Here is a 72,089-nt window from a genome sequence, read left to right as displayed (position 1 = left end):
TGTGAAAATATCTAAATTCTTTTCGATCCTTCAATTGGTATCAAAGCGAGGTCACTCTTTACCGAACTAACCGCTGGAAGAAGCATGAGCCAGAGCCATAATCCAAGATCGAACAATATGGGTGAAACCTTAAATGAAGTAGGGGAGGCCTTGAGCAGGTCAAGAGTGACCCCAATGCTCGAGAGGAGGCCCTGAGTAGGTCAAGAGTGATCCGATACTCGAGGGAAGGCCTTGAGTAGGTCAAGAGTGACCTGATGCTGGAGAGAAATCCTGTGGTCTTTTGTTTGAGGGGAGTTTGTTGGGGTTACTATACAAGTATCAGTAGTACTACATCGACCGCTACGAGCATGTATAGTCGTAGAATCTCTTAATGAGCCCTTTTGATATTACATCAGCATCATGTCAAAACTAAAAAATTCTACATATTTTTCTACTATAAAAAAATCTCTTAACAACTCCTCTATGAGTTCGACTATAACAAAATCTCTCAATAACTCCTTTAAACAAAAATTAGAAAAGAATATTTTAATAATAAAAAAAATAAATAAGGAGTGGCTCCGTACTTACAGAGTCGTTCCTTAATTTGTTAAATTAAAAGAGCTCCCTCCCATTATGGAAGGGATCTCTCTCCCCTCCCACTATTGATGTCCTAAGACTCAATGAAAGATAACTCCCTATTACCTTGATTTTTTCAAAACTAGGTATTTTGAATACTTTCTCTTCCCGTGACCCTAGTATTTGCAATAAAAGCATGTCTCCTTGGACTATGTCCTCTCGGGACGGTTTAGTGGCTGACACATAAGGTGTTGTCACCATGAGGTCTAAGATTTGAACCTCGGCAAAGCCGAGGTAAATGTCTCCCTTATCTGCTAGTCACTATTTCAAAGGCTAGTAGCCGCCCATGATTTACCTCCTCCTTGTTGGCCCTGAGGTGGGTTGGCGGGAGCGCTAAGGGTAAGTGTATTCGTCTTTTGCCACCATATCCCATTGGGCTCGCCCTGTGTCTTGTCTTCCTTTGCCTTTGATGTGGCCCCTTCTCATTCGACTTCTTCCTCTTATTGCTTCCCGTATACCTTTCAACTTGGAAGAGGATGGGCCAATAAAAGTAACAACAAGTGCATCCCCACTCCTAGTCTTAAGAACATTCTCAGTATTTTGGAGCTTCTTTATGGTCAATTTACTTGGGAGAGCAGAAATCAAAACTAAGAAAAATTTTCCACAATAAAAAAATTTATGTCGTTTACTTCATTAAAATTTTTAGATAGAAAAGAAACGCAATCCATCAACGGATATTTTTGGAGCCAAAATCGATCATATTAAAATCGGACGAAAGCAGCGGATGAAAAAATATTACGCATGTACCTCTTTTCATTTACAAAATTACACCATATATAAAAAAAATGATCATGTACCCTTTTTAACTCACAAAATTACACCATATACCTAAAAAAATGACGCATGTACCCCTTTTTATTTATAAAATTATGTTGCATGTATTCATCTTCCTCTATCAAAATAAACAAGCATGTAAAAGAAGAAATTTCTTCACCCTTTCTATTCTCTTCCTCTGAGGATAATTTTCTACTATAAATTCCTCTCCCTTTCTCATCTATGTTTTAGAATAAACATAACATTAAATATCTACCGTTCAATTCCTAACTACAATGTATTTATAGAAATTTATCTCAAATGTACTCCAGCATATACATAAAAATGATTACTTAACCATTTTTTTAAAAATGGACTCTGTCATTGGCATCGGGGGACCATATAATCTGGTCCCGCGATGCCAAAACTATAACTATATATATAGTTTTCATGTAATAAGTAAATTATGTGTGTTATGCTTGAGTAGACCCAAAACTATAACATAGCTAAACCTAAAACTCTAAAATCATAAATATACTCCTATATAGGAGAAGTAAATGTGATTTTTTAATTCACCTCATGTCGAGCTTACATCGACTAATACTAGGGATGATAAGTCAGTTCCATAAAAATTTTCCACCGATCATCAGGATAAATCGAAAAACATTTATAGTGGGAGTCCCATCAGTCCAATATTTTTAAGTCAATCATCAATTAAGGGAAATTCATCCATTAATTCACCAAAATTAGGGCTTGATCCTTAGATGTATGAGAACTTGAGAAGACGTTCTATCGTTTCACCATTGCCCCCGAAAATAGTAAATGTGATTTATAGCTAGGGTTATAAACGAATCAAGCCGAGCTTTGGGGTGTTCAAGCTTGTTTGATAGGATAACCAAACCGAGCTGAGCCGAACCGAGTTTAAAATGAACCAAACTTTTGAAATGATTGTTTAAGTTTGACATGATTTATTTTTTATGAGCTCGAGTTTGTTTAAAGCTTGGCTTGAGCTTGGTTCGTAGTTGACTTGAGCTTGGTTCGTTTAGATGTTATCAATTTCTCAATTCGAACTTGGCTTGAGTTTAGTTCGAACTTGGTTCGTTTAGATGTTATCGAACTCTCAATTCAAACTTGTTTAATTATTTAAAATTTTTTATTTAGTTTGATTGGTTATTGAATTTGATAATTTAAACTTATTTGTTTATTTTATTTTGTTTGTTTAACATATTGATAAGAGTTTTATTAATGAACACGAATATTAACGAGCTGAACGTGCGTGTGTGTGTGTGTGTATATATATATATATATATATATATATATATATATATATAATATTGATATCCTACGCGACGCGCACAGTGCGCGACTGTGCGCGTCGCGCAGGATATCAGCACTTCTTTTTTCTTTTGTATTTTTGTTTAATTTTGAATTAAAAAAATAATTAAAATATTTTTTAAAAATTTTATTTCTAGGATTCATGCTTCCCAATTGAGTTATAATTTGTAAGCTATTTTTATTTTAAAGATTTTACCAATTTAAGTATTTATGGACTATTGTAATGTGTTTAGGGGATATATTCATGGATTAAAGATTTATATATAAGGAAATATTGATTTTTTTAAAATTCAAAATCGAAATAATCTATATGGTATGCTATTATTTATTATTATTATTTTTTTTAAATTTTGAATTAAAAAAATTAGTTAAAATATTTTTTAAGATTTTATTTTAGGGTTCATGCATCCCAATTGGGTTATAATTTTCAATTTATTTTTTTTTTAAGATTTTACCTCGGTTTAGGCATCCTAATTGGGTTATAATGTTTAGTAAAAAGAAAAATTAAAAATAAAATAAATTTAAATATTTATGAAATTTTATAATGTGTTTAGGGGATATATTTATATATTAAGAATTTATATATAGAAATCTTAATTTTTTAATTCAAATTATAAAAAAAATAATTAGAAAAGTGTGATATGCTACGCGCAGTTGCGCACTGTGCGCGCCCTATGCGTCGCGCACTATGTGTCGCGTAGCATATCACCACTATATATATATATATATATATATATATATATATATATATATATATATATATATATATCAGAGATGTTATGCTACATACCATTATTTACGGATTGCTACAGACTAAATGTCATGTCATTGTTTTATTATTTTTTTATAAAATTTTTTCTCTTTCTTCTTTCTTTTTTTTTCTTCTTCTTCGTTCGTTCTCGTTTCGCCGAGAAGCAGTTCACCGTGCCTCGTCGTGTGCCCGCCACCCGCCCTGCCGTCGGCCATCTTCCCACCGCCGGCGTGATCATGGCCGGAATCCGGATGCGACTACACCGGAATCCCGTCGCCTGCCCAACACTGCCGGAATCGCCTGGAACCAAGCTTGATCACCACTGGAATGGAGTTGTGGCCGGAATCGCTTGTCTGCGGCTACGAAAGCGCCGGAATTCGGTCGCCTTCCCAACATGGTCGCGACCGCATTGGATCGCGGCTGGAATTGAGGTCGGAATCCGGATGCGACTGCGCCGGAATCCGGTCGCCTGCCCAATACTATCGGAATCGCCTGGAATCAAGCTTGATCGCCACTGGAATGGAGTTGTGGCCGGAATCGCCTATCTTCGGCTACGAAAGCGCCAGAATTCAGTCGCCTTCCCAACATGGCCGCGACCGCATTGGATCGCGGCTGGAATCGAGATGTGACCGGAATCCATGCCGCAATCCCCGATGGGTTCACCTTTCCCCTGGGCTATAGTGTGGGTGGGTCCAGGTGGTCGGAGGCCTCCGGCGGTGAGCAGATGGCAGGCGGCAGGGCGGGTGGCGGGCATGGGACGAGGCACATTGAACTGCTTCTCGGCGAAACTAGAACGAACGAAATAGAAGAAAAAAAAAACAAAGAAGAAAGAGAAAAAAAATTTATAAAAAAATAATAAAACAATGACATGACATTTAGTCCGTAGCAGTCCGTAAATATTAGTCCGTAGAAAAGTGTGATATGCTACGCGCATGCACAGTCGCGCACTGTGCGACGCGCATAGTCACGCACTGTGTGTCGCGCAGCATATCGCCACTATATATATATATATATATATATATTTGTTTATTTAGTTTAATGAACTGTTCAAGGTTATTTATTTAATTGATCTTGTATATATTAAACAAATATAAATAATTTAAATAAATATAAATAATTTCTTATTAAACTGAATACCAAATTTCTTCATGAACATTTGGCAAATGTTATATAAGAAGTCCTCACAATCTCTTTAATTTAAATGCATCCCTTATATTGTTATATATATTTTAAACATATAATTAATTATGTTACCTAAGTAAACACAACTAATTAATACTTAAAATTTATCACCATTATGTGCCTATTCAAGTAATTGAAAATAGTGCAACCCTACTATGAGAAGACCAATTAAATTGGCATTAGAGATACATTTAGAGTATCTATATCAGATACCTTATTCAAAGATTTTACCTTAAATTTTGGATAGAGTAACTAAAAAATCTTTGCATCAGCTACCCTATTCATTCCCTAAATTATGCATTTATGAATAGTACTTCTCTAAATTTAGGGAATAATGGATTTCATTTTCTAAATATTATAGATGAGAGAGAAGAAATAGGAAAGCTGATATATAATGTTTTAAAAAGTGGATATCTAAATTTAATAAAATAATTTTTTTACCCTAAATTATACATTTTGGATAGGAAAACTGATGTGGATGCTCAACAAGCTAAACAGAAATTCGCAGAATCACTAAAATAATGCATCTTCTCTTACTTAATATTTTAATTAATTAATTGAGTTTTGAGTAATTTTTAAAATAATTTAATTGTTAACATAATATTTTATTTTTTTACCTAATTAAAATTAAGAAAGAAAATAATTATTAAAAATATGCATGGCACTATACATCATAAATTAATTAAAGTAACAAAAGATAATATTAAATAAGAATAAATTTATTATCCATATAAAATATAAAAGGATTTAATTGAGTTACAAGTTGGCATAATTCTTAAATCCTCATTTGTAACTGTCTAGGTTTTTAATTTTCTATTTTTTTTAGTGGGTCCGCTCTCTCCTCCACCCTTGTTGATCAAATGTGTAGGGAGACCTTTTGGACATCACTACTGGTCCACGACTGAGGTGAGGTAAAAAAAAAATTAAAATTCACAAGGAAAAATAATGGAGTCCTAGTCCATTCCCTTAATTACAAGCTTGAAGAACGAAAACATGATTATACGTAAAAATTCGAAGGCCATATATAAATCGCTCATTAAAATAATGGCAATTTATCAAGGGATGTTGTTTGGATATTGTATTTATTAAAATACGTATCGTGTAGGTTGGTATTTATCAAAGGATGTAGTTTAATAAATTCAATTCTCATATTACCCCTCTTATTACCTGGCAACTACGTTTTTCAATCATCATTTTCCAAGCATCCAAGGCACAAATAGAATTGAAAAATAATTTGTGGTTCGGATACACGTCATCTCACCGTCTCTCTCCCTCCATCCCTCTACGTGGTGTTATAAACACGAAAGAAATATGAACTCTGTGCTTGTCATTACTGCTCGTGCTGGTTGGCGGGATTGCAATAGACCAGTTAGGTTTTCGGGATATTGGCGTAAGAGTTTCAAGAAGAGACCAAAGGACAACTGCAGTTAAGAACGTCAGTCGAGAAGGACAAACTTCTTGTAAGAGAGAAATTAGTAGAAGAATACATTTAAAGATTTAGACATGTATGTATAAATTTATTACTGTAAATTAGAGTAGTGATGGTAAATAAAAATTACAGTATTGTAGCAAGGGGTGGTGGAAGAAATGGTTGTTATGGTTTATTTTGATTGTGTGGGGAATAAATATTCAACAACACCTGTAATATGATGTAATAGTTTTAAGTCTTGTTAGTTTCTGAGGTTGATAATTAAGTTTAGCTAACCATTTTTTATTTAGGGTTTAGGGTTTAGTCAGTGGTGGTCCTCCCACGTTAGGCCTGATATTATCGATATCAGGCCCAACATGGGCTTGATATCATCGATATCAGGCCCAACATGGGCCTAATATCATCGATATCAGACCCAACGTGATCTTTGGTTAAAAGTTGGATTTTACATCATATAGATCTTTTCCTCGCTCAACCCTTCCTAGTGGTTTCAATTGAACAAAATTACAAATTAACGACAACACTTGATTATGTAGTTACAAATTTACTAAATTAGTTTGGAATTTATTTATCAGAGGCGATCATATAACTAAAGAAATTCTCTCTGAGATATGGAATACACTTGATACAAATTCTAGCATTGAACATGGAGCTAATGTAGGAGAAGTATCCAGAACAAATATTCCATCATCTTCGCAGTATAGTTATGTGCCTAACACAAATAGAAATAGAAGCAGTAATTTAACATTTGATCTAAATGAAGAAGCTAATATTCAAGAAGATGAAGTTTTGAATCCTTGTATAACACTTGATGTTTACTTTGAGCCTACTTGGAGGGAGGAGGAAGGGGTATTGTAACCAAATTGGAGAGGAATTACAATGTAATACAGATGTACAAGAATTCTTAGCTGATGATATGCAGATTGAACAATATGAAATATCTCTAAAGCAGTACAGTGACTTAGAGGAGGAGTTCCCAATAGCTGATAATCCATATATTCTAAATTCTCGATTGCTCCAAAGGTCAGTTGAAGAGACAACAGATGAGCATGAATTTTTTGTTGGATAGATTTTTCCGTCTCGACAAGAGTTCAAGAATGCACTTGTGAAACATGGCATGGTTAAACATATGAGATATAACCCAGTCGACACTCGGAAAAATAAAGTAAAAATCGTGCTGGTTGGCGGGATTGCAATAGACCAGTTAGGTTTTCGGGATATTGGCGTAAGAGTTTCAAGAAGAGACCAAAGGACAACTGCAGTTAAGAACGTCAGTCGAGAAGGACAAACTTCTTGTAAGAGAGAAATTAGTAGAAGAATACATTTAAAGATTTAGACATGTATGTATAAATTTATTACTGTAAATTAGAGTAGTGATGGTAAATAAAAATTACAGTATTGTAGCAAGGGGTGGTGGAAGAAATGGTTGTTATGGTTTATTTTGATTGTGTGGGGAATAAATATTCAACAACACCTGTAATATGATGTAATAGTTTTAAGTCTTGTTAGTTTCTGAGGTTGATAATTAAGTTTAGCTAACCATTTTTTATTTAGGGTTTAGGGTTTAGTCAGTGGTGGTCCTCCCACGTTAGGCCTGATATTATCGATATCAGGCCCAACATGGGCTTGATATCATCGATATCAGGCCCAACATGGGCCTAATATCATCGATATCAGACCCAACGTGATCTTTGGTTAAAAGTTGGATTTTACATCATATAGATCTTTTCCTCGCTCAACCCTTCCTAGTGGTTTCAATTGAACAAAATTACAAATTAACGACAACACTTGATTATGTAGTTACAAATTTACTAAATTAGTTTGGAATTTATTTATCAGAGGCGATCATATAACTAAAGAAATTCTCTCTGAGATATGGAATACACTTGATACAAATTCTAGCATTGAACATGGAGCTAATGTAGGAGAAGTATCCAGAACAAATATTCCATCATCTTCGCAGTATAGTTATGTGCCTAACACAAATAGAAATAGAAGCAGTAATTTAACATTTGATCTAAATGAAGAAGCTAATATTCAAGAAGATGAAGTTTTGAATCCTTGTATAACACTTGATGTTTACTTTGAGCCTACTTGGAGGGAGGAGGAAGGGGTATTGTAACCAAATTGGAGAGGAATTACAATGTAATACAGATGTACAAGAATTCTTAGCTGATGATATGCAGATTGAACAATATGAAATATCTCTAAAGCAGTACAGTGACTTAGAGGAGGAGTTCCCAATAGCTGATAATCCATATATTCTAAATTCTCGATTGCTCCAAAGGTCAGTTGAAGAGACAACAGATGAGCATGAATTTTTTGTTGGATAGATTTTTCCGTCTCGACAAGAGTTCAAGAATGCACTTGTGAAACATGGCATGGTTAAACATATGAGATATAACCCAGTCGACACTCGGAAAAATAAAGTAAAAATCGTCTGCTTCAATCAACCGTGTAAATGGAGAGTAGTTGCACGGGGGATGTAGAGTTCATTGTTACGAAATATATAAAGGAACACCAATGTGGCACCATTAGGGAAAGTGCTGATCATCAAGCATGCTCTTCATCCTTTGTAGCTTCTTTTGTTGAAGAGCAATTTCTTGCTAATGAACAATACAAGCCAAGTATGATTATAGCAGATATAAAAGCTAGGTTTGGAGTGACAATATCATACAAAAAAGTATATATAGCTCGAGAGAAAGCGATGAAGAAAGTTGTTGGAGATTATGACCAAACATATAGAGATCTTCCACTATATCTGCGTGAGTTAAGAGTCAGGGATCCTGAAACCTATGTGGCACTACACATGAATGAGGATAATCAGTTCCAACGCTGTTTTTGGGGTTTTGGAGCTTGTAAAAGAGTATTCAGGTCTTATCTTCGCAAATTGATTGGAATTGATGCCACACACCTAAGAGGCAAATATCCAGGTGTGTTGTTGATAGCTACATCAATTGATGCTAATGACAATGTCCTCCCAGTAGCCTTTGGAATTGCTGAAGTTGAATGTGTGTCTACATGGGAGTGGTTTTTGGATCATACGAAGAGATTCTTTGATGTTGATCCAGAGTCAATGACTATAGTATCAGATAGACATCGCTGCATTATATCAACAGTTAGGAAAGTCTATCCTACCGCCCATCATGCTTTTTGTTGCCACCACATGTCTTGCAATATGGTAATAGATACTAGCAGTAGGTCAGGTTTAGGCTTGCTTTGGACAATAGCTCGAGCAAACATAACACTCCAATATGATCTCATAATGCAGTCCATGCTTGAAAAACATCTAGATGCTCATAAGTGGCTTCAGAACATTGCCCCTAAAAGATGGGCTAATGTACACTTTAGTGGCAGAAGGTACACAATGCTAACAACCAATTGTGTAGAGAGTTTAAATGCTTTGTTCAAGGAGACGCGTGAACTTCCCATAAACAGGTTAATTGATAATACCAGAAGAAAGGTTGCTCAATGTTCTTTAACCGTAGGGAGGAAGTGTCGAAATGGTATATTGCGTTGACACCTCATGCTACCAAAGAAATGGAATCAAGGAGGGAGAAAGCTAGACGATATAAAGTCTACCCCTACTCTCAATCTGAATGGAAGTAGAGACATCGGGTGCTTCATACATTGTTGATTTGGAGAGAAAATATTGTAACTGCGGGGAGTTTCAAATTTCAGGATTGCTTTGCTCACATGCAATTGTCATCATCATTCACCAGAACATGGATACACTCCCATATTGTGAACATTATTTTCATTCACAGAATTGGAATGCGACATATATGGATCGTATTTACCCCTGTCGAAGCAAGGAATTTTGGCCTAGGGGAGTAAACAATATTATAGTTCTATGTCCCCGTAGCCTTGTGCAGCTGGGTAGGCGAAAGAAGCCAAGGATCGAGTCGAAACATAATGGGAAGGTAAAAGTCAAATGCAGCAGGTGCAAACAACTGTGCCATAATCGGAGGACCTGTAGAATGCCGCCAGCCCCTGGTTCTTGAATTAATTGAAAATTGGAGGAGTTGATCCATATGTTTTGTATGCAGTACATACATAGGATTGTAAGAAAAATAGTTTTGGAAAGTGATGTTTTTGTTATATTGTTTTATGTAGTATTTATTTTATGATACAGTGGTATTGTAGGTATGAGAAGTGCCAACCATCACTTGCAAGGCATAATTAATACTCCACACCATATAGGTTTAGTATATCTCTACATTTCAATTCAACAGGAAGGAGTTTGAAATTTCAAAGTAATGTAAATATGTTTTGAAATATAAATGAGTTCAAACTCAGACAAAGAGATTGTAGTCATCATTGAAAAATAAGATTGGAGTCATTGAAAAAGAAAACAGGTCACTGTTCCGTGCCAACTGGCACGGAGTAATAACTTTTAATTCAGGGGGTATAAATAAGTTTTGACACCATTTATACCATCTCCCCACTCAGACCATCACAGAGAACGTGATTTCAGGTAAATCCAAGTAGGGGAGGGTCATAAGTGGATTTTAGTCAAAACTCACTGATAGACCTAAACACCACTGATTTGACCCATTTCAGTTCGAGTGGGATTATGGAATTGCAAGGACTCCAACGGTGCTAGCAAATCATGATTTAAAGCTATATATGTGTGGTAGCAGATGTTAAAAAAAATAGCCACCGTTGGGCCTGATATGAGCGCATATCAGGCCCACCGTGGGTCTGGTATGGTATCGTTTCTTAAAACCTGATTCTATCTCCCCCTTCTATAAACTCAAAACGTGCTACCATGTTCCTTACCAAAAAAATAAAATAAAATAAAATTAGAATGTGCTACCATAGGGTTTAAGTCTACAACATGGGGAGTGAGATACGACTAATAGTATCGTATCGTACCTTTTGTAAAATACCGAACCAGATAATAATTAAGTAATAAGATTAATGGACAAATAATCTTATTGGAATTTTTAGAATTTTTAGAAATTTTTTCGAGGATTTTTCGGAACTTGTATGACGTATGTTGAGGGGATAAAATGATAGACTTTGTAAAAGGTCTATTTGGAATACCCAAATATAGGAGTTGATTGAGAAATAAACTTAGGTCTTAAATTTTCTTAAAGCTAAGTTTCGGTTACAAACCTAACCTCCGCTCCTCTCCACCCCAATCACGCTGAATTCATCCCCTCCCCTCACGGTGCCGAACTCATCTTCTTCCCCTACCTTCCTCTCTTGCTCTCGACACCGACCTGCGGACCTCCTTCGTCCCTCGCCCTCACCGGCCTCTCTCTCTCTCAAGCCACAGTCATCGCCCTCCCCATCTGATCTCTCCCTCACGCGAGCACACGCCGGCGATCTCTCCCTCTTGCCACAGCCAGCTCTCCTCCTCACGCTAGCATCGGAGACGCACGCCACCACACATGATTGTCGCAGGTCCTCTAGCCGCCATCGCTGGGAAGCAGCCATTTGATCCCTCATCCCCAAACCACCGCCGGCCTCTTATCCTCTCTTGAGCCATCACCACCGGTGATCTTTCCCCTAGTAGGTATGGAAGTTTGTCTCCCTTGGTAGCTAAGCGTAGGGATTAGAGGATGGTCGGGATTAGAGGATGGTCCGGATTTTTGTGGCGTTGCTTGATTTACTACTTTAGATTTTTGAGATGTTGATTTGGTTTATGGTATTTGCATTTTCTCCTCGTAATGGATTTGATTCATCAAGATAGACTTGAGGGTTTGTAATTGAATTGGTTTTCTTTCACTGCCTTGGGAAGGATTTCTAATTACGGATCAGAATAAAAGGGTTTGGTTTAGGTTTATTGTTGCTCTGGTTTTTCCTCAAGTTATCTATTATTTAGGGGATAAAAGCAGTAGGTTGTAATCTGATTCAAGGTTGTTTTTGCTTCTTCATGATGGCCTCAGATTTCCGGACAGATTTCAGAAATTGAAGTTTGACTTTGATGATGCTTGCTCTTTCGTGTTGCTCTCGGATTTCTAGAACAGAATTGGTAGGTGGTAGTTGGATTACAATGTCACTCTTTTGTGTCTTCAAAATAGCCTTGGTTTCTAGAATGGTTCATCTATCTGGGTTTCTATTTTTTTGCCCAATACTGATTCCAGGTTTTTTTGGGACGGTTTTAGTTGTGAAGATTTGTGTGTGGGTGTCTCCATTATTGCTTCATTTTCCTTCCATGAAGGTTTCAGACTTCTGGTGTCGATTAGAAGATTGCCATGATTAAATTGGTTAACTCGTAAGATGTTGAGGTAAAAGAATCATGGATTGAGTTAAATCAAATTGGGTTAATGAATTAGGCTAATTATTTCGATTAGGATTTTTCCTAATTAGTTTAGGGGTTTTATTTAGCTATTTAATTTATATGAATTTAGCTAAATAAAATATGTATATATTATTGATTTATGCAGGACGCTGATTCGAGATGAGCGTATTGACGTATGACTTTTGATTCGATCTTCTTGTTGAGGCGGGTACTTCTTGCTTTGTTTTCTTTTAGTACTTTAACCTTAGTGCATGAATTATTTTGGATAAGGACTGTTTACCTTAACTCCACTCTTACTTTCATGCACTTGATACTTCCACGCAATCTTTGAGAAATTCGTTTCTATATCCATACAGTCTCTTCTTGTTGTCCATGATCCGTAGAAGATACTAAATATCATATTTGTATGCTTTAACTGTTGTTTGTTTATGTACAATATTGAGCATGCTGACTTCATGTAGCATACCTGTTTCTGCTCATATATATATGATGACTGTTGCATTGTTCGCATCATGTCATTGCATGCATGCTGCATCCTTGGCCACTCGAGAGAGTGGTAGCTGGAGTTGATGCCGCTTGTCCTGTCGTGCCGCACTCGGCCACTCGTGTGAGTGGTAGCTGAAGTACGAGCAGCAGGGACCCCGTCGCAGATGTAGCTAGTTAGCTACTATGCAACTGTCCCCTCGGCCACTCATGTGAGTGGTAGCTGGAGTGGTGTACAGTCTGTCACTGACCCGACCTCTCGACCATACAGGGGTCATGGTGCGGAGAGGTGGGCGGGAGTGACCATCCGTGCATATGCTGTTGTTATTATATTTGCTTTGGCTGCTGCTGTTTATATATGCTGATATGCTTACTTGTGTTGAGATATATTCTCATTGTAAATGTTTAGTCATTGGAAATTTGTATATATCTTGCTTATTACCTCTATAGTTATGAGCAGTACTGTAGCAGATTAGTACCAGTTCTGACCTACTATACCTAGCCTAGGATATGGTTTCAGGTATAAACATTTATTTTGGTTCTATTGTAGTATCTGCTCTTTCTCTTATGAGACCGTATACTGTTGACACTCTCTACTTATATGTTATGTTCATGCACTATCTCTTTTTTTACCCGCTGAGTTCCAATACTCACCACCCCACAAAATGGTTTTTCTTTCGCCAGGTAACAGATAGATGAGTCATAGATGCTTGGAGAGATGCCGGCTGCCAGTCCTGGGTCCTACGTCACACTCGAGGATAGTTTTCGTTTTGGTTTTGTTATCGTTTGGGGTGGTATATTGATTTTGTGTATTTTATTTTCAATAAGTCGATATGAATTTTGGGTCAAGTCTGTGATGGCAGGTATTTTTGTTAGTGTCGTTGTTGGTTTTACGTTCGTATCGTTTTATATCTTCCGCTGCTGTGTGTTTATTTTATTCCAGCCGAGTGGGCCCTTATTAATTGTGTGGTTGTGCTTATATCCAGCTGTGTGGGCTGTTGTATTATGTTATATGTTTTATTCATTTATGTCCAGCCGGGTAGGTTGCGTATATTAACTGTGTGGTTATGTTATTTTTATTTTGCATATATATTCCAGCCGAATGTGGCTGAGGTATATTTTATATGTAGTAATGCTTCAGATTGTCACTCGTACAGGGGAGATGCTGCCGAAATTTCTTCGGACAGAGACTCCTCTGGGGCGTGACACCTTTACTCTCTACCACATATTTGAATTAAAAATAAAATGGTGGTTGTTGGTTCTCCAAACTTAAAAGGCGTTGTTTTAAATTTATAGCTCCTCCCCTCTGAAACCTTCTAATTGAACGAGAATTTGAGGAAATCAAAAATCAGATAGAAATTACAATTTTTTAGTAACTAGAACACATTCAGATAATATAAGAGTATTAATATATATATATAGATATATATCATTGAAAAGAAAAGAGGTGCACTGTTCTGTGCCAACTGGCACGGAGCCATAACTTAGTTTCCAGGGTGTATAAATTCGTTTTGACACCGTATATACCATCTCCCCACCTAGACCTTCACAGGAAACTTTATTTCAGGTAAATCCAAGTAGGGGAGGGTCATCAGTGGGTTTTGGTCAAAACCCACTAATGGACCTAGACACCTCTGATTTGACACATTTCAGTTCGAGTGAGATTTTAGAATTGCAAGGACTCCAACGGTGCTAGCAAATCATGATTTAAAGCTATATGTGTGTGGTACCATGGTCCTTATGACTTTAAATCATGATTTGCTAGAACCGTTGGAGTCCTTGCAATTCCAGAATCCCACTCGAACTGAAATGGTTCAAATCAGAGGTGTCTAGGTCCATCAGTAGGTTTTGACCAAAATCCACTAATGATCCTCCCCTACTTGGATTTGCCTGAAATCAAGTTCCCTGTGAAGGTTTGGGTGGGGAGATGGTATATATGGTGTCAAAACAAATTTATACACCCTAGAAACTAAGTTATGACTCCGTGCCAGTTAGCACAGAATCCACTGATGTCCATGCTGTAGACTTAAACCCTATGGTAACACATTCAAATTTTATTTTATTTTATTTTATTTATAAGGACCATGGTAGCACGTGTTGAGTTTATAGAAGAGGGAGATAGAATCAAGTTTTAAGAAATGATTTAATATCAGACCCCACGTTAGGCTTGATATGCGCTCATATCAGGCCCATGTTGGGCCTGATATGAGAGCATATCAGGCCTAACGGTGGCTAATTTTTTCCCAACCCTTGCTACCACACATATATAACTTTAAATCATGATTTACTAACACCATTGGAGTCCTTACAATTCCAGAATCCCACTCGAACTGAAATGGATCAAATCAGAGGTGTCTAGATCCATCAGTGGGTTTTGACCAAAACCCAGAGATGACCCTCCCCTACTTGGATTTAGTTGAAATCAAATTCCCTATGAAGGTTTGAGTGGGGAGATGGTATATAAGGTGTTAAAACGTATTTATACACCTTGGAAACTAAGTTATTGCTCCGTGTCAGTTGGCACAGAACCCACTGATGCCCATGATGTAGACTTAAACCCTATGGTAGCACATTCAAATTTTATTTTATTATAAGGACTATGGTAGCATGTGTTGAGTTTATAGAAGGGGGAGATAGAATCAAGTTTTAAGAAATGATATCATACCAGACCCACATTGGGCCTGATATGCGCTCATATCAGGCCCACGTTGGGCCTGATATGCTCTCATATCAGGCCCAATGATGGCTGATTTTTTTTCAACACTTGCTACCACACATATATAGCTTTAAATCATGATTTGCTAGCACCGTTGGAGTCCTTGCAATTCCAGAATCTCACTCGAACTGAAATGAGTCAAATCATAGGTGTCTAGGTCCATCAGTGGGTTTTGATCAAAACCCACTGATGACCCTCCCCTACTTGGATTTACCTGAAATCAAGTTCCCTGTGAAGGTCTGGGTGGGGAGATGGTATATATGGTGTCAAAACGTATTTATACACTCTGGAAACTAAGTTATGGCTCCGTGCCAGTTGGCACAGAACCCACTGATGCCCATGCTGTAGACTTAAACCCTATGGTAGCACTTTCAAATTTTATTTTATTTTATTTTTTTATAAGGATCATGGTAGCACATGTTGAGTTTATAGAAGGGGGAGATAGAATCAAGTTTTAAGAAACGATTTATATCAGGCCCACGTTGGGCCTGATATGCTCTCATATCAGGCCCATGGTGGGCCTGATATACTCTCATATCAGGTCCAATGGTGGCTGATTTTTTTTTTCAACACTTACTACCACACATATATAGCTTTAAATCATGATTTGCTATCACCGTTGGAGTCCTTGCAATTCCAGAATCCCACTCGAACTGAAATTGGTCAAATCAGAGGTGTCTAGGTCCATTAGTGGATTTTGACCAAAATCCACTGATGACCCTCTCCTATTTGGATTTACCTGAAATCAAGTTCCCTGTGAAAGTCTGGGTGGGGAGATGGTATATATGGTGTTAAAATGAATTTATACACCCTGGAAACTAAGTTATGACTTCGTGCCAGTTGGCACATAACCCATTGATATCCATGTTGTAGACTTAAACCCTATGGTAGCATATTCAAATTTTATTTTTTTTTATTTTTTTTATAAGGACCATGGTAGCACGTGTTGAGTTTATAGAAGGGGGAGATAGAATCAAGTTTTAAGAAACGATTTAATATCAGACCCCATGTTGGACCTGATATACGCTCATATCAGGTCCAACGGTGGTTGATTTTTTTTTTCAACCCTTGCTACCACACATATATAGCTTTAAACCATGATTTGCTGGCACCGTTGGAGTCCTTACAATTCCAGAATCTCACTCGAACTGAAATGTGTCAAATCAGAGGTGTCTAGATCCATCAGTGGGTTTTGACCAAAACCAACTGATGACCCTCCCCTACTTGGATTTAGTTGAAATCAAGTTTCCTGTGAAGGTCTGAGTGGGGAGATAGTATATAAGGTGTCAAAACGTATTTATACACCCTGGAAACTAAGTTATTGTTCCGTGTCAGTTGGCACAGAACTCAATGATGGCTATGCTGTAGACTTAAACCCTATGGTAGCACATTCAAATTTTATTTTATTTTATTTTATTTTTTTTATAAGCCCATGGTAGCACATGTTGAGTTTATAGAAGGGGGAGATAGAATCAAGTTTTAAGAAACGATACCATACTAAACCCACGTTGGGCCTGATATGCGCTCATAGCATACTATCATTTTTTTTGGCAAGCATTACAACAAACAATCCTTTTGACTATGTTTTAGGTAATTTATAGTTTGAAAAAAATAGCAGACTTTGAAATCCACGACAAAAGAGAGATGTTCAATTGAAATACAAAGTTACACATGTTGGGCCTGATATGGTATCATATCAGGCCCAAAGGGAGGCTGGATTTTTTCTCCACGTGCTATCACCCATAGAGAGCTTTGTGTATTGGATAGCACCGTTGGAGTCCTTGTAATACCCTAATCACACGAGACTTGAAATGGGTCGAATCATAGGTGTCTAGGTCCATCAGTAGATTTTGACCAAAACTCACTGATAGGCCTACCCTACTTGGATTTACTTGATCTCACCCTCCCTATCAAGGTTTGAGAGGGGGGAAGGTATATATGGTCTCAAAATATAGTTATAAACCCTAGGTAAGAAATTCTTTGTCCGTGCCATTTGGAACACAACATGTGTTTCTTGTAGTTTCAGGAATAAGAACCAATTTTTTTTTTTAACTTAGTTACTTTGGTGTTCCATTATTACATGCCTAATTCAAATTTCAAAGCCTACCTTGTGCTCTTGAAACCAAGTGTTGGTCCGAGCCTATTTGATTTTCTAAACAATACCAACCGTTACCATTTTTTAGTTTTGAGAAGATAGAAATGGTGTGCAGTATAACTTATATACATTATCTCTATTTTCACTGATAAGCACCAACATTGCAATTTGGATATTGTGACTAATCACTATGCAATATTATTAATATTCCAGTGATAGTTTATACTCTTCTCATATAATACATACCACTGTATTAAACAACAAAGACTACATACAAAGATATAAAACTACCTACACTATGTAAGTTCATTTACATTCTTTACAAGTTTTTGCCTAGCAAGACTATGAATATTTAATCCAATATTTTAAAAAACTTATCCCTCAAAATTGATACCATTACATCAATTCTAATCTTTTTCATGTCTCCTTGTTTGAAGTCCATCTTCATATCGTATAGGAGACATTGAATGTATTGCATCACAAAGAAGCCACAGTCAACGTTGTAAATAACAACACCATTTTAATGGTCAATATTTTTTATCAATATGTTCTATTCACACTCTGTGCTCGACTTACCTGACTTGTTGTTGTGGACATTCTATTGTGCGAGAGACCCATTTATCGAACGGATAATGTCTTTCAAATTTTGGATCAATAGCAGCAACGTGCTCATGACTATAGAGTTTAAAATCTGATACCTGTAAGATTGAAGAGGAAATTTACATTTTCCATCAACTAGCATTTATATTAGAATACAAACATACACATGAATATTGGATGCTCACCGCTGCTTCAAATTCATATTTATATTTATTTCCACTTGTTAGAGAATTGTATTTATTAAACGTCATTGATTTGGTGTCCACCATCAGCAAGTGGAAGTGTGCATTATCACTGCACAAAGGTATAAAAATATACCTAACCTCTTCATCTCCTCTATCTGTCTTTATCAGGTGTTGGAAGACAAACTTACTTGACAATTTTATTAATGACTACAAATATGCAAAGTCATACATACATAACCAAATAATAAAATGAATTCTAATTTATACTATTCTCAAATAAATTCCTTACTGTGAATAATGTTGAGCAATATATAGACTTGTTGTATGTCCTTCCAGATGAGAATGCCCCTCTAAATAGAATTTTACAATACGTGTCGATTTCGTCTCCTCTTGTCAATATCTCTCCATTCACACCATATAACAGAGAATACACATCTAAACAAAAGGGTGGTTCCTCCCAAACAAAATCATTTGTAGACCTACCAAGTAAACAAATCAATGATTATTTTTACAAATTTAAATATGAGAACCATAGATCAACTATGTAATTAGAGAAGCATATAATTGTTTGGACTGAACAACTATGTATTTCACATACTTTAGTTTCTCCAACGCTTTTAACAAGTACGTCACCTCTTCGTCTTATTTTTTTTCTTGGAAGTCTTAAATTGCTTCTTCACATACTATGCGCATAAACATAAAAGACATTTAGATAATCTATTAAATCAAACAAATTACAATAAAATTTGCAGATATCGTCTTACAACAATAGCTTATTTCCTCATTTTGTCATATTTGCCAAACATATCTGCATCCTTTTCTGCCTCTTCATCAGATTTGTCTTCCATCAATTCTATAATATCTCTTTCTTCTTCCATTTCATCCGCAATAATTTTTCCTTTCCCCTTCCCCACAACATCAGGTTCTTTTATAATTTTTTTTCCATCGCCTGGACTTGAAACTTTCTCCGCAGGCTCACTTATATATATTTTTCTACGCTGTCTCTTAGGTAAAGTTTTGAGTCACAATGGACTATCAATTGGAGTATCCCTGTAATCATAGCGACTTCTGTCATGTTCTCTCCTACTTCTTGTTGTAACACCTACAGGTTCAAATTGAGGATTGTCTACAGGCTCGCTATATTGATATTCCATGCCTTTATTTTCAACTATTTTAATTAATTCTTTCACCCTCTCATTCAATTGCATGTTCCCCATTGTTGGCTCTTTAATTCTGTTTACTTGAATAATACAATTACAACACTCATTAATTTGGCTTCCTCCTTCAATGACTTCAATTTGTGATGTCTCCATTGCATGTGGACTGTCATCAAAGCCAACAAGGTTCTCAACCAATGAATTTTCATATTGGGTAGGGATTAGGTCAATCAAAACCTGTAAAAATATTAAAACACATGTTAAAACAAGAATTTTTAACCAAACTATAGTCAAAGTATTCAAAATTACCTCTTCAGAGGAGACTTGATCAAACAATTTCCTCACCTTACTAATATGTGAAGGAATATTCCTCCACTTATTTATTCTTGCTCCTTTTATTTTGTATGATTTTTGGATTGGAACATGCTCCAAAAACCATGCCTGATTCACCATCACAAGGGTTACCTATTCATAAATGTCCGCAAAATATTAATAAATTTCACATAAATTATAAACTTACTGCCAAAAGACCAGCAAATCCCTTTACGTAAGGGAGATTGGTGTTAGATTGTTTTATCCCAGTTGATGAAAATATGTCCCCAATCTTAGGTAATTGTGGAGTCATAAATTCATGGATGACTTCAACCCAGTTGAATCTAGCAAGATTCTCAAAATCATCTACTATATCTATAAGACATAAAGGGACCTTATATGTACTAGAAGAAAATAAGACACAAATAAATATATACAAAATATAGAATTTGAAAAATAATAAAACATCATCTTCTCCTTCAAAACGATTGCCATAAAATTTAAGCAACTCCTCAATTCTTGATCTAGTAACTTCTTTTTTTGTTTGAGAAGTATGTTAGAAAGAGGACACCGGATGCTTTAGTTGAATTCATCGGAATTGAAGTTCCTCGGTTTGCAATACCAAGCAACAATGAAACATCTCTTCTTGTGAAGCCAACCGAAACACCTGACCAAGTTAAATGATTATTAGACTTCTACCAACAAATACAAAAGTATCAGACCCAACGTAGGCCTGATACGTTGCCATATGAAGCAAACGTTAGACCTGCTATTGTATTATATCAGGCTCATGTTGGGCCTGATATGCATCGTATCAGGCCCACGTTGGGCCTGATATGACATCGTATCAGGCCCACTATGGCCCTAATGTGATATCATATCAGACCGACGTTTAGCCAAAGATTTAATTTTACCATACAACTACTTTATGATTAAAATACGAAATTATATATTATACCTGAGAATCTAAATGTTTGACTACTTGAATCCCAATTTTGAAGTATATTGACCAAAATCCCACGGATGTGCTGCATATCTTGTATGCCCAAAAAAATACTAAAGGGTGACTATTTGATCAGCGCTATGTGTCGGTCATGTAAAATAACAAACCCTTGATGCGTTCCTTTCTTCATGGATGCTTAAAAAAAAACTTTTAAAATGACCTAGGACACTGTTCCAATGTAGTTTCTATCCAACGTCAACTGAACCCTACACTTTATAAAAACTAAAACATTTTAATCATACTAGTTGAGCTTCTCAAAATCACAGAGTTTGTAAAATGATACCTTTACAGCTAATTGATGTTGAGAGGATGATGATACACTCGATCGACTTCTTTGGGCCATTATGAGACGAGATGATTGACGTAAACCCTAGAACCCTTCACTGGCGCCTCGCGATCAGTCCTGGTTTTTGGCACCGGAATGCTTGATGCAGCTTGAGAAACACTCGAGGTCACTATACTAGGATTTCATAAGAGGGAAGACTTCTTTGGGCATGTTACGAAGGAGGGAGGTAGACAAATGATCGAAGTTATTTTTTTAAAATCAAAGTTATTCAAAAAGTGGTTCGGATGCCTCAGAACTTGACTACTAAACAGAGGAGATTGGTGGGAGGGTTATATTGGGTATTACACATCACTTACTTGCGCCTTTTCGTATATACAAAACGGTGATGCGCCTTTTGGTAAATACATTATTCCACCTACGCCTTTTGGTAAATTGCCGTTAAAATAAATCATCTATCCACACAATCACATATTTCTAACTATATTGTTAACCAGGGTCAACCCTGAGGTATGTCACCAGGGACGATGACCAAGCATATTTCTAACTATATTGTTAACCAGGGTCAACCCTGAGGTATGTCACCAGGGACGATGACCAAGGGCCCCTGATTTTTAGGGGCTCCTAAATTTGACATGCATATATATTATATATTATATATACTTAGATTGTTTTAATAAAAACCTAAAAAATATATTTGATTGAATTATTTTAATAAAGGTCCAAAAATATATATATTGTTGAATTATTTTAATAAAGTCCAAAAATATATATTTTCTATTAAAATTTAAGAAAAAAAATCTAAAAATGAAAAGAAAGAAAAAAAGGAAGGTAAATAATTTTTTTTTCTTTCCAAGATTTTATTTCTTGTACATTTATAGAAGTTATAAGACTCTAAAGAGTAAAGTATAAATCTTGAACATTAATTTCCTCCTTTCTTCTCCTTTGAATATCTTCAAATTAAATTAGAAAAGTTTATTAATTTAATTTCATCAACATCATTCATCAATATACAAACTTACAACGTAAGTTACCTACTTATCTATATTTTTTCTTATTGTCAATATTCAATATTTATTTTTAATATTGTATTAGAGTCAATATTTTATAATTTTTCTTATAGATTTAAAAGAGTTTCAATAAATCATCCAAATTTTAATCATTATAGAATAAGTTATATCTATTGCTTTAAGCACAAAGTAGACTTTATTATTCTTTGACTATTATTTTCACTGCTTGTGTTTGTTTCATTATTAGCTTTGCTGTTGGTTTTGTGTGTTTTATTTTTACACTTAAAATTTGTAATACAAATCTGTTTCTAAAAAAAATATCAATATTGGAGTTAGAAAAGAAACAAAAGAAAAAGAGTGAAACATATTATTAAAACTCACAAAGGTGTTCTTCGTAAGTTTTTTAAAACTAGCTCTTCAATTGAAAATTCAGTTGATGAATTGCAAGAAGAAAGTCAAGAAGAACTAAATGATTATGTAACAAATGAACAACAATCGAGTAATCAAGAAGAATTAAATAATCACGCAATCAATGAGTGGGAATAATTGAGAGAAAATGATAATCATAATCATGCAACGAATGAGCAGGAAGAATTGAGAGAAAATGATAATGATTTGAATATAAATGACTGGACAATTTTATGTATCGAAAATGAGGTGTTAGAAAAACTTAATTTCGATGACCTTATTGATGATTTTGCTTATCAAAATGTTAGAGGATATATATTTTTTCAATAATTATTTCATACTTGTATTTTTTTTATTTGTAGGTATTACATTTTTTTGGAGAAACTTAGGAAACATATTTTGTATGATGTTGTATTTTTTGAAAAATAAATTTTATATGAAGTTTATCATATTTTAAATGAAATATATTGATTTTCAAATTTTTTTATTAAACTATATTCAAATTGTACGGTAGTAAATTTTTTTCTTAAGAGGTCATTTTTTTTCTTTTCGCCTAAGGGCTCCTAAAAGTCAAGGTTGACCCTATTGTTAATTAACACACACACAACTTAATTTAAAATACACAATTAATTTCAAAATCTATGCTTTGATATAAATTATTGGGGCAAAATGAAAAAAATGATTAAAATTAATTTTTAATCTGGAATGATATCAAAGATTAAAGTATTATCCTACCATCGAAAAATCCAATATCCTTAAACAAAAGCAAACAAATTATAAAGGGACAGCAATATTTTTCTCTTATAATTAATATTTTTTTAATTGATATTAAACATTTAATTTTTTAAATCGACTTGAAAGACATCTTAAATTCTTTCGTTATAAGTTCGAGGGCAATAAGGGTAATAATATTATTTAAGAAAAATAATATGTATAAGAAAAAATCTAAGAAATACTTAAGAAAAAGTGAAATGGTGTCCATTAATTAATTTATATGTCTATCTCTCTGAAAATTATTTTAAGATTTTTTTTTTGGAAAACCACGAGATGGTGTGATCTTTAATCCAACGGCACATAATACCCTGCGTATCTGGGAAGCCATGGCTTCTCCCGAGTGGCATTGTAGTGACGCCGATGATGGCGTCGTCTTCCTTCCTCGCTCCGCCGCTTCCTCTCTTATCCTCGCTTCGCCAACCTCAGATTCATCCCCGCTGCGCTTCTCTCTGTCCTTCTTCCCTCACCGCCGCTCTCCCCCCTCCCCCGGGTTCCCCCAGATGCAACAGTTGTTGCCGCTGCCGCTGCCGCTGCCGCAGCCGTCCCTCCCTTCCTATTTTCTGTTTCTCACTCAGTAGGCACAATATCATCGCCTCCGCATTCTCTCCGCTAATTGCTAAACTAATTTACTCCAAATATCTAACTGATGGAGCCTTCCGCTGGTGTGGTGTAGATTCCAGAGCGGCCTACGCGAGCGAGGAGGAGCGTAACAAGAAGTTACTCGAGAGCTATGGCCTCGACCCCTCAGACTTCTTATCTCGCTCCGTTAACGAGGTTCTGTTTTTCCCCCCTTCTACTTGCGTTGCTTTAGTGCCCGTCGTGCTTGACTGAGCCATGGGTGCATGCCGCAGCCCAGGAGGAGGAGGAGGAGGGATCAAGGAGAAGAGGTAGGAAAGGGTAAGCATGTGCCTCTATTTCAGGAGTCGAAGCCGCCTCTGCGTACTACACATAAACTGCTTCAGGTACTCAACAAAAGAAATACGTTTCTGTGATAAACTGTTCATTTTCAGAAATTTTGATCGGGCGTTAGGACATTACATAAATATCAGTTCCTATAGAGGAGATGGCTCTGCATAGCACACTTGCTATTAAGTGTCCGGAAAAGATAAAAACTAGTGCTTTTTGATGCCTTCGACTAACACACAGTTTAGGAATTCATTTTAGGATTTCATTCTTGTCTTCCATGGCCTGATTTTGAAGTGTTGGGATTGAAGGAATTCACATATTTCTACAATGGTATGATATTGTCCACTTTGGACATAGATTCTCATGGTTTTATTTTTGGTCTCTACCCAAAGGTCGCATACCAATGGAGATATTTTTATTTATTTTAAACCCATGATCTTTTTCATATTTTTCTAATATGGAACATTGATTATATTCCCAACAATTCTTCCCTCAAACGAAGGACCACCATTACTCGTATGGTTCGGGCCTCCTCGCAAGCATCCGGTCACTTTTGACCTGCTTTGGGCTTCCTGTAAATATCCGGTCACCCTAACCTGCTCCCCTCAAATGAAGGACCACCATTACTCTCATGATTCAGACCTCCCCACATGCATTTAGTCGCTCTTGACCTGCTCCAGCCTCCCCGTAAGCATCCAGTTACTCTTGACCTGCTTTGGGCCTCCCCGCAAGCATCCGGTCACTCTTGATTTGCTCCAGCCTCTCGCAAGCATCCGATCACCCTGACCTGCTCCGGGTCTCCCCGCAAGCATCCAGTCACTCTTGACCTGCTTTGAGCTTCCCCTCAACTTCGTTTAAGGTCACCCCACATGACATTTGATATCTAGCCTGGACCATAACTCTGATACTATTTGTTGGGATCGAAAGAATTCACATATATCCATAATGCTATGATATTGTCCACTTTGAGCTTAAGCCTTTGTGGTTTTATTTTTAGGCTCTACCCAAAAGACCTCATATACCAATGGAGATATCTTCATCCCTTTTAAACCTATAATCTTTTCCATACATTTCTAATGTGAGACTTTAATTGTATTTCTAACATGAAGGTACATGTTGCCACCCCTAGCCTTGAGCTACAATTCTTTTGCACACACCCTTTTCCTTTGGCGATTTCTTGTCCTTAGGTACTCAACAAGCTCGTCCATCCATTCAACATATTCCTCTACTTCACACTCAAGAAACTCTTGCTTCTCAAGCTGTCAATCTGTATATTTATTTCCTTCCCTAATTCCTTTGATAGTCTGGTGGCTAACTTAAATACTGCATCTTCATTTGAGTTATCATCGTGAGTGGTCGGTTTGGTAGTAAAGGAGTCAAATTATTCTATCAACTCTTTAGCCCTGATTAAGTAAACTACCAAGGAAGCTTCTTTGACCTTGGACCCTTCACTGACCTGTCTTGCAGTTAATTGGGTGTCACTAAACCCTTTGAGTTTCTCCATTAACGTCTAATGCTTCTAAGGACTAAGTTCCATCTTATGGTTGTTAAAATCAACTTATACTGATACCAACCACTTGAGTTAGATTGATATAGAACTTCCTGAGAAATGGATTCTCATGTAGATTGACTGAGAAGCACTGGATTCTCATGTAGATTGACTGAGAAGCACAAAAACTAGAAATTCATAGCTATTAGCCACAAATGTGTTTGATTCACTAGGAAATAGATTGAATCAAATGAGATTCATTTAAATCGATAGTGAAATGGGACAGGATTGATTGGAATTTTTTCATATTAAGTTGGTTTTGTTAAACATGACTGATCTAACTCTACTTTTAGCTGATCTCAGTTTGAATCCTAGTGAAAGCACACTGTTCCGAGGAGATAATCTTTGTAACTTGCTTGAATTTTAACTAAAATTACTAAACCTCATGAGATTCATATGAGCTTGAGCTTGATCATTCAATTTTGTCACTTTTAGTAGCCTTCCACTAGCTAGCCTATATTCCTCATAGATTTCTCACGACCATCATGGAGGCCTCGCGAGGGTCTCATGACCGCTGCAGAGGCATTGTGATGGCCTTGCGTTCGTTAACAGCGCGGAGCAGAGACAAAGGCGGAACAGGAACAATGCTTTTAATTAAAAAACTTACGTTAATAAGTTAAATAAACTCCTAATCATAGTTGGTATAATTTAAATAATCTTAATTAAACTCTAATAAAACTATCATATTAATTCAATATATATTTAAAAAATTTTATTTTTATTTTTTATTTTAGAATATTTTGATTAATTTTTTATTTTTAGTATATATATCGCAAGGGCCTCGCGGCCACTACGAAGGCCTCGCTCAAGTCTCATGGCCATTGCGAAGGCCTCTTGAGGGTTTCATGGCTGCTGTGGAGGCATCACGATGGCCTTGCGTTCACTAGCAGCACGGAATAGCGATGAAGGTGGAACATGAACAATTCTTTTAATTAAAAAAACTTACGTTAATAAGTTCAATCAACTCCTAGTTATAGTTCGTAGGGATGTAAACAAGCTGAGCCGAGCCGAGCCGAGCTTTGGGGTGTTCAAGTTTGTTTGATAAGGTAATTGAGCAAAGCCGAGCCGAGTTTAAAATGAACCATGCCTTTGAAATGATTGTTCAAGCTTAGCTTAATTTATTTTTTATGAGCTTGAGCTTGTTCGAAGTTTGGCTTGAGCTTGGTTCGTTTAGATGTTATCGGGCTCTCAATTTAAGCTTGGCTTGATCTTGGTTTGAGCTTGGTTCGTTTAGATGTTATCAAACTCTAAATTTAAGCTTGTTTGATTGTTTGAAACTTTTAGTTGTTTAATTGATTATTGAGCTTGATAATTCAAACATATTTATTTATTTTATTTTATTATATTATTTATTTAGCATATTGATAAGAGTTGATTCGTGAATATTGTTCACGAACGTTGTTCATGAACGTTAACGAGCTGAACACATGTGTTCAACCTTGTTTGTTTAGTTTATCGAACTATTTAGGCTTGTTTGTTTAATTGATCTTGTGTATATTGAACGAACATAAACAAGCTCTTACCAAGCCGAACACCAAGCTTCTTTACGAACGTTTGGTTCATTTACAGCTCAAATAGTTGGTATCATGTAAATAATCTTAATTAAACTCTAATAAAACTATCCTATTAATTCAATATATATTTTATATTTTTATTTTTTTAAATATTTAGATTAATTTTTTATTTTTAGTTTATATATTTTATATTTGAAGGGGAGCCTTGGCGCAACGGTAAAGTTGTTGCTTTGTGGCTAAAAGATCACGAGTTTAAATCCTGAAAACAGCCTCTTGCAAAAAGCAGGGTAAGTCTGCGTACAATGAATCCTTCCCTGGGACCCTGTATGGTGGGAGCTTCGTGCACCGGGCTGCCTTTTTTTATATATTTTATATTTAAAAAATAAAATATAAAATATCGAAACCATACACGATACGGTACCGAAACCATATCGTTCTGGTCTAGGACCGAAACGAGTTTTTAAACCTTGCTAATATATTATGATAACTTTATACCAATTGTGATTCATTATTGATTAATAATCTAATAGATATACATATGTTTTATTATTACTAACTAAATCTTTTTTGGACTTCTTCCTCGTTTAATGTACGTATTTATCATAGTTTCACATCATCTAATTTGAGTATTTATTGATCATCTAAGTATATATCCGTACCATCATAAAGGTGTCTTTTAGAGTTTGCCCTCGATAAGCGCAACTTCGACTTTCTCTCTAATGTTCTTATTTATTTTTTGTCTTTCATCGTATGTCAGCATATCCATCTTAATATCCTCATCTTTGTGACTTATTTTTTTGCTTGTGTGCTCGGGAATAAGTGTGGCGTAGCTAGGATTTTCACTTAGGAGGGGCAAAGAGATGGAGTCGGCGAACAAATGACGGTGATGCTGGCAGTAAACAACGGTGTCGGCTAAGCGAAAGAAATCAATTAAGAAAATTTCACCTCAATTAAAAGGTTTTTTTATGGAGCATCGACGAAATGACGTCGTTAGCCAAGTGAAGACGACGACCATGCAACAAATGACAGCGACGATGGTAGCAATCGATGTGCGGCGATAGCAACTTGGGCTATAACGACAGCGACATGTCGCGGAAGATTTTGTGGGTAAAATTAGAGTTAGGAAAAAGAATATGAAAGAAATTAGAGGAAGAAAAAAAAATGAAAAGAGGAAAATAAAAGTTCGGAATTAGAGAAGGAAGAAGAAAAACAGACAGAGAAAAAAAATTGACTTGGGAAAAGAGGAAAATGGGTTCGGCTGAAAGAGTTTTAATTGGAATTTTTTACTAAAAAGACGAGAAAGTTTCAAAATTTATGACTATACCTTTTTAAAATCTTTTTCCCACCGTGTTAATATTTTCCTTGAATTCCAGGGGTGCGACCGCACCCCTGAGCCTTATATAGTTACGCCTATGGGAATAACCCAACATTCAACTCTATATAGCATACCAGGTCTAATGGTTGTCTTGTAGAACTTTCCTCTAATAGATTTACATGTATAATAATGATCTAATATCAGTTAATAATTGGTTTTTTATCAAATGATAGCAATAATTTGATATAGCTAATCTAGCAATGATGATAATGCGATATTTTTATAAGATTAGTTACTAAAGCATCATACTTAGCTTTATTGCTAGTAAGTAAGAATTTAAACTTTAGTGCTCTCTATATTACCCTTTAAACTAACCAATACTAGTTTTGCTCCTCTACTAAAAAAACAGAGCAGCTTGGTGCACATAACTCTCACTAATATGGGCGTCTGGGGAAGGATTTATTGTACGCAACCTTATCTTATATTGCAAAAAGCTGTTTCTGCGACTCGAACTCGTGAGTTCCAATACTAGTTTTGCTCCTCTATTTTATTACAATATTACCCTACACGATATGTTTACTATCTTGGGAATGACTAAAGGGAAATTCCCCGTAGCTAATGCTTAGACCAACTTGCGGTGGATGAGCATGCATTTCATGACCCATTTTCTGATATCCCATTTGAGTCCACCTTAAGTTGGTCCAAGTATTAGCTATCAGAAAATTTCCTTCGTTCATTCCGTTGTTGGTAAAGGTGTTATCTACATTTCCTCATACCTAATATTGATTCAAGTATTAACTACTGAGAATTTCCTTTGGTCATGCCTGTCTGTCTTGGTGTGAATTTTCATACCAAGTATTTGCTTAACACTAAAAATGGCTGATTTTTTGCCTAACTAGGAGAGTAGAATCTGAGTGAATTAAGGAGGGCATACAAAATTTGAAAATGCACATACTTATTGGCGTAAAAGCTTAATGTTCATTTTCTGGTTTTGACAAAAGTAGGATCATATTATATTTTTTAATTAACTCTCACAAATAAAATGGAGTTTTTTAATACCATGTTGAGATGAAAATTATTCCATTTGAAATTAGTAAGCAACTCTCTCTACCTATATATGATATTAGTGGGCATATGAGAGTTTACATGCACACTCCTAGTCTTACATATTTACAAGTGATTCAATGACATGCTGTCTAGAATTCTAGATGAACTTGTTGGAGAGCTTGCTCACAAGTTTCTAGTATGTGGTCTACATTCCTTAAGCTAAATGATGTAATCATGTAATAACACACACCTCTAGTAATAAGAAGGTCAACATTTCATCATATGTCGTTATGTTGACACCATTTGGTCAATCTAAGATAAAGGATAATAGTCCTTTGGACATGCTTTGTTTGATTTAGTAAAGCTCCTCGTGCATTTCCACCTAATAATCTTTTCTATTATTACTACATTGGTCAATCAGGTTTGGGAATTCAATCTCCTTAATAAACTACTATTAGAAATCTTTGAACCTTTTTGTCTATAATGTGTACCTTTGTGCGTTGGCTAATTTATGGGATTTCTATTAAACTAGAGGGTGATTGGCCATGATGTGGTTGGTGATGCTTGAATATATTCTTGTTTATTCTCGACATGTCCTTGATTCACTAGGCAAAAACTTCTTCAAACTCCTTGAATACGTCTAGTATATGGACATTGTGCACCTTTTCCTACTTGTTGCCCAAATGTATTGTCTTATTCACTCAACTAGGGATCAACTCCCTTTCCCAAGATTATTCCATGGGTTCAAGTTGCATTGGAACTTTTGGTAATGCACAATTGGAGATCTTTGTTGTGCATTGTGCAAGCTTTTATTGTGTGTTTCATACAACAACAACTAAGCCTTATCCCACTAGGTGGGGTCGGCTATATGATTCTTTTTATACCATTGAACTTTATCCCCTATTATATCATTATCTATAATTAAATAAATTTTATCTTATTTTATTATTGCTAACCATTTTTTTTATCTTCCTCTTCCTCATTTGGTGTGTGTATGTGTTATAGTTTCACATCATCTAACTGGAGCAATATTTATTGGTCTTCTAAGTATGTACCATCTTAAACGTGTCTCTCGGAGTTTTTCCTCAATAGATGCTACTCAGACTTTCTCTTTAATGCCCTCATTTCTTATTCCATCCATAATCGTATGTCCACACATCCACTTTAACATCCTTATCTCTGCACTTTTTATCTTCTGCGCACGTGCTCGAGTCATAACCCAACATTTAGCGCCATATAATATAGCAGATCTAATCGTCGTTTTGTAGAACTTCCCTTTAAGTTTTAGAGGTACTTCACGATCATATAAAACACCCGACGTTCTACTCCATTTTAATCATCCTGCTTGTATTCTAAGTAAGACATCTCTTTCAATTCCTCAATCATTTTGCAAAATGATTCTAAATACTTATAGCTCTCAGTTTCAAACAACTCATCATCTTCTAACTTAACAATTGTCTCATTATGTCTTGCTAAACTTAAATTTCATATATTCTGTCTTTACTCTACTAAGCCTAAAATCTTTCACTTCTTGTGTTTTTCGCCAAGATTCTAGTTTAACATTTACTCTTTCACACGTCTCATCTACCAAAACAATATTATTTGCAAATAATTTACATTATGGTACTGTGTTTTGTGAGTTCATTCATAATTAGTGTAAAAAAATAGGAACTTAGAATTGATCCTTAATGTAATCCTATCTTTATTGGAAATGCTTCAGTTAATCTGCTTGAAGTCTTCACTCAAGTCGTTAGATCCTCATGCATATCCTTAATTAGTTTAATATATGTTATGCTAACACCTCTCTTTTCTAGAATTCTCCATATAATTTGAGGTCTTTATTATAAGCTTTTTCTAAGTTAATGAATACATATGTAGGTCTTGTTTTTGCTCTGATACTTTTCAATTAGTTGTCAAAGAAGATGTATACCTTTTATTGTCGATCTTCCAGACATTAATTCAAATTGATTTTCGGTCACCGTGGTCTCCTTAATCTTTTTTCTATTACTCTTTCCCAAAGTTGCCCGTATAGTTTGCACAATTTTGTACGTCTCCCTTATTCTTATTTAAGGGAACTAGAGTACTTATCCACCATTGATCATACATTTTTTTCATTTTTAATATCATGTTAAATAGTTTTGTAAACTATTTAATACTTTGTTTCTCTAGACACTTCCATACCTCTATCCGAATATCATCCGGTCCAACGACTTTTCCATTGTGCATCCCATTTAAAGCTTGTTAACTTCTGAACAAGGTTCAAAACTTCGTTCCGTGCCAGGCGGAATGGGCGAAACTTACTGTTTCGTCCGTGCACCAAAACCGGCACTAAACTAGCGACGATTTCGTCGCATGCGTCATGCGCTAGGAGGAATCACGTGTGCTAGAAGGAAGCGCGTTCGTCGTCTGCAGCGTCGCCAGATGCTTCCGGTGGGCGTCGCAGGGCATCCTGACGCGATGTTTCTGGCGACGCCGAAAGCGTCGAGGGACGCTTCCGGCGCCGTCAGAGGTGTTTGTGGGGCGTCAGTGACATCGCGGGTGCACGGACGTGCGGGTAGGCGGGTGAGGGCGGGCGTGACGCAACTGTGCAAAATTAATATTTTAAATAAATCAAACAATTCCTTCTTGTTTGTGATATTTTAAAAATGCTTTCATTAACCCTAATTAAATTATCTCAATAAAATATAAAAAAATATATTTAAAATTAAAAAAAAATTAATAAATTTTATTAAATAATATTCCGAATTGTTTTTACTGTTTTAAAAATTCTAAAAAAATTAAAATATAAAAATTCTAATAAATCAAATTTATATTCTTATATATATATAAATTATTTTATATATTTTTACTATTTTAATGTTTTATTGATATTCTAATTTTTTTACTATTTTAAATATATATTATTTAAATTATTAATTAAGTAAATAAATTTATATATATAATAGTATTTTGTATTAATTTATATAATTATGATTATTTAATTGGAATATTGGAGAACTATAAATGTTATCTAAGTAAAATATTACACTAACCATTGCTTCTATTTGATTCACGCTAACATACTATGATATTATGATTTATCAATTTTAATTCAAGTTATTTATAGATCAATTGTTTTTAAAAAAAAATTATATTTGATTATTTTTTATAACAATATTAAGTTATTTAATAATGAAAACTTATATAAAATTAATATATAACTTATTTTTAAATTATACATAATAAATATATTTATCTAATAATTACTATATATAAATAAAAAAATACCGAAACCGTGTCGACACGGCACGATACTGAAGCCGTATTGTTCCGGTCTGGGATTGAAACCTCAGCACGGTCGAAATTTTAAACCTTGCTTCTGAAGTTTGAATTCTATGATAAAATTTAAATTTCTATACTCATGTGACTTAATTTAAATTACCTAAGTTAAATGGCCACCTAAACTTTTATTAAAAAGTTGATGAAAATAATTTTTCCATTGTTCTTTTATTTCTTCATCATTTACTAGTACCCTATTGCATTCATCTTATTATAGCACATACGATGGATGTATGACATTTCTGGTGTAACAACTAGGCATTGAATCTCGTAGGAACTCATGACCTGGAATTCACCCCACCATGTGCCTCCCGCCAATGTACTTGAATTTACCTCTCTCTATACCTGTGGGGTTGGCTCTAAGGGGTCGCTAAGGTGGCAGATCCGTCTATTGCATTCATCTTTAATATATTTTATTTGGATAAGATCTCTTGTCTTCTTTTCTCTCACTTTAACTATTCTATAAATGTCCTTTTCCCTTGTTTTGTATCTAATTTTTCATATAATCGTTCAAAAATTTCAATTTTTGCTTTATTCATTACTTTCTTAGCTTTTTTTTTTGGCTATCGTATATTTTTTTAAAGTTTTTCTCATTCTTACAAATATATAATTCCTTATAAGCGGTTCGTTTTTCATTCACTTTATCTTGTACTTTCTCATGTCACCACCAAGATTCCTTACTTGATGGTGCATGTCCTTTTGACTTACTGAGTACACTCTTAGGTACTATTTTCAACTTTGATATCATCTTATCCCATGTATTAGAGTCATTGTATATTTCACCTAATGCTTGTACTTCTACCTTCTCCTTAAATATGTTTTGCTTTCCATTTTTGTTATTTCCACCACTTAATTCTAGGAGTTGTATATATTTTTATTTTATTAATACTATACTTGAGGTGTATATCTAACACTATTAACCTATATTGGATAGTTAAGCTTTCTTCAGGGATGACTTTACAATCTTTACAAATCTTTCTATCTCTCTTCTTAACCATAAGAAAGCCAATTTATGATTTATTATTTCCACTTTTGAACGTGACCAAGTGTTCTTCTCTTTTCTTAAAAAATGTATTAGATAATATAAGGTCATATACTATGGCAAAATCCAATATAATTTTTTCTTCCTCATTTTTCATTCCAAACCCATAACCTCATATGCCCTTTCATATTCTTTGTTTTTCACTCGAGATGCCCATTTAAATCGTCTCTTATTAAAATCATTTAATTTGGCGGAATGCTCTATAATACTTCATATAGATCGTCCTAAAACCTTGATTTGATAACTTCATCTAGCATATATGTTAATTACGTTCATAGTTTCTTTTGCTAGAATGGGAGCCTTGGCGCAACGGTAAAGTTGTTGTCATGTGACCAAGGTCACGGGTTGGAAACAACCTCTTGCAAAAAGCAGGGTAAGGCTGCGTACAATAGATCCTTCCCTGGGACCCCGCATGGCGGGAGCTTCGTGCACCGGACTGCCCTTTATAGTTTCTTTTGCTACTACTCTGAGCTATAATTCTATCTCCTTTTTAAACTACTCCTATAACTTCATCCTTTAACGAACTATCTACAACAATACCCACTCTATTTCTTGTTTAACTATACCATAACTTAAAACCCGAGTTTTCTATTATCTTTGCCTTCTTGCCTATCTATTTTGTTTCTTGTACACACAAAATATTAATTCTTCTCCTAATCATTGCATATACTACCTCCATTGATTTGCTAGTGAGAGTTCCTATGTTCCATATTCTAAATCTTAAACTATTAGTTTTCTTATAATATTTGTTCTTATTCAACATATGGTACGTTAAAGTCAAATCATGTAACGTGAACTCTTGCATATTTAGCACTACACTCGGGTTCTGGAGATGTAGCGGTCCTTGCCGAGATGTTATAGTCAGATCCTTGTAAGGCATTATTTCCGGGGAACAACTTAGCATTAACACAATAGTTTAATGAATTCATTCATTGAATATTTGCCTTAATTTTAACACTATTTGTCAACTTAATGCAACCCTCCTCTTTTATCCAGGCTTGGGACTAACCATGACTAATTTGTCATGGGCGGAGTTGATATAAAACTAGGAAGAAGATAAGTTGATATAAAGGTTTCTTTAGTTGTAGTTTCCTCTATTCCTTTACCTGGATAAGCTGAGGGAACGAAAAGACGGGAGAAATCTTTCCCAGCTTCCTTCTATATTACTTCTGTCCAATTTGGGAGAAAACTTATTTTGGTGTGGAATGAAATTCAAATTGAGCTTAAAAAATTTATTTATTTTTCAAATATATTTTGATATATGATTTTCTTTTTCTTATTTTTACAAATGAAGTTTAAATTTTTTTCCCCTCCTTTCCTCTCATCAAAGGATTTCAAATAAGAAGGCTTTGGCGGAAGATCATCTCCAATGTTTGCCAAACTGGTATCATGGCTGTTGGAAGCTAGAAAGAATGATAAGGAAAGGCAGCAGCAGGAGGGATGAAAGACATTCTCCCCTTCACTTGTTTGGTGAAATAGTCATAGGCTTATAAAGGCCATGGGGGAGTAGAGCTTCTCAATGACACTAGTTAGAAGAGGTGCATGCCCACATATCTATCGCTGGTTTATATTAGCATGATTAGTCTATTAGGCACCTAGTCCCACTTGTTGACCTTTGATTGGTTAATATGTTTCATATCTATTCCACCCTCTAGAGGGGAGCAATCTCCTATCCAAGTGTCACTTGGTGACATGCAGGTACAAGGGGCGTGTAGCTTATTCCTGGGCCAAGTGCTGACCTGTATTTTATGTTTAGCTAAAAACTCAATATAGTTCTTTACTAGTTAATGTTTGTTTGAGTTTGGTTTCTAAATTGTCTTATCTAAATCCAAATCCTGATTTTTTTGGGCAAATCTAATTGATTAGGGAGTTGAATTATATTGAATGCAAGATTGTGGCTAATCCCGATCCCAACCCCACATTCTATCTTCAAACTTTCACAAAACTAATGCCTAATAATGACAAGGGTGGTATTATTGTATCAGAACTAGTAAATTCGTTTTCCTTTCACTATGGAAAGAAAGACCCCCCTTAAAAGCATCCTTTGTAAACATGCTTCAGTTAAGTATACACCATAGAATTTAGAAAAAAGGTAAAGATTGCACATTCATCAGGGTAAATAACTAAATGATTATACATAATCAAATAATATTCTTGTAGGGCTAGTGATGTTATGGACATTTTGTGCTCCTGATTAGTCTATAGAGAGGATCAAGAAATGAGAGGAAGGCTGGCAGTCTTCCAGGGGTAATATTACTTTTGTAGAATCCTAACTCTAAAAAAGGTGCTGTGATTGATACCATGTACATTTGTTGGAAGGATATTTTTATTGTTTATATTATTGAGATAACAATTATATATGTATATATAGACTCATAGTAAACCTCTAAACCTAGAAGTATTACTATGGAACTAAACGTACTACACTAATAAGCTTATTAATTTAATTCCTTTAACCACTGCAACTTGTGAACAATACTGCTCGAATTTTAAATTTTGTCCTACTTTTGGGCGTCTCGACCGAATTCATCACCACAGACCACTCATAATCTGGTGGTCTCTGTGCTGATCAATGCTAGAACTGAAAAATATTCATGCTACCATTATGTTCCGAAATTTTAATGGATCTGGCACTTTACTTTCAAATTTGGCTTTGGATACTGAAAAATAATTTTTGGCCTAGGTGTTAGGAGGAAAAGCTTGTAGGAAGAAGTTGCTTTCACCAAAAGGCATGGATGTACGTCCAATGATGGAAGTTGTAAAGGGGGCAGCCTTTGGCATTTTACAGGTAATGAGATTGATGCACTTCGTTGATACTCTCTTTAGTATGCGGTTCTCCGTTGGTACTTTTTCATATAAGAGTTCCAGTGCAACACATATATACCTGTTAAAAGTGTAATGGTAGTTGTGAGATGTAGAAGCTTAAGCTTTTCAATCAAGTTGTTTTCTAAAGAAATGATTGGAATAGTTAGAACAGGTTACAAATTCTTGGTCTTCTATGTTATTTACATGTTTAAATGCTATGCATATGGGCTATTTTCATGACCATTCCATCATTGGCTTGCTATAATCTTCTCTTTTGTTCCGTCAGTCAATTTGAATTCAAATCCAAATTGCATATGTTGGGGGATGCCAAAATATAACATAATATTTGGATTGGTTCTATTAATTTAAGCTGTTACTCTAGTGGTTGCTCCCTCAAATTTGGCCTCTTCAACAATGAAATTGATTTCATAGTTTCTTTATGTTCTTAGGTGGCTGGTGGTTGCCCTGCATCACTAAGGCCAGGACGCTGGTTAGACTTATACAGTGGAACTGGAGCTGTTGGTATTGAAGCTATCAGTCGTGGATGTTCAGAGGTATACATTTAAATAAGCAATATACATCTCAATATTACCTGCTCAAAGGTCCTTTCTCACCAATTGGCTGTTCCTTTAAAGAATGAGCTTAGGGTAAGACTGAATTAAACAATCTCTTTCAAACTTCAATTCACTTTTAAGCAAAAAAATCAAAAAAGTTAAACGGATTACTTTTAATATACACTATTCATCAATAATACATATAAAGGTAGAAAGGGTTATCTAGATCTCTTAGAGGAGGAATCTAATTTGCCCTCTAACATGGTATTAATATCATCCTTTTCTACATCAATCACATCTCTCGGTCGTTGCATGGACACCTTTTCTGTGTGCATCAACCACTCTCGTTATGTACGCTCACCTCTCTTGCTACGCATGTCCATTGCTCTTGCTGTGTACATCCAGTTCTCTTGTGGTGCTCATCCATTACACTCGATGTGTGTCTATTGTGCTTGTCTGCATACACCATGCTCGCTGAGCATGTCCATCACGTTTGTCGCATGCATCCACATGCTTGCTGTGTGCTTCCATTGTGCTCGGTGAGTGCATCCTCTACCCAAGCATTATCTCCTCTATGTGCCCTTTAGCATGGGCACCCTCACTGCCTCCCTTATGTGATGACTGAGTCTTATGCCCTCCAAGTCACACGAGCATCCTCCTTTCCTTACGTGAGTCATTCCACAAATCTCAAATTGGCACTGAATCTCAAGCTGATGTTTCTTGACTCTTCGCATGTATTATTTTGTGGATCTCAAGCTGGATTCCTCCTTTCTTTGCTTGCATCACTTTGTTAAGATCTTAAGTTGCATCAGTCCAACTTTCTTCACATGCGTTATTTTACAAACATCTCAAGCTTTTTTGATCTTCTCTTTGTGAGTTATTTTTGCAGACATAAAAGTTGAATATATTTATAACAAAATTGTCTCTACACTACATTTGAATTAGTTTGAGGGTAAGTGTGATGAAATTTTGTGTAATTATGTAAATCTTAAGGGAGTATTTATAATATCCCCTATTCATCAATGTGTGTGTATATATATAAAAGGAAGAACTTAATTTTCCCTCAAAACAAACAATTTAGTTGGTTTTTAGTCAATAAATTGCTAAAATCAAAATAGGATATTTTATTGTAATATTTGGATATATAATGGATTGACAATTAAGGTGGAGTAATTCATTAAAATCATTCATTCAATCCAATCCATTTCATACTTTATGATGTGAAAGGTAAAAGATTCCTTTTACCACTATTAATATAATACTTATTATCAACACTTTATCATTTTAAAATTATAATTTAGATAAATAAAATGAGTGAATTGGTTAGATGGTGGGCTGGGCAATAGGTAGGTGGTTGGGGTGAGCTGGTCAAGTTAGGTGAGTCTAGTGAATTGAGTAAGCATGCTGCGTTGTTGATAAAATAGGCTAGATAGACTACATAGGTTGGGTAGGCCGAATTGATTTGGTGGGATGATTGATCTAATCAGGACATAGTTCAAAACCTTTATTTCTACTTCATGGCCTATGACTCGTAGTGAGTCACTCTCGAATACATTGCTAAATTTTCTTCTTCTCGAATTTCTTTCAAAGGTGGAGAAAAGCTCTTTGAAGAATTACAATTAAAGCTCAAATATTAAGGCTCAGATGATCACTAAAATATATCAGGAACGTTGGCCTTTAAATGCTTCCCTTTCATTATAGGTTTCATTCATCTTCACTCTCTCTTTGTCGTTCTACTATGCTAACACCAATTAGTTAATTTGAATCCACCATTAGTCAATTTATGTATAGTAGTTGTTAGGCCCCTAGGGCTATTGTGCGATGGTAAGAGGTGGGACTGACTCTCTTGGCAACAAGGGTTCAAATCTCACTCAAGACACATTACACTTTGAGAGTTTGAAAAACTTATGACGGTCGACCATCCGCTAGGACCCATCTGCGCTTCTCGATTTTCCATGGTGGCTGGTGGAAAACTTTCCATGGGGCGGGTCGGTCATCTCCAGGATTAGTAGGATCATAAGAGCTGGATACCTAGATTACCAAAAATAAAAAGAAAAAAAAGAATTGTAGTCGTTAGGCCATTAGATCATTGTTGCATAACTTTGTTAGTATAACGTCGCTCTCAAACTTTTTTACTATAGCATTAATTAATTGAAATTCTTCATCAGTCGACTAACACTATAGTCATTATATTATTCTATTTAGATACGTTGATAGGCCATGCTTGAGTCGAGCATGGCTTATGGCATGAGCTTGGTCAATCCACCTAGGTGTTATGTCAAGTTAAGTCATTCCTGGTCGATTGATTGGGCTTGAGTTCAAGCTTGTGGGCTAGAAAATATATATTTTTTAAACATAATGGATCCATTCATTGAACATTTGTCATAGTTTAACACTGTCTGGCAACCTAACGTAACTCTCCTCCTTTATCCGGGCTTGGGATAGGTCATGACTAGTTTCTCAGGACGGAGTATTTTTTTAAAATAATAAAATTCAAAATTAGAAAAAAAAAAAAAAATCAGAAAATATAAAACATTTAGAAATTGTAAAAAATTTCAAAAAAGGAAAAAGGAAAAATCATCAAAATAGAAAAAAAAATTAAAAATAGGGAAAAAAATAAAAAATAGAATAAAAATTATTAAATTTATTAATAATATGTTGGTCTACCAAATGTATAGTTGTACTAACTCATTTGGATTTCATTTGTCGCTTATGCAATGATAATGTTAAATAATTTGCACCTACACATTTGGCACACAACATGAATAACATAATATGAATTTAACTTTAAACCTTTACCAAACACATCAAAACCATATAGTTAGACTCGATCATTTGGGAAACTTATTAGTGGTATTATCCCATGCACCATAATTATTTGTATTAGTAAAATATAATCAATTAGCCAAGATGCAACTGGTTGCTCCAAAATTTAATCATTTACCTTCTAATTGTAATAGGATTATGTTTGGAGGCAAAGAAGCTAAGTAAAAATAACAATAACAACAACCAAGCCTTATCTCACTGGGTGGGGTCGGCTATATGGATCCTTTTACGCCATTGAGCTCTATCTCTTACTATATCATCATCTATGATTAAATAAATTTTATCTTATTTTATTGTTGCTAACCAAGTCTTTTTTAGTCTTCCTTTTCTTCGTTTGATATGTGTTTTTGTCATATTTTCACATCGCCTAACTGGAGTATTTATTGGTCGTCTAAGTACATGCCTGTACTATTTTAAATGTGTCTATTTTCCCTTAATAGATGTAACTCCGGCTTTCTCTCTAATGCTTTCATTTCTTATTTTGTCCATCCTCGTATGTCTACACATCCACCTTAATATTCTTATCTCTACAACTCGCATTTTCTGCTCATGTGTTCGAGTCATAGCCCAATATTCAACTCCATACAGCATAGCAGGTCTAACTGCGGTTTTGTAAAACTTTCATTTAAGTTTTAGATGTATTTTACGGTCTCATAAAACACCCGACGCTCTCATCCATTTCAACTTCCTACTTGTATTCTATGCAAGACATCTTTTTCAATCCCTCCATCGTTTTGCAAAAAAGATCCTAAATATTTAAACCTCCCAGTTCCGGGCAATTCGTCATCTCCTCCTATATTAACAATTGTTTTATTACGTCTAATATTAAACTTAAATTTCATAGATTATGTATTTATTCTACTAAGCTAAAACATTTCCCTTCTAGTTTTTTCCGCCAAGCTAAGTAAAAAGGTTTCATAAAATTAAAGTTTATTTAAGGTGTTCTCGACATGCCGTGTTGGCACAATACAATACAAGAATCATATCATTATTGTCATACAGTAAAACACTGGCACAAAATGATACTCTAAACCTTGATAATCAATGTGGTTCATGACAACTATTGCTTACTTGATATTTTACTTTGTGGAATCATGCTATAAGGGCGCTGAAGTATAATCTACATAACCTAAATGGTGTGTGATGCTAATTGACATGTATTTTACATACAGTGTTGTTTATTAACTTGTATTACTTATAGCAAATTCCTTCTTTTCCTATTCCTTTATATCAGGCACATTTTGTTGAGATGGATCCTTGGGTTGTCTCTAAAGTGCTACAGCCCAATTTAGAGTCGACCGGGTTTTCTGATGTTTCAGTTATACATACTGTTCGTGTAGAAAGATTCTTGGAACAAGCTGAACAATCTTTAGGTAGACATGCCTGTTTTTCTATACCACTAATTCACTGCAACCCTTGACAAACTTGATTGTGCACATTGGAATATTTAATATCTAGTTTGTCTTGATGGACTTCTTTTTGGGTGAAAAAGTTTCTTTTTTCCTTTTTGATTATCTAAATTATGAACTTGCTTTGGTTTGCTTCTCTTAACCATTACTTCTTGATAGTTGCCAATTAGTAATCAGAGACTAAGCTAAAAATGTATATGTGCATGCTTAATTGTTCGTGACACTGACTGGATTTTGAACATTTCCAAGTGCATAAAGTTATCTTCCACTGTATAAGCATAATTTTACTAATTCTGCAGGATACAGGCACTACATTAGTATTGTGCCATTCACAAGGATGTCTTAGTCTTGCACGTGTGCACTATGCACTTTACATTTCTTTGTAAAGTATGCAATTGGGATGACAATGTGTCATTTAGTTTTGACTCTGTGAGTGCATTAATAATGGTAATATTTCAAGGAAATACTTTTGTGTTGAAATTGGCTGTCAAGGGCAAAAAGTTTTTCCATGGTTTCCTTGTTTATGCTGATTAACTAGTAATTAGTAACTACAGTAGGAGTTCAATACTGTGCAACTTTGGATGCTTAAAAACAACTTTGACTTCTTGTTGACCTTACTGAAGTTTTGTTATTTGGAATATTTTTTGCAATAGAAAATGACTGCAAGGTAATTCTTACATGATGAATATTTTCATAAAATAATAAATATTTTCTGTAAAAACTATTTTAACTATATTTCAGTATTAAAATACACTAAGCTGGGATATTTTTGTGTTTGCTGGAATGGTAACCCTTCATTCTAACAGCTAGTTTCAATGGACAGCTTACAAAGTTGTACTTTGCAGATAATAACAGAACATTTGACTATGTAAGTGTTACACCACCCTACACGGAAGTTGATTATTCTGTACTAATGGATCAGCTAGCAAAATCACCTTTGGTTGGAGAAGATTGTTTCATTGTGAGTTATGCTTGGTTCTTTTCTTTTTTACATTGATCCTGATTAATCATTACTTGTCTTTGCTTTGTTAGCTGGTGGAATATCCCTTGAAGACTTCCATGGCTGATTCTTGTGGGCATCTCATTAAAGTACTCCAATCAACTTTGTTTCGTTTCTTTGTAATCAGTTCTTTAAATCAGATAAATTCATTTTTTCTATGGTTGCATTTCTCAAGTAATGAAGCTACATAAACGTTACATTGACAAGAACATACATGTTCTGAATCAGTTATTGTGTCAAATGTCAAAATTTAGGAGGTTCTTTTTCCTATCGTGCTGGTGACAGTAACTAAATCTTAATATACAATGCCTATCTTGTTTATTAGATCAGGAAATATTTCTAATTTGCGCTAGCTATGCTTTCTGCTGCAAGTCCAATATTTTGCACCACTTTCCCACCTTTTTCTAAGTAGCAAAGTTTCAAATGCCTTACTTATGTGGCCACCAAGTCATTTTGGGGGAAGCGATAGCATCACACATTCAATATTTAGTGTCTTTAGGCCTAATTTTTTGAATATGTGGGCTAGGCTGGTCATTTATATGGTGAAAAACCAGTGACTCGGTTCATTTGAAGTTTGGACCAATTTGCAAAGGAAAACCCTAACTTGAATCATTTTCACTTAAAAGATTGTTTGAAATCAACTTTTGTTTAAAAAAATAAATTTTCTACTTGTGGAGATGACTAATTTCTATAATGAATTTAATCCAAGTGTTGAGATTCAATCAAAGTCCTACATTGGAAAGATTTGGAAAGATCATGGGGTTAAAAGGATATAGGATATCTCCATTGTCATGAGGTCTTTTGGGTAGAGCCCAAAAGCAAAGCCATAAGAGCCTAGGCCCAAAGTGGACAATATCATGTCATTGTGGAGATATGTGGACATCCTTTGGGCACAACAAATGGTATCAGAGCTATGCTCCAAACCAGATGCATCGTGGAGAGGCCCGGAGCAGGTCAAGGTGACTGGATGCTTGTGTGGGGTCAGAGTGACCGAATACTTGCAGGGCCAGTAGGTCAGGGTGACTGGATGCTTACGAGGAGCTCCGAAGCAGGTCAGGATGACCGGATACTCATGGGGAGGCCTGGAGCAGGTCAGAGTGATCGGATACTTGCGGGGAGGCGAGTAGGTCAGGGTGACCAGATGCTCACATGGAGGCCCGGATTAGGTCAAGAGTGACTAGATGTGGATGCTCGCGGGGAGGCCGAAAGCAAGTCAGGGTGATTGGATGCTCGTGGGGAGGCTGAGAGTAATTGTGGTCCTTCGTTTAAGGGGAGGATTGTTGGGATTCAATCAAAGTCCCACATTGGAAATATTTGGGAAAGATCATAGGGTTAAAAGGATGTAGGATATCTCCATTAGCATGAGGCCTTTTGGGTAGAGCCCAAGAGCAAAGCCATGAGGGCCTAGGTAGGGGTGTCAATTCGGGTGGGTCGGGTCGGGTTGAGTTTTTTTTTTTTTTTAACCCAACCCGAACCCGAGTTCAACCCAAAACACCTCAACCCGAACCCGACCCATATAACCCGAAAATCCGATTCAAAACGACTTTTTTGGGCTATTTTCCCTATAATTCTTCACTTTTATCTCAATACTCCATCATTATCATACAAACATGATATTAATATACATAAAAACATCTAAATTTTTAAAATAAAATTTGATTTAACCCAAAAAAAATCCACAAAACCCTATATTTAAGTCAACTCGGGTCAACCCGGGTCAACCCGAACCCGACCCGACCCGAAACTTTTTTACTCTCTAACCCTCCAACCCGAACCCGACCCGAATCCGAAAATGCCCAACCCGAACTCGATTTTTTTCGGGTCGACTCGGGTTGGGTGGTCGGGTTCATTTTTGACGCCCCTATGCCTAGACCCAAAGTGGACAATATCATGTCATTGTGGAGATATGTGGACATCCTTTGGGAACAACACCAAGTTTAGGGATCTTTGGGAGTGGTAGACTTTTTATATCTCCTTATTTGGGTCCATAGATCAACTCAACAAAAAGGCTCCTTCTACTCATCATCCTATAATTTGTCTTTTTTGTTACATGTTGAAATAGAAAATTATTTATTATATTATATGATAAATGAGACAGAGAAATGAGAACAAATTGTTTATTTATAGAGGTAGAAACTTTTTACAAAAATAAAAATAAATTCCATTAAAAAATATTTTTATTGACCAATCATAATTACCTTGTCTCACCTATAATTGTCAAAAGGTTGAATATACCTATACTATTAGAACTTTTGAGCAAGAGCCAAGATCTTGTCAGTATTGAATATTTTCAGATAGAAGATGTAAAAGAGCATAAGGGGAGCTTTGGCGCAACGGTAAAGTTGTTGCTTTGTGACCAAAAGGTCACGAGTTCAAATCTTAGAAACAACTACTCCGTGCAATGGATCCTTCCCCGGGACTCCGCATGACGGGAGCTTCGTGCACTGGATTGCCCTTTTTAGAAGATGTAAAAGAGATATGAGACACTTTACATAAGCATTTCAAAATTGATTTACCTAAGAATGAGTTTTCATTTTTAAAAAAATCCATTGTAATTATTTAATCTTTTTTTAATATAGTAAATAATAAAAATGAAAAATAAAAAAGAAAAATCAATTATATTTTTGATGTAACAGCATGAAACTTCGAATTGTTGCTTAAATATTAATTTGTAAATATAGACTTTAATATGTCCAATTTTACATTATATTATTATATTATTTGTGCCTACATTATATGTATATTTTTTCTATCTAAATTATACATTCACTATGAAAATTAACATCATTCTAGATAATTTGATTTTTGTTGTAAACACCTAATTTTGATTGGAGGTGTCGCCAATGCGTTCGTTTAGCTGTGAAAAAAACGAAACAATATGATGACTTCTAGTCGTTGATATAGAATAGATTATATCTATTTGTAACATCACAAATTTGTCATTGAAGATCTTCTGTGGCAATTTTTCCATCATAAATTGTTGCTAAGGGCTATAAAACATGAGAGATTTGTTTTATTTATTTTTTAAATATAAAATTACATTTAGAAATTATAAAATCTCATATGCATTTTAAAGGGGATCCCAACTACTAATCACAACAGACATAAGTATATATGGATTCATTATTTTAAGATAAAAACATAACAAAAGCACATTCATTTTATTTTCATATCCAAACATGACTAACATATACAAACAAAGGTATGCATTGTAAATCTACCATGCCATATCTGGCCACATATATTAAATATCCAATAAGGGCAACATGCTTGGAGTGTTTGGGATGACTTAGAATGTACATGCCTACTTTTGAGGAGCTTGATGATGCATTGATAGACCCTTACACAAAGATATCCTATGCAATGGTCTTGCATAAAATAGAGTATTTCAAGATAGTACCCGTGATAATCCATTGAAAGCATACTCTCAATCTTGAAGGCTAAAGCCCTATAAGGCAATATAGGCTCCAAATTGCTTGATCATTATTAGTTGGGTGTACTCCGTTTGTTTTAAAATCACCTCTACTCTTGGTAAGGAAAAATTGCTTGTACTTCGATCATGCTAGTGTGAGTAATATAACAACCTTGACAACATAGGGTCTCGATTCACCTCAGGTGCTTATAGACATATGCAAGGTAAGTAGAAAATTTAACTATAACAAGTACATATGTATTGTATAAGATATCCACTTATCATACATTCACAACTAAGGGCTACATATGCCCCTAGGGGCTTGGCACGTTGGTAGAAGCATTGGGTGGTCACCCACGCGGCGAGGGTTCGAGACCCAAGCAACGCATTTTCGGACGCTTGCGGCGTTGGAACTACTTGTGAGCTAGGACGCCACATTTGGAGCCACGTGTTTCCTTGGATTAGTCGGATTATAAGAGTTGTGATTATCACATACCTTAGACATGTGGACTTATGGGCATGACAAGCTAAGCATACAGACTCTCCACTGATAAAGAAGATTTTGTAGATCAGAGACAACATCCTAGCTGCAGTTGGCTTCTCAGAGGTTGCAGGGTCGTGGCTAGCATCATGGTTTGGACATATAGGCAAGGGAACAAGGAAGGCTTATGATTTCTTCAAGGGGGTGAGTCCAAGAAAGCCATGGGCGAGCACAATGTGGAAGAGCTACCTCCAACCGAGTCATGCATTTACAGTGTGGATGTTGGCATGTAAAAGGCTCCCCACTAGAGACAGATTGGATTACATGGAGTTGGAGGATAGGAGATGTACATTTTGTGGGTTGGTGGAGGAGACACGGGAGAATGCCAGTGAGCTTTAGAGGAGGATCAGGTGGTGGCTACAGCTGAGTTTTGAGATGTCCACCTATCGGAGGATGCTTAGGACCTTCAGATAACAGTACATGGGATCAACAACCTGACAAAAACCCGACACCTTGTCATGACATCCATGATTCACTATGTATGGATGACCATGAACCAGAGTATGTTTGAGGGTATTAGGTTTGAGGTAGAGTTGATATTTAGAAAGATACAAGTGCATGCATACATATCCTTAGATATTTACCTAGATCTGATACTTCATCAAACATAAGTAGCTATTCTAGGATGCCATTGTACATTTTGCTTAACATATATATACCTTCATAAAAAAAAACCAAGGGCTACATATGAGATCAAGCTCTTAATGTAAGTGGTGTGTTTAGGAACAACCCCATGTACTGTTTTTGTGCAGTTAGCCTTACCCATTTTTGATAGCTGTTGTTAGTCTCTTGTGGATGCAACTTCAGTAGTGTAGGATTTTGTCAAGACTATATCTGATGATGGGATATGCAAGTCGGTCAATATGTTGCCTCTCAAGCATGGTTCCATCGGGAGCTAATGGTGTCATCATCACGGCTAAAGGTCACTTGCAAATGTATGAAGTTTTAGGATACAAAATTGGTAATTTCTAAGTAATATAAGTATATTGAGAAATAGTTGGTTATTTTGTTTTACAGTGAGCTCATGCATATTGCTTTTAGGACGTTGGAACCTCTTCTCATTCAGCCTAACAGCTTGTATATGGAGTGCATGATATAAGCAGCCTTGATGCGAGCCACATAATTCTCATTTTTTATCAAAGCTGTGAAAATTGAAAATTTGGAGAACTGGTGGTATGGTGGTGGGGTAAATTAGTTAGCTTTTACCTCTCTCAAATTCGAGTAAGTCACCAAGCCACATCATGCCTAGTTGTGAATGTTAGGCCCTCATGGGTGAACCTGTTAGGCGATAGGGTGCCATGTGGATCAGTTGGGAGCAATTGAGGAATGCACCACGCCCTAATTTTCAGGTGCTTTTTCTGCAGTGATGCCCTGACATACGTCCTACACACAAATAGAGATTATAGAAAAAAAAGTGTTTATGTATAAAGAAATAACAGCTGGTATAAGTAATAAAAAAAATACAAACATTATCACTTATGTAGGGGGTACAGGAAGGATGGCTAGTGAATGAGAAAGGTTAAACCTTTGTTTGACGCCTCTTCACCTTGACTCTTTGTAATATGAAAGAATGACTCGTTTATTTTACTCCTCACTTAGTGGCTACACTTGAATAAGTTCATCATCTTTGAAAAATCTTATTAACGTCTCCTACTTTCATATTGTCAATGGCTTTTGCATCAAACCAAGTTCTTTCTTTAATTTTACATATAGTTCACCTATCAATTTATCCTTTGTTTTTTCTTGGATGCATTCTTGGTGTGATATACCTGTACTTGGTATACAATATGAATGACTCAAAATATATAGTCCCATGATCACATCTGTAATGCTATACTTTTTGTTGAAATGAATATTATGATTGAGCTGATTATTGCACTAACCACATTTGAACATGACTATGAACACTCATTCCCACTAAAATAATCTAATTCAATGACCTCCACACTTGGTAAAGAAATCATCTTTTTGCCACTAGAAAATATCTATGAAATTTGTATCCATTTGCAAAATAAACTTTATGAGATTGAATACTATTTAATGAATTTATATTAAAATTGCACTATAAAAAAACTCTGACAATTCAATTAAAAAAAATGGGAAATATTAATTGAAACATTATCTGATAGATGAGATCCCATCCCAATATAAACTCTCACAAACTTTTCTAAAAAATCTTAGCAACCGAGTTCACTTTTAGAAAATTATAATGAACTAAAAATTTAATGACTTAGATAACTTAATAATTTAAAGTAGGATTTAAAATTCAACCTGCATTATTCTCTTCGACCAAGGATGACTAAAGTGTGAACAAGTTCATAGCAAATTTCTTCAGTTGTAGTATTGAAGAATTAGTAGTGTTTGCCTCACAATGTTTATTGAGCATGATTGAGGAATCAAAGTTCTCTCTCTTCGATTTTGATTCTCCCAAAATTAAACATTGGCTTTCTTTTCTTCTTTTGAGTTGCCCATTTCAATAAGTCAAGAAACACTACCTTTGATCTAATGTTGGAAGTGCTCTTTGTCACTCTCCTATGAAAAAGTTAATGTACAAATACGGAGGCTTGAAATAAAATGCAAAATAAAAATTGTCTAGCATCTCGCTTATTAGATATGCATGGTGGGTTGGCTCTTTAACATATGTATGATTCTTATTTTTCTCACTTTAGGAAAAACATGAACTTAGAAGATTAAAAGATAGACGATGCTATTGAAAATCATGTAAAATATCTTGCTATTTAAATAAAATAAGGAGTGTGATTTTTTAACTCTCAAATTGATATATTTATCAAAAATGTACTACACCCTCTCTACTTTGTCCTTGTACAATATGTGCATGAGTTGAAGCTCTAAGGAATAAAATATTACTAGAAAATATTTTCTCTGGTTTTCATAATATAAGCCTGATGTTTTGATCAAGTTGTTTTGTTTTATTCAACCTGCAAAAATAGTGTAGAGAGTTTTTAAGAGAGTTCAATTATCGTATCTTTTATCGATCTAGGCAACACATCTTTAAATGCAAGTGAAATAAGTTTTCACATGAATTTACGATAGTTACAGTTTCGCAAAGCATGAAATTTACACTATTACGTTGACAAAAGCCATGTTCATTTGAGAATTTTAATTGTGGTACCCACTCAAAACAACCTTTTTCTATCTTTTAGTAAGAACATATACAACATGTGATTTCACTTTCATGTTGACATTCTAATGTTCTTGACATATACAACATATCCAATTTATTATTGGTGACTTTTTGATTCATGTTCTTGATTTCACGTCAATCCTCTAGTTGAGATATATATATATATATATATATTGGATTATTGGATTGTTAGTTTAGTGTGGGTGACAGGATGACCTAAGAATAAGATCTATTATTTGTTTTGTGTACCTATGATCTTGATGATTTATCTGCGATTTAATTTGTTGAATTTCCATTTGCACATTGGGGAGTTATTACATAATGCATTGTTACACATCAATATGAATTTATATAATGTACAATCTACTTGCAGATATCACTTCTTTCTAATGTCAGTTTATCAATCTAATGCATTATCTTGGCTACAATATTGAGAGCAAAGTCATTATGGTAGATTTTCTGTTTTTAGAATAGTTGATGTTGATAGACATTTCTACAGTGCAAGTAGTAGTAGCTTACGATATCGGAGATTCATATGGATTTAATGAAACATCCTAAAATCCTTTACATACCTTTCACCAAACATGCATTACCAACATTAAAGAGATCCGAATTAAACAACCAACTTCAAAGATTATGCATTACGAACTAGTCCAACATGAAACCAAAAAAAAAAAATTTGGTTTGACATCATAATAGTAAATAAATTCTTCATGAGAGCAGAAAGTGCAACCAACTAGTGAAAGGAACTTAAACCGACTATCAATCACATGACTCGACTCCGACGGGAGGACCCAACATCCTAATGCGTGTAGAAACTTAGACAAATAAAAGAGGCCCTCGAGTGTGCACTGCCAGTACAAGAAAGCTCATTCGTCAAGTCCTTCCGTCTCCTCATTACCTGCACCATATGGATCTAGTGAGTCTAAAGACACAACAAGTTCAACCTTTTATAGAAATAACATTCGTTCATATTTAACAGAAATATTTTGATAAATTAACGGAAAATAAACATTAGTTTCATGAATTTCCATTACAAAGATTACAAAAATTCAGTTCATCAGGTGTAGGTACTTTGTACTTCAACATCTGATCGTTTGGCCAAACTTTTATTCTTGTACTAGGTTGGTAAGATTCACCAGACTCTTCTTAAGCAGAATTCCCAAACCCCTCTGCTTTGGTAAGGTTCACCGGACTCTTCTTAAGCAGGATTCCCAAACCCCTCTGCTTTGGTAATGTTCACCGATCCCTTCTTAAGCTAGATTCTCAAATCTCTTTTGTTTTGGTAAGATTCACCGGACCCTTCTTAAGTCGGATGCTGAAACCTTTTTTATTTTGGTAAGATTCACCAGATCCTTCTTAAGCCGGATTCCTTTACTCATCACATTGTCACATACAGTTCACTTTATTAAACAAAACAATATTTCTTTTCATGTATAGAAAGACATTATTAAATAAATAAAATGGTTTACTTTGCATGTCAAAACAAACAGTTAACTTGCGTGCATCAACATCTTACTAACCGTTATAATGATAGAGTTCTAAGTGCTATTATATGAGAGGTAAATAAAAACAGAAATGCTGTGTTAAGAATCTTACCTCGTGCTCTCCCATTCATTCTTCCTCGGACACTAAACTCCACCTCGCAACACCCACTCCGACCCCTTCTTCACCCGAACAGCAGCATGAACCATCTCTAACAAATATATAAGCTCACCATTTTAATTTTAAAGAGTTGTGACGCATGTGCTTAGGTGAAATTTCCTTTATTGCGTGCAATACATCCTTTCCTGGACCCCGCATGGCGGGAGCTTCGTGCACCGGGCTGTCCTTTATGTTAAACTTGTGGTAAAACACTTAGTCATCACCAATTTCATTTGAATGGATGCAAAGTGAATTTGCATGTGTTGATGCATTTGTGATATATCATTTACATATTGATTCTATATGTAAGCTTGAAATTCTGCTTCTTAAGTGTTTTGTAAGTGTGAAAATTCAGCCACAAACATGATTTCTCTTCCCTAAGATTGCTGGTAATAACATTTGTTTTATGGAAGTATAGTACATATTCCTTCAGATTATTTTCTTCTCTCTTTCTAACATCATCGAAGTGGCTTCTAAAGTGAGCATGAATATTGGTCATGTCGTGCTCCAAGCCATATGCCTATAAGAAAAACAAATAAATGTATGACATTAGTAACATACAAATCAGTCAGAGCACAAATAAATCTAATGGATCAAGAGTTAATAGCTCACTAAGCCCACTCCTTCTGCCACCTATGGAGTTAATAGCATCCTGACTTTTTTTTCAACCAAAATTGATAAAACTTCGTCAAATCTTCACAACCAAATTCCGGAATTATATGCAACATACATTAAAATATCATACTATACCATATGATGCAGTAAATGCAAAAAACAACAAAAGGAAACCCTGCCTTGTTGTTTTGTGTACGGGAGATAACTAGCGAGACGTAGGGAAAAACTACCTTGAGCGTTCCAATGTGGTTCTTCGTCTATCTCCTCCAAAGTTGCTAGAGTTTGGATTTTTTTTTTTAGGGGAGAGGAAACAAAAAAATATAAGACATGTAATTAAAATGGTAAGCCGGGTCGGGTTTGCAAGCAAATCAGGCCGGGTTCGTTAACCTATTAATATATTAATTACTTAAACCCTCTAGTATCAATCCATAACCTAACTCTTGATTTATTTAAGTGAACCTTTTATTCTTTTACATGTTTAACTAGCTCTAAGTTGCAATGGCTTATTAAGATGCTACTCATTCACACATGAGAAAACTAAAAAACGTGCCTTTGGTTATACATCTGTTGTCGTCCACTTTCTGGTAAATTTTCCTATGAATCATTCTTTTGTTTTCTCCTTAGTTGGGCACATATATATAAATCTCACTATAGTCTCTGAACAATGTTTCATATTATCAGTTAAGTCTTGACCATCGACCATAAATGCTGCAGATATCTGATAGAAGATTTGGCAGAACAAATTTAGTAATATACGGACCTTCTTGGGCAGAAAAGAAGGGGAAAAGCAGGAAGCACATTCAATGATTTAGCTCATCCAAAAATTTGGAGTGGTTTTATCAACTTTATAAGTTCCATAGCCATTTTGAACTGAGACAGAAACATTACAGCCAAATCAAGAGGTTGAGCCTTTCCGTTAGTATCCTACAAGTAAATTATGTTCTTCTACAATTGAGATTATTTTCTTCACATACAAAATCAGGATATAAGTTTTTTAATTTCATGTACTTGACAAAGGATTCTTTTCAAATTTGGGAATTTGACACTTCTCTGTGACTCTTATTTCCATTGTAGATACTTTCTATGCATAAATAGAAAAAAGAAAAAATTGTACAAGTTGATCTTAATATTGAAGGTATCTTGGTTCAGTTCCCTGAATGGCCGACTGGTTTGCCTAGTGGTTTAGCATGTCAATGCCTAGTGGTTTAGCATGTCGATGATCAGCTCCATATCAAATCATGTAATTGTACCTTTTTATTCTCAAAGGATGCTGGACAAAACCTGTCAACCATAAGTTTAATGCAAATGCTAGAACAGTCTTGAACTTGTCTATAAATGTTGCAAATTAGCCAGTGGCAAATTAGCCTGAGTTTTACCATAGTTCGCTGAAATTGAGCATGACCGATCAAAATCTAGTCAAAGCAATGGTCTCAACAGTTTGGGACCAAGTTTAGGCCAAGTCCTAGCTTTGTTCGTCCATCCTAATTGTGCCTAATGATCCAAATTATCTAGGAACCTGCAAATCATGCATGTATGATCTGTTGCATCTATGGTTTGAAATCTCATGGCATTTTGATCAGCATGTGAAAAATTTACTGTTTATCTACTGATCGAAACTGACACAACCTCAACACGAAGAATTGGGATGATGTCAATTGTTAACAGGCATTACCTGCCTTTTGTGTCTGGTACTAGATGAGACGGACTCAGATTAGGAAGAGGTGCACAGGAGATGTCTTCAGCTGTGACGATGCTTTGGCTTCAAGAGGAGGGGAACATGAGCATGGGACGTGGGAGATTTGCATCTAAATGCCAATGGGAATTTTCTACTTGGAGACTTCCCAGTTCCTATGTCTCATGTGAGGGAAAGGCAAAGAGGGTGATCTGTCTCTTGGGAGTGAAGTGGGGTGGGTGGTGGTAGTTTATAAATTGTTTTTTTTATTGAACAAATTATAATTAAACTTGGTAAATTTTATGTAGGTTTTTTTAATTAAAAATGCCACTATATGTATAACTTGTACATGTTAATTAAACATATAAATATTAATATGTTACCTTATTAATTATATTTTAATATTAATTTATTTGAATATTTACTTGAATTATTTATATTATGGCATTGATTATTTTTAGTTATATATAATTAATATTAGCAGATATTAATTATTAATTAATCATTAGTGTATATGGACAAGGTCGGTTATGGTAATTTATAAATTTTCATTAATCAAATAGATTAACATTAATGTATTAATTATTTATTTGATGTTATAATTAGTTTTTGAGATTTTAGAAATGTTGTTATAGTTTATTATCTGATATAGTGGAGCCTAAAGACACAAATGACATCAAATGATTAAGTCTAGAGCACCTATGGAAATTGAAATGCTTGTTATATTCTTTAAACATAGTGCTCCAGAACTTTTAATGATTATCTAATTATTATAGTTTCATTTTTTTAAAGTAATCAAATCAAGTGGTAGCTATATATTTTTATTAACTTAAATACGCACAATATATATAATTTTGCATTATATATTAATATTAGTTGAAATTAAATTTATAATTAGTTATTAATTTAATTAGTCTTTGGGAGGAAGATTTAGAAAACTTTTATCCTTATTGATATGCTGCTGTCTAAAAATGACGACAAATCAAGATTCTAAATCTTTTAGCTTGTCAACATGCATGACGACTGAGATGCTTGATAGATATTTTAACTCTAAAATTTTGTAAGTATCCTATTATTATAGTTCATCTAGTGGGATAAGATTGGATGATTATTGTTATTGTATCTAATTATTATAGTTGATTTTAGATGTAATACGTTGAATGTAGAGTATTAATGAGGTAAAAAGTGTTTGAATTCATGTTGGCAACTGCGACACTTGTTGAGTGTCTAAATGCTTTGCTACGTGCCGAGTGTTTCAATGTTTGGTCAAGTGCTTTGAGTGTTTAGATCTGATGATTTCCCTTGAGCGTGCAAGATTACTCTATTGATTTAGGAAATTAAGCATGATTTAAATTTTTGACACGGATCCAAGTTCGGTTTATGAATGGAATGATACGATTTCGGTATCGTATCATATTATGCCAATATATTTTCAGTATTCTTAAATATAAAATATATTAATTAAAATTTAAATTAAAAATTAAAAATTGTAACCTAAATTTTAAAAAATTAATAACAAAGAAAAGAAATGTGAGATCGCGGAGGCGTCGCGGTGTCATACGGCCAGCAAAATAACAACTTTCATCCGTTTCGCCTGACATAGTACGATTTTTTTTTGTTGGCAATCCAGATATCCAACTCTTCGAATCGACTAATCATGGAGGTAACCGACCCAGCCCTACGAAAGTTTCCTATCGGTGATTAAGGTAAATCGGGAAGCACTTATCGAGTTCCATCCAGATGACCAGTATTCTTAGGCTCGCTTGGAGAGAAAAATCCCGTGCGCCGTAGCTAAGATTCGAACCTTAGATCCCTTGGTTGTCCATGGGAGGACCTAACCATTACACCATTTCCCCGGGGGCCAATATGAAATTTTAAACCGTGAAATTTTGCTTGTTGTAGGTCAACAACCTAAAGTATATGTTGCCTTTCTAATAGTTACATTCCTTGAGATAGGTCGACTTGTAGGTTTTGGTAGGTTGACCTAGAATATGAATGTTGGGGCAATGCTTAAAAGTGGTTTTGATGGTTCTTTTGGCATTAGAGCTCAATGAAAATATTTTGATTCTTTGCCTAACATTATTAAAGTGCCAACAGATCACCAAAGAACTTGGGATGTAAAATTCAAGCTTTTACCTTTGTTTTGAAAGCTCTCTTAGTAAGTTTCTTCTCACGTAATGTAAAGTAGAAACTTTACTTATTTAGTTAATTTATACTTATTACATATTATCTTGAGGGCGTAATTGCTTCTTGAAGGTTATGGGTTATAGAAGCAAATGGTGTATCTTTTATCATTATCTAGAAGGTCTTTAGCAACGATGACTTGCCTGGAATGATCAAGGAGGGTTATAGGTGGGTTGAGTGGTTTGCTCAACTAGGGGAAGTCCAGACTGCAGTTGTGTCTTGATCTAGGGAAAGCGTAGATGAGGGAGATATCAACTAGGAAAAGTCTAGGCAAGGGAAGTTCGACCGAGTATCCTGGTAGCTCGATTGTTGTGAGAAAATTATCATACTCATTGAATATGCTCACTTTATTGCCTCATTTAAAGGAATGATTAGGGATTGTTGTTGGGGTGTCACACCGAATCCTACTCGTTTTTGGATGATGTTATATCATTTTTCTTAGTGTGCGCATTTATTTATTATTTATTTATGCCTCTTATATCTCTTTGATACTATTCACCTACATGCACTTGTGATGTTAATTGTTTTGAGTTTTGTTTATTGCGAGAATTGAGTGTTGTCTACTTATCCCCCAGCTGGGCCATGATTTTTACAATGTTGATATGATATGGTACCAAAATTTCACTGTTGCTTGCGATAGGAGACTTATTTTAATGGAACGGTACTTGAATCTTTGTTTGCATGATTATGAATTTTTGTCTGCATACTTTGTTGGTGTTTTTCGATTGTTGCTTCTTGATGTTCTTATGGTTCGATAACACAATTTATATACGATGAGCAGCTGGTGCACATAGTGACTAGGCTGAAATATGGCAGAATCATCGAAGAGCTGACCACTTAGTCCAGGTAATGTTGCATGGCTATGATGTGTTAAGAATGCCAGTGAGTTTGGCGAGGTTGTTAGCCCAACATTCTAATTTTTTCAGTAGCAAAAAGTGTGATGAACACTATTTTAACATTCAAAATCGATATAATTTATGCTTTAAGAATTTTTGATTTTTCTATGGTATATTCAACTTAGGGAACTTTTTTCATTTTGGAATTTACTTTGATCTTTTGTGTCGTCAGCATACTACTTTTCTTGTTTGTTTAGTTCATGGAAAAGATTGGATAGAGAATAAAATCTTAGAATTGATCAACAATAATAAGAACATGAATTTCTTATTTTGATTTTGGTTCATTTAGTTTATTCAACTCGTTAGATACAATGAGTGACACCCAGAGAAAAAAACCTTGGGTGATTCGTCCAACCTTATAAAATTTTTTCATCGACTATTAAGTAAATTAGGAAGTGCTCACGGTAGACAATCTTCCCATTTGAAAAAAAAAATCTACAAATACATCATAGTTGGGGATCAAATCATTAGTGTCTGGGTGACAACTTGGATGTCCTATCACTGTACCATAGTCTTGGGGGCCAATGAGTGACACCAAGAAAAAAAATGATAAATCTAATTAATCTTATTGACTAATCCTAGGGTGATCGACCTGACTCTATGGAATTTTTTCATCAATCATCAAGATAAATCGGGAAGCGCACGTGGCGGTAGTTCAGGAGCCCAACATCATTTTGGTTGTGTGCCCTATTTGGAGAATTTTTTTTATAAATATGTCATAACTGAGGATTGAACTGTAGGTGTCTGGGTGATAATATGAATATTCTATCGTGATATCATAGTTCCGGGGACAATGAGTGACATCAAGAAAAAACAAATGATAATCTCAGTTGGTCTCGTTGTCTATCTTTAGGGGTCATCGGTCCGATCCCACGGAAGTTTCCTACTGGCCACCAGGGCAAATAAGGAAGTGCACGCGGTGATCAGCTTAAAAGCTCAACATCCTTTAGTTGCACCCCCCTCTTCATATTTTGGAGGAAAAATTATTACAAATATACTATACCTGGAGATCGAATCATGAGTATCTGTGTGATAATCTGGATATCCTACTGCAACACCGTAGTCTCGGGACACTAAGAACACCTTAATCACCCTGTTAATCTTACATTAAAAATGTAATTATTAATTTAGGATGTTGTGGGTGTATTTATACAACGTAGTGGATGGGATTGAGATCCATTTTGTTTTTATAATTTCTTTTACTATATGTCTTGTTAAATTAGATGACTTTTGTAAATTTGAAAATTATAAACATGTTCATTAAAATGATTGGCATAAAAATTATTTTAAGTGAAAAAGATTTTAAAGTGGAAAAGTTAAAAAAATGTCAATTTTTGTAAGTAACTCAAGGTGTTCATATTTTAGAATTTTTATTAAGGACGTTTAATTTACTCATCTATTAAGCAAATCATGGTGGTATCATACGAGTTTGTCGTGTGGTTGTGCATTGTGTGAGAAGAGCAAGCTGGAAGGTGCTTCGAGAGTAAATTTAAGACTTTAAAAATGAAAAATAAATCTTAGTTTGTTCGCAATAAATGACCATCATGCAGATTGGGTTAGTTCAACCTTGGCGTGAACTAAAGTCATGACCCAATCACACGCACACTACATCCACTATCAAAATACATCTAATTATAAATTACTTGACAATTCAATCTTATGTAACTCTTCTTTGTTTCTCGTATACTAACTTTTGTGAAAAAAATTATTCACAACAAATAACTAGTCATAGATTTCTATTAATTAATTAATTGAGAATTATTCTCTAACTAATTAATGACCAAAACTAAGCGAAGCCACCATAAATTGTGAGAGGATATGACTTGTTAACGGCTTTGAGAACCATACAAACATTGTATTGTTTTGTTTTGTTGGGGTAATCTATTGATGTATGGTTAGTTAACTAGAAAGTATGAATACCAACGGGTTTTTTTATTTTGGATAATTCAGGTATCTAGTTGAAATGACTAATTTTGGAGATAACTGGTCTGATCATTAGTTTTCATTAGAAAACTATAGAAATTTTTTATTAGTCATCAGGATAAATCAGGAAGTATAAATAACTCATAGTTTCGTAGTCAACATTCTAGGGTTGTCTTCCTATTAAAAGAAATTAGTTTTGCAGTGCGCCATAGTGGGGAATCAACCTATGGATGCTTGGTTAACTGCGGAAGCACCGTATTGTTGCATTATAGTCCCGAGGGCCTATTTTATTTTTCATGTGACAAAAGGTGACTTGCTTAAGCTAAAACCTCCTCATCGTTGGCCCCACATCGAGATAAAGGGAGTAAATCACGATGATTGAACTACCTCTTTAGGCGGGAGAGATTTTATTGCTCAAGGGTTTGTTCTCTCGAGAATTCGATCTCTGTTCTCATGTGACAATCTACTATTGGTGCAATCAATCTTTAAGGTTTCGATGTTTAACAATGTACAAAATTCTGAGCAGTTTGACAAGGGTGGATCCAAATAAGACTTAATGTTTGGAAAAAGAAGTATAGTTAGGACTAGATGACTAGTAAGGGTAAGTTCTAACTAGAAGTTAGGCAGGTGAGAAGTATACTAAGTGACTAGTCCTAACTGGAGGCTAGGTAAGGGAAAGTCTTAGTGATTGAAGCTAGGCCCTAGTGAGTGAAACTTGGTGGTGGAAGTCCTGGTGAGTGAAACCAGCCAGTGGAAGCTATAGTGAGCAATGTTATCAAACTCGCGAGTTGACTCGTAAACTCGTACAAAATCGCGAGTTTACTTATGAAAATCAAGTGAAATCGTGATAAAATCGTGTATTAAAGTAAAATCGGATCAAAATAGTAAAATCATATTTAAACTCGTAAAAACATAATTTTTTAGATAATTTTATCAATTTTGTGTCGATAATAAAAGGGGGGCATTTTGGATAAAACGATATCATTTTGGGACAATTTTAGATTTGCACTTGTCAATGAATGATTTATATTAATTTGTTATCTTGTGTTTTATTTATCTTTGGACTTAAGCTTTAGACATGAATTTATATTTATGTTGTGTTTTCATGGCAAGTATTTAGTTGTTTAAAAGTTTAAAATTATGAGTAGTTTATGAATTAAAATGTTATATATATAGATTTATGTTATAATTTAGATTAAAATATTTAATGATCAATTAAAAAGAATATATCAGGTTTCTTTTAAAATTGATTTAAAGTATGATGTAAAATCTTACGATTTGATTTTACAATCCGATTTTATGACTGCTTTAACGATTTTACCTAAACTCTCGATTTTGATAACACCGATAGTGAGTGAAGCTGAGTGGTGGAAGTCTTGGTGAGTGAAGCCAGTAATGAGTAAAGCTAGACCCTAGTGAGTGAAGCCAAGTGGTGGAAGTCTTGGTGAGTGAAGCTAGATAGTGGAAGTCCTATAGAGTGAAGCTAGACCCTAGTGAGTGAAGCTAGTCAGTGGAAAACTCTAGGGGGAAGTAATCCTAGATAATGAGAAGTCTTAGAGGAGTAAACGCCAAACATATGTAATCGAATGGTTTTCGGTCGACCATACGCGATCGACCGGACCAATGAATCTTAAAAGCTGCTAACACTGATTTACTTTAATATTTATATCTATTATACTAACTTGGTGTTGTAAGAAAGTCTTAGTTGATCATATTGATCATATACTAAGCAGAACTGGAGAAAGTCCAAACCGGTCTAGAGGACCGAATGTTTGGCAGGTAAGGTTAGGTACGCAACTGGAGGAGAGATCCGTGAGGACGCATTCCCGATTGAGGGAACAATAAATGTCGATCTGACCTAGGGTTTCAACAAAATCCAAAGTTAGGATCAGACAGTTCTAAGACTGTCAAAACATTTAATACTTATTTTTCATATTATGTTTGTTGTGCTAACTCTATGGTGCAAGAAATCGAAGCTGCAAGTTGACTGAAAAAAGGATTCCTAAGCACCCTGGAAGGGTCCAAGTGCTTAGAGGTTCGAGCGCCCCGACTAGGTCCAGGCACCTAGATTGGGCCGAACCCAACCATGTGTACAGTTGAGTTGGTGCGCTCCGTTCAGTCAGCACACGTCAGAGTCTAGGCACCCGGAGCTGGTCCAGGTGCTCGGGATTGGATAGAGGCAACACGGATAGAGCTTCGTCGAGGTACAACTACGTTAGCATTTTAGGTGCCCAGAGTTAGATAACTCAATGTCGAAGCAGGATCGGATAGGCTCCAATGGAGGCACCCAGGGTGGTCCCAATGCTTGGAAAGGCCTATATAAGAAGCTTCGACCAACAACTCCAATACATCATTCACAACACTTTTCTACGCTCATTCTTGATCATTCGACTGCACTGACTTCGTACTGCTGCTGTGCTACAGTGCTACTTCACCCGATTATTGCAAAAGGACAAACTCCAACACCCAAGCTAACGATTTCCTCATCTTCGTGCTGGTAACGAATTTATTATTGTACATACTTAATACACTTGAACAAGGAAAGTGTAGGATGTTACACTTTTCTCGTACTTTGTATTCGATATTCGAATTTAATAGATTACCCATTAGAAAGGTCCAAAGGATTTGGGTCTTAGAGTAGGAGTCACCGAATACTCCGAACCAAATAAATCAATGTGTCTTGGTCTTTCTTATTTCTTACCTAACTATTTTGATTTTCGTTGTGCACTTGTTTTTAAAGTTTGAAAAAGAAATATTTTTAAATACACGTGGTTCACCTCCTCCCTCCTCTCATGTACCTACGATCCTACAAGTGATATTAGATCCAAGGTTGCTCTAAATTTGTGCAACCAGCATTAGAGCAGTGGGTTTTTCTTGTTGCTTTTTGCTTCATTTTTTCTTTTTTGGTTTTGAGCTTTTTCGACTTAATTTGAATTGGCACAATCATCTCTTCGGATAAGCTTTTCGTTTTGGCTTCTTTGAATTTCTTGAAATTGATGCAACACCACTCGAGCTTTCTTTCCGTTCCTTTTTCTCTCCTCCCGCACTACTTACCCTAAGACAAAGTCTTAGAAACCTTGTTGAGCCTTTTCTGTTTCAGAACTAAATGACCCAAAGTAAAGATTACAACATCGCTCGTCCTCCACTCTTCAGTGGGGATGATTTCCCTTATTGGAAGAGAAGAATAGAGGTGTACATGAAGATAGACATCGACCAATGGTTTTTTATTCGACAAGGATACAAGGTGCCAATAGGTGATGTAACAAAAGAACCTCTTGTCCTAGAGAACTGGAACTCATAAATGAATAAGAATGCCCAAGTTGATTCAAAGGCGCTCAACACTCTTCAATGTGGACTGATGAAGGAGGAACTCAATCGGGTCGAACCATTCCAAAACGTAAAAGAACTCTGGGATAAGTTGATCAAGCTGCACAAAGGCATAAGCGAAGCTAATATAACAAAACACAACTTCTTGTTAAATAATTTATTTAAGATAAAAATGTAGGACAGAGAAACGGTGAACCAACTTCGTGTAAGGATCTATTCTCAACAGACTACATCTGATCGACCACCAATTGGAAAATATGGATGTAATTAGGTATTCTCTAAATTCTTTTTCTCAAAATACATTGTATGCATCTATAATAGATGTCTATAAAGTTTCGAGGAATTTGTCCAAGTTAAAATTAGATGAACTATTTTGTGAGTTAGACCTTCATGAACATACTAACTCAAAATAGGTCGAGAAGGATATAACTTTTCTTGTAGGTTCGACAAAGGAGGTGAACACAAGAACCTGAACCAAGCCCAAGTCAGAAGATGAATTTGACTTAGATTTAGACGAAGAACAACTAGTGAACATGATAAGAAATATGTTCACTCGAAGAAAGAAGAACTTTACAAAAAATGATCTACAAAAGATGGTCAAATCCACATCCAACGACGCAAAGGCAAACATAACTTGCTTCAGATGGAACAAAATGGGACATTTCAAGCACGAGTGTCCAAACCAAAAAGAAGACAAATCTAAGAAGACAAAGAAGGTGCTACAAGCCACTTGGGATGAATTTTCCTCAGAAGAGTTAGATGTAGAAGATCGGAAGCAAACTAGCTACCTCACACTAATGGCAGTTGGACCTGAGTTAGAAAGTGACTCAGATCAAGAAAAATGAGTTCGAGTATGAATCAAGTCATGGGTCCATATCCATTTCCAAATATTCTAACGAGGTATAAGTTATCTTAAATGTAAAATTTTTAAAGTAATTTCATGCTTAAATAGAAAATTATCTAAGTCTGAAAAACAAATTAATTTGCTCCTTAAAGAAAACCAAGACCTTATGGAACAACTTAACCTAAACTCCTCAACTAAATAAGTTCAAAATAGAGACTCAACTCAAGTTGCAAAACTTGAGGAAAAGAACTCTATTTTGAAATGTGAAGTTGATAAATTTAAAGTACTATTAGAAACTTTCACCACAAGATCCAAAAATTTAGATTTAATACTTGGATCACAAAAAACTATATGTAACAAGTTCGAACTCGAATACAAACTCAACTCAATAAATAAATCATTTATTTCACTAATTAGTCAAAATAAGAAACAATCAAAGCATAAGTTCCAAAATCTTATCTAACAGAGCAAGCAGAACAAAATTAATTCTATGTACCTAAAAAGGACTATATAAACTCAAAACACAGAGTATATGATTCAAGGAGAGACTCCAAATTAGTTGACATCTCAAAAATAAAACTTATTCACTTGGGTAGTTAGGGTTAGATAAAAAAAAGATAGTTTAATTCTTGTCCAACATAGTACCAAGGTAGGGTGAGATGATAATACGTTAGAGAAGCTTGGTTTAGGAAGTCAAGTAGGGTAAGACGTACTCTACTTGGTTTACTTAGCTAAGTGGAACTAACTGAAGTAACCTCGCCACATCTTAAACTAGTTAGACCAGGTTTTTTCAATATGAAGATTACATGTGCAATTTCTTAAAAACACTTTGTCTAGAAATAGTTGTTGTTCCAATACCCAATAAGGTTCCTATACCTTGTCATGCCTTGGAAGTCAATTTTTGAAATATATATTTAACTAACTGACGGTTAAACCTGAATTTAACATAATGTCAAATTATCTTCAAAATAAATTTTTTTAACTAACTCATCTCACAAAAACTATTAAATTACTTTGGTTGAAAATATAGGCCGGGTGAGATGAAAATCTTAACTCAAAAACTTAATTAAAATATTAACTTAATTAAATTTTCAAACGTAATTAAAATATTAACTTTAACTCAATTAATTTTTTAAAATACTTTAAACTTAAGTTAAAACCAAAACTAACCAAAACTTAAATAAAACTTAATTAGACTTAACTTAAAGTTAATTAAAAAAATTAAATTAAACTTAATTAAAATTAAATTAAAACTTAATTAAACTTCAATTAAAACTTAAAATTAAAGTAAATTAAAATTAACTTAAATTACAGTTAATTAATCCTAATTTAATTAAAAAGTTAATTATTCAATATTTAATTAATTAATCTTATTTTAATCAATTTAATCATAATCTAATTAATACCAATTAATAATCGAATGCTAATTAATATAATCATTAATAATAAATCTGAAAGTGATAATTTAATCAATAATTAATCAATTTTAATTAACTAATCAAACTAATTCAAAATTGGTTAAATTAAAATTAATTCAATAATAAATCGATTTTAATTTTAATTTAAACAATTTTAAACCAAGTTAATTAATCTAAAATTCAACAATTATTTAAACACTTAATTTAAATAATTTTCCCTAACTAACTTAACATGTAATCAATTAATAACTTAATGGGAAATTAATTTTTAATTTAACTCGAAAACAATCTTAAACTTAATTAATTATAATCCGAGATTAATTTGAAGTTGTAATTCAAAACTTAGTAATAATTAATTAATTCATAACTAATTAATGACTTATTTAAGTAATTTTATTAATCCAACTTAATTAAAAATTCATGATTAATTTTGAATTATTTAAGTTAAAAATTTTAATCCAAAATTAATTAAAAATTAAATTATTTCTACCTTAGATAAATCATTTAAGTAACTCTCTAAACACATAAGGTTACCATTAGAGCCGACCCTAGGTAGGGCTACTAGGTTCCTGCCAAGGCCCAAAATTTCCAAGGGCCATATATATATATATATATATATACCTAAAATCATCGTTTTCTCTTAACTTGGCTCCCCGAATTCGCCGAAGCCCTATTTTGATCCTCGCAATTCTATTTGTCGTCACCGAAACCCTCCATCGCTGCACCTTCCTTCCCTCACTGCGATAACTACGAGTCCTCTCTCAAAGGCGCCCTTCATCGGCGAGACGAGCTTCTCTAGCTCTCATCTTGTCTTCTGTTTCGTTGTTAATTCATTTTCCTGTCGTGCCCCTACCCTCCCTCACCGTGACGAAACCCCCTTGTCGGTAAATGCTGCTTTTCATTTTCTTATTAATTTTTTATGCACAAATTGACAGTTTTTGATCCATTCATTTTTAGGTCTTAATTGACCTTTTTCTTTTGATTGGTCACTGAGAGGTTGTTTTTTGCCATGTTTTTTTAGTTATTGCATCAATTTTTACTACTTTTTTTTTTCCATTGTTTCTCTTATTGTTGCTCCAGATTAGGGATTTGGTTGCAATGTTCGAGTAAATAATATGAAGTAGGAACCCTAATGCACTTTGATTTTGAAATTAATCAATTAATTGAATTAATTAATTAATTAATTATATTTTTAAAAATTGGTGATGATTTAAAAATTAATTATTATTCAAAATAATTAAGATTTTGAAAATTAATTAAACTTTTGTAATTAATTAGATTTTGAAATTAATTATGATTTTGTAATTAGTTAGATTTTGAAATTAAATAAACTTTGTAATTAATTAGATTTTAAAATTAATTAAGATTTTGTAATGAATTAGATTTTGAAATTAATTAAGATTTTGTAATTAATTAGATTTTGAAATTAATTATATTTTAAATGAGTTAGCTTTAATTTAATTAATTTAGGTTTGGTTAACTACTTTAAACTTAGGTCTATCTCACCATTTTCTAAATTTTTAATCAGGGAACCTTAATAGTTTTGTGAGATGTTTTAATTTAATCTGCAATTTAAATTTCAATCTAAGGATTGATCAACATTTGAGTTAGACTAAGGTTTAACAGTTAGTCAATTAAATATTTATTTCAATAATTGACCTCCAAGCTGTGGCGAGACACTAGGTCTTCTTGGGTATTAGGTCATCAACCACTTTTAGATAAAGCATTTTAAAGAAATTGAATATTTAATTTCTTTTCTGAAAATCCTGGGTCTAACTAGTCAAGTGTGAATTAAGCCTAAGTCCTTATCTACCCTAATCTAAGCATGTATAAGGAAAAATAATAAAGCAAACATCAATTCTATTTTATGATAAAGACGGTCTTTTTGTTGGCTCCCCCTGGATCATAGTTTTGATAAGGTTTATCAAGGTAATGAATTTGATCCTTGGGGATCCAATATTGACCAAGTCCAACTTGATTAGTCATATTAGACTTTGGGATTCATGCTTGGACTATTCTTCTATGCGTCGATTAACAAGCGATATATAAGATCTAAAGTTACGATTAGCCTTATATCTAAGTCCAGATCGATTGTACATGACTCTTTGTTTTCCAAGAATCAGATCTAAATTCTTGGAACCCAAGGTGAACCATTCCAATGTATCTTTCAGTTCCTTGACTTGACTTTTCAGGCTGAAATTTTTTTCCTCAAGCTTTAGGACTTGAGTTGAAGTTTCAATCTGACTCGATTCAGTCAAGGAGCTTGGGTTAGTTACTTCCTTAAGGGCTTTGACCTCCTCTTGGAGTAACTTGACCTAGAGATTGGACTTAGCTAGCTTTTTCGAAAAATATGATGAGAAAGAAAGTGTGATGGGAAAGAATGAAGAGAGAAAGTACGATAAGAGAAAATGAGGAAAGAGAGTGTGATGGGAGAGAGCATGATGATAAAAGATAAGAGAGAAAATATGATGAGAGAGAAAGTGTAATGAGAAAAAAGAGGAGAGAGAGTGTAATGGGAGAGATTGAGGAGAGAGAAAGTGGGATGAGAGAGAAAGTGGGATGAGAGAGAAAGTGTTTTGAGAAAAAAGGTGAGATTGTGATGGGAGAGATTGAGGAGAGAAAAAGTGTGATGAGATAGAATGCATGACGAGAGAGAAAGTGTGATGAGAAGAAAGAGAAAAGAGAGCGTTGCAAAAAAGGTGGAACCGCCACCTTAGCGGCCCCCTGGGTCTGGCCCCACAAATATCCAGAGGGGGTAAATCACGGTTAAGCTGGGCAGGAGGGGTGATTGGGGGTCGAGTGGAATTTAAAGCGCAACAGATCGAGGTTTTACGCCCGTGTGCAACCTGTGACCCTCGACCCCTGAACCTCCGTTGCAAGCGTCAGACACCCTTCCAGCTGATCCAGCTCGTGGGGGCAAGAGAAAAGAGAGTGTGATGTGAGAGACTGAGGAGAGAGAAAGTATGATGAGAGAGGAAGTGTGATGAGAAAAAAAAGAGGGAAGAGAGTGTGATGGAAAATATTAAGGAGAGAGAAAGTGTGATGAGAGAGAAAGTGTAATGAGAAAAAAGAGGAAAGAAAATGTGATGAGAGAGATTAAGGAGAGAGAAAATATGATGAGAGAGAATAAAGAGAGAGAAAGTGATATGAAAGAAAAATTAAATAAATATATTTTGATATTTGATATTAAGGAGGAAAATTTTAGTTTTGGGTCAAGGGTATTTTTGGAATAAGGGAATATTTTGATTGTTGAAAATAGAGTAATGCCTCATTGAAGGGGGAAGACATGGGAATGAGTTATTATCCAATTATAAGGATGCATTCCCTTATTTGTATTTCCATTCCTATAATCTAAACATCAACAATGACAATTAATGATTGATATTCTCATTCCTCACTCTTATTCCCCTAAACCAAACACCCCATAATAGTTTGGAAATTCTTTACAAGTACAAAACTAAACAAAGTATATCGACAATATAAGGATGCATAAAAGAGTCGTCGATTGTCGAAGCAGTAGTTGAGCGTTGTTGAGGCGTTTCGGAGCAGCACACAAGAGCGCAAGTAGTCTGATTTTCAGTTTCCCTGAAGTGCTGGCTGAGACCCCCTTTTTATAGCCTTTTCAAACCTGATCTAGATCCCCAGATCTCGGGATCAAGTTTTGACTCGACCCGGATCAGTCGACCGATCCCTTGGTTTGGTCGACCAAACCTGCTAAACCCGCTCGGCCTTCCGTTCAGATGCAGCCTCTCTGGATAGAGCCTTCGCACGGTCGACCAATCCAGTCATTCGGTCGACCAATCAACTGATGATCTTCGCCTCATCCAATCCGATCAACCTGGCTCGACTGAGTCTTTGTCTATCCTCGGTTTGGTCGACCGATCTCGAGGTTCGGTCGACTGATCCCTCGATCAAACCTAGTCTGATCTCTGGAAATTTGATCCTACTGTACTGGGGTTCGATCGACCGATCCGGCTATTCGATCGATCGATCAAGGCTAAGTGTGACCCTGCAAAACTTGTTAGTTTTCTGCAAAGCAGAGTTAGACAAATAGCAATTAATATGTAAATAAATAACTTGACAACCTTCGGACTATCTGGTTCGAAATTCGGATTTCCTCCAGAAACCCTAGGTCGAATCGACACCTACTGTTCCCTCACCGGGGAACACGTCCTCACCTATTCCTCTTAGGAGAAGTAACCTGTTACCAGACCGGTCTTCCAGGCCGACTGGACTTTTGCTCAACGCCCGAGACTTTAAGTCTTCATGCAGGGTGTCCGCTCCATGACCCGTCCAGACTTCCAATTGGTATGTGACCATCAGGATTTTGACCTAGAGTCCCCGACTCTAGGATTTTGCTCAAAGCGCTCGACCAACCAAAACTTTCCGCCTAGGGTTACCACCCCCTAGGGGTTTCAACCTGCATAACGACAGCTAGGACTTTCCATCACTTAGGGTTACTGCCCCCCTAGGACCTAGGGTTACTGTTGGTGCGGGAAGCATCCAACGATCGAACTTGTGTTTTGATTATGTCAAAGAGTTCAAAGTTAGGTTGTCTTTTGATCTAACATGTTTGAATGAGATTGCAGGAAAGTACTAAGTGTACTTAGACAAAAATCCTAGTTGTCGTTAGGCAGGTGGAAAATCCTAAGGGGTGGTAACCCTGGGTCCTAGGGGTGGTAACCCTAGGTGAAGAAAAGTCCTAACTGCGATTAGGCAAAGGGAAAATCCTAGGGGGCGGTAACCCTAGGTCCCAAGGGGTGGTAACCCTAGGCAGAAAGCCTTGGCGGGTCGAGGTCTTCGGGCAAAAGTTCTAGGGTCAGAAACTCTAGGTGAAAATCCCGGTGTCGCGGATCGGGTGGAAAGTCTGGTGGGTCATGGAGCGGACGCCCAGTAGAAAGACCTGAAGACTCGGGCGCTGAGCAAAAGCCCAGTCGATCTGGAGGATCGAACTAGCAACAGGTATATTCTCCTGAGTTGAATAGGTGAGGGTGCGTTCCCCGCTGAGGGAACAGTAGACATCGGTTCGACCTAGGATTTTTGAACGAAAATCCGAAGTCAGAACCGGACAGTCCAGTGACTGCCAGACATTTATGTTTATGTCATTATTATGTGTTAACTTTGTGTTGCAGGGTATGCTTGGTATTTTGGGACTAACATATCTTGCAGGGACAAAAGAGCACGTTTTGCCTCGGATGAACAGTACCCGAGGCACCCTCCATGGAGCTTGGAGGCGCCTCGGGTGCAAGGGCTGAGGAGTCTATGCAGCGGAGCTGGAGGCGCCCTCCAAAGGAACTGGAGGCGCCTCGGACAGCCTTAGAGGTGCCCTCAAGGACATTAGAGGCACCCTCAAGAGGATAAGTTGCGGGAGTTGCAGATCTTATCCATGCTGCGAATCCGCCGGTGATGGAGGCGCCCTCAAGGGCTTTCAAGGTGCCCTCCACAGGCTATATAAGTCTGTCTCGAGCAGAGGCTTAGAAGATCATCGAAAAAGCAATCTTTTTTCAGCGCACTACTAACGAGATGATCCGGTTGAGCTATAACAAGACCCCGATGACCTGAAGCTGTGAAGTTTCAATTTCTTATTGTCAGTATAGTTTTTAGCACAATATTATTGTAATAATCTCTTGTAATATTTGCGAGCTTATAGTTGTTGCCCAAAGTAAACGCTCAACGAGCGTGGGCCTTGGAGTAGGAGTCGCCCAAGGCTTCGCATCAAGTAAAAACACTTGGTGTCTTTCTGTGTTTGTTTTATATTTCCACTGCATTTACTCATTGATTTTATGAAACGATAAGTGAAAGCCACGAGCGCTATTCACCCTCCCCCTCTAGCGTTTTTCGACCCAACAATTGGTATCAGAGTGAGGTCGCTTTGATTTGGTGCAACCACCAATCAAGCATTTTTTGTAGTGATTTTTAGTTTTTCTGAGTTGATCGGACTCGGTATTATTGTCGCATTCTGATCTAGCTTTTTCCTAATCAAATTTTTCCTCCAAGTTGGTGCAACACCACTCGAGCTCGCGTGTTTATTTTTTTAACCCGCACTACTAAATCCAAGACCTAGTCTTGGAATCTTTGTTATTTATTTTTTTGTGTGCGAGATTCATTTCTCAAATGACCCATCAAGAAGGCTACAACAAAGCCCGCTCTCCGCTCTTCACCAGTGAGGACTTCGGCTACTGGAAGGGCCGAATGGAGTCGTACCTTCAGACTCATTTCGAGGTGTGGATGATCGTCAAAATTGGCCTTGAACTCCCAATTGACGACACTGGCAAACTAATATCGTGGGAGAACCAGGATGCAACTCTGATAAAGAAGGTAGAAGCAAACGGCAAAGCAACCTGTACACTTCAATGCGGTCTAACCAAGGAAGAGCTAAATCGAGTTGGCCCCTTCTCAAGTGCAAAAAGAGTTGTGGCAGAAACTGATCGAGCTATACGAGGGTACATCAGACACGAAGGTAAGTAAGAGGGATCTCATTTTTTACAAATTATATAATATAAAGTTGCAGGAGGGTGAAACGACAAGCCAATTGCATGCCCGTATACAAGATCTGCTCAACGAACTCCACGCAATCGGACAGAAAGTGGAGAACCGCGACGTCCTAAGGTACGCCCTAAATGCCTTTCCGAGGAATACCTTGTGGACATCCATGGTAGATGCTTACAAGGTATCCAAGGATTTATATTTAATTAAACTTGACGAATTATTCTCTGAATTTGAATTACATGAACAAATTAATACACGTCCGGCCGAGAAGGGTATAACTTTGATTACAGGTACAAGCAGAGCGCACGAATCAAAAGCAAGACGTAGAACCGAACCGGAGTCAGAAGAAGAACCGGACTCAGACGAAGACGACGATGAGATTACTGTCGAGCTCGTAAATCTCGTACAAAAGATGTACAAAAAGAAAAAGATGACTCAAACAAACACGAAGGTCAAGACTGGAGTTACATGTTACGGCTCCAACCAGAAGGGACACTACAAGTCGAATTATCCAAACCAGAAGCAACGAAGAAGGAAGGTGTTGAAGGCAAACTTGTCTGAGTCATTAGATGAATCCGAGCCCGACGAAGAAGAACAAGCAAGTTTCCTCGCTCTACCAGTACAAGCACATGTTGCCGAAATCGAGTTCGATTCAGAAACCGAGAGTGAATCAGAAACCGAGTTCGAGCGAAGCCATGGATCCGTATCCGTTTCCGAAGGGCCTAACTCCACTGTAAGTTCTCTATTCGTCGGGACTCAATTAGACGGTTTACAAAACTTACTTCCTTATTTGTTAATGAAATTGGCTAAATCCAATATCAGGGTCAAGTCACTCTAAAAGGAGGTAACATCCCTTAAGGAAGTGACTAACTCGAGTCCTTTGACTGAGCCAGTTCAAATTGGAAGCTCAACTCAAGTCCAACAACTTGAGGAAGAAAATTTCAATTTGAAAACTCAAGTTAAAGAACTTAAAGACACATTGGAACGGTTCACGTTGGGTTCCAAGAATCTTAATTAGATTCTTGGAAAACAAAGAGCCGTTTACAATAAATCCGGACTTGGGTTTAGCGTAAACAAAAATTCAAATCATATCTGTCAATTATAAATAGATCAAATAGAAACATAGTCCAAGCATGAGTCCCCAAGTCGAACTTGGTTAATCAAGCTGGACTTGGACTATATTGGGTCCCCAAGGATCAAATCCACTACCTTGATAGACCCTATCGAGGCTATGATCCATGGGGAACCAATAAAAAGACTATTTTTATCAATAGATAGATTTGTTTGATGCTTGCTTTACTGTTTACATGATACATGCTTAGATTAGGCTAATTAAGGACTTAAGCATGA

The 72,089-nt window shown here is 35.6% G+C and overlaps 1 protein-coding gene and 1 long non-coding RNA gene across 3 annotated transcripts; one reads left to right on the top strand and one right to left on the bottom strand.

Annotated features, from left to right (window-relative positions):
- Positions 1-23,667: 23,667 nt before the first annotated feature.
- Positions 23,668-56,790, top strand: LOC122046930 (putative rRNA methyltransferase YlbH). 2 transcript variants are annotated; one of them, XR_006130431.1, is made up of 10 exons: positions 23,668-23,918; positions 24,018-24,118; positions 24,196-24,306; positions 36,719-36,823; positions 37,290-37,394; positions 41,455-41,593; positions 42,475-42,590; positions 42,662-42,718; positions 52,701-52,888; positions 56,624-56,790. XR_006130431.1 is itself a non-coding variant. In XM_042607889.1 (9 exons), exons 1-9 carry the CDS (start codon positions 23,705-23,707, stop codon positions 52,791-52,793), a joined length of 1,041 nt encoding a protein of 346 aa, XP_042463823.1. In that variant the 5' UTR covers positions 23,668-23,704; the 3' UTR covers positions 52,794-53,031. The 2 variants fall into 2 exon arrangements, 1 of the variants encoding a protein (XP_042463823.1); XM_042607889.1 differs by lacking the exon at positions 56,624-56,790 and having other exon boundaries at positions 52,701-53,031.
- Positions 50,341-53,899, bottom strand: LOC122046931. The gene is made up of 3 exons (XR_006130432.1): positions 53,659-53,899; positions 51,327-51,891; positions 50,341-50,628 (listed from the first exon to the last, which is right to left on the bottom strand). It is a non-coding gene; the product is annotated as an uncharacterized LOC122046931 (long non-coding RNA).
- Positions 56,791-72,089: the final 15,299 nt, after the last annotated feature.

Source organism: Zingiber officinale, chromosome 2B, assembly GCF_018446385.1.
Source record: "Zingiber officinale cultivar Zhangliang chromosome 2B, Zo_v1.1, whole genome shotgun sequence".
Classification (NCBI taxonomy): Eukaryota; Viridiplantae; Streptophyta; class Magnoliopsida; order Zingiberales; family Zingiberaceae; genus Zingiber; species Zingiber officinale.
This window is presented reverse-complemented; position numbering and strand designations above follow the sequence as displayed.

Bases quoted from the DNA above. Each gene is read 5' to 3' on its own strand.
- LOC122046930 (XM_042607889.1), top strand. From the start codon at position 23,705: ATGATGGCGTCGTCTTCCTTCCTCGCTCCGCCGCTTCCTCTCTTATCC. The intron at 41,594-42,474 runs GTAGACATGCCT...TGTACTTTGCAG, and splicing joins ACAAGCTGAACAATCTTTAG to ATAATAACAGAACATTTGAC. The intron at 42,591-42,661 runs GTGAGTTATGCT...TTGCTTTGTTAG, and splicing joins TTGGAGAAGATTGTTTCATT to CTGGTGGAATATCCCTTGAA.